The 72,089-nt window shown below is 35.1% G+C and overlaps 1 pseudogene; it reads right to left on the reverse strand.

The window, feature by feature from the left end:
* Positions 1-43,772: 43,772 nt before the first annotated feature.
* On the reverse strand, positions 43,773-43,870 carry LOC119062800 (uncharacterized; annotated as a pseudogene).
* Positions 43,871-72,089: the final 28,219 nt, after the last annotated feature.

Here is a 72,089-nt window from a genome sequence, read left to right on the forward strand (position 1 = left end):
AAAACAAATTATAACACCAATAATTTATAAGATGATTTTTAGGAGGAGCCAGTATTTTTAAGTACAATTATTTCACTTGTGTTTATCGCTCTAACTATTCCATCTTTCACAGAAGAATTAGATAAAGCAATTAATCATACCTGTTTTTTTTTCCCCATTGGGTGATGAAGAAAGAATGAAAGGTATTTTACACTTAACAGGGGAGATAAGCAAGGATGTATTTATAGAGAACTGAAGTTTCCCTTCTTCTAAAGGAGTCTCAAGAGAAACTGATTTTGAGAGATTTAAGATCATGGAAGCAAAAAGCGGGGTTGTCCAACAAGTAGAGCATTTACAGGGCTGAGGAGAAGGGAATATTCAAAATACAATAAAAGATGACTTTTCAAATCAATGGAAAAGATGCTTTTTTTCCAATAAGTAGGAAAACTGAGTACTCATGTGAAATAAAAATAATAATTAGGAAATTTACCTCACATCTTCTGTTCTTTCAGTCCTTATATTTTTATTTTTAAATTACATTTTACTGATTATGCCATTACAGTTGTCCTGATTTCCCTGCCTTTGCTCCCCTCTACCCAGCACACTGCACTCCCTCAGCAGTCCCCACACAGTTCATGCCCATGGATCATGCATATAAATTTTGGGGCTACTCCATTTCCTATACTGTACTTTACACCCCATGGCTGTTCTGTATCTATTTGTACTTCTTAATCCCTCCATCTCTACACCCATTCCCACACACCCCCTCCCATATGGCAACCATCAAAATGCTCTCTGTACCTGTGATTCTGTCTCTGTTCTTGTTTGCTTAATTTGTTTTAGATGCAATTGTTGATAGATATGTCTTTTTGCCATTTTCTTGTTCACAATTTTGATCTTTTTTAAAAAATAAGTGCCTTTAACATTTCACACACTAATGGTTTGGTGATGATGAACTCCTTTAGTTTTTTCTTGTCTGAGAAGTTCTTTATCTGTCCTTCAATTATAACTGTTGACTTTGCTGGGTAGAGCAATCTTGGCTGTAGGTCCCTCTTTTCATTACTTCGATATTTCTTGGCAATCCCTTCTAGCCTGCAAACTTTCTTTTGAGAAGTTGGCTGACATTTTTATGGAAACTCCCCTGTAAGTAGCCAACTGTTTTTCTCTTGATGCTTTTAAGATTCTCCTATTAGCCCTGGTTGGTATGTCTCAGTTGATTGACTGACAGCCTGTGAACCAATGGATTGCAGGCTGTGGGCAAGGTCCCCTTGAGGGATACACAAGAGGCAACCACACACTGATGTTTCTCTCCCTCTCATCTTCCTCCCTTCCATTTTCTAAAAATAAATACACAAAATTTTTTAATTATATTTTTATCTTTAGCCTTTGGCATTTTAATTATAATGTGTCTTGAAGTGGTCCTTTTTGCATCCATCTTGTTTTGGACTCTGTGCTTCCTGGACTCACATCTCTATTTTCTTCTAAATTAGGGAAGATTTCTTTCATTATTGTTTCAAATAGATTTCCAATTTCTTTCTATTTCTCTTCTTCTTATGGCATTCCTATGATGTGAATGTTGGGATGCTTGAAGTTGTCCCAGAGGCTGCTTACACTATCCTCATTTTTTTATTTTTAAAAATTTTTATTCTTATTGGCTGTTTCATTTCTTCCTTATGTTTCAAATCATTGATTTGACTCTTGGTTTCATCCATTCTACTGTTGTTTCCCTGTAAATTGTTCTTTATTTCAATAAGTTTACCCTTCACTTCTGATTGGATCTTTTTGTGCTGCTGAGGTCCTCACTAAGTTCCCTGAGCATGATTATAACCATTGCTTTGAACTCTGCATCTGATAGATTGCTTATCTTTATGCTATTTTCTTTTTCTTGAGATTTAATCTGTTCTTTCATTTGGGTCATATTTCTTTGTCTCTTCATTTTTGTTGCCTCCTTGTGTTTGTTTCCATGTATTAGGTAGAGCTGCTTTGACTCTGTGTCTTGGTGGTATAGCCTAATACAGTTGATTTCCTGAAGGGTCCAGTGGCACAGCCTCCACTATTACCCAAGTTGCATATTCAGGATGTGCCCTTCATGTGGGTTGAGTTCACCCTGTTCTTCCAATTGAGACTTGGTTGCTATTGACAGATCAATGGGAACGATTTACTCAGGCCAGTCAGCAGAAAGGATTGGCTATGACCACTTACCACCATCTTCCACTGTCAGTGGAGGATGAGCTGTGTAGGGGCAAGATGGTGGTGTTTTGACATGGTCTGTAGCTGTCCACTGGTTTTGGTGGCCCTGGGGTTTCCTAGGTGGTACAGGCCAAGGTCATCTCCACCTGTGTTTTGTCCTGGGCCACCCTTCCTGAACTTTAAAGCAATGTGAGTTGGCTGCCACTTGTACTGGGATTGAAGACTCCCAGGCGAAGCCAATAATTAAATCAAGACTGCTGCTAGTGCTAGGCCTGGGGCTCACTGAAGCCAGATGTTGATTGTCTGAGAGGATTTAGGAAGTTGTGCAGTGTGAGTGGAGACTCACCATTCATATGGAAAAGCAGCTTGGGTGGGACCATGAATTGAGTTCTGCGGAGTCTCTGGGAATCTCCAGAGCAGATAAAACAGTGTTAGCCAAGTTGATGGAGTCTCATATATGGCATCAGCTTGTAATCTCTGTGACTTTATGGGGGGGGGGTAAGAAAAGGGACAATGGTCTCTGCTCACCTTCATGCCAGACATTTCAGTTTCTCCCAGTATGCCACTGGTGCCTTTTAAGCTGCCTCTTGGGTATTGGAGCTCAGAAGAAGGGAATCTGAGTACATTAGTCCATATGTTCTCATGTGTTCTTTTATTTAAATGCATTTTATTGATTATACTATTACAATTGTCTCATTTTGTTGTCCCCTTTATTCCTCTCTGCCCAGCCATACCCTTCCACCATCATTCCCCCAACTTAGTTTATGTCCATGGATCATGCATATAAGTTCTTTGGCTTCTACATTTCCCATACTATTCTTAACCTCCCCTTGTCTATTTTTTACCTACTACTTATAACTCTTATTCCTTATACCCTTTCCCCATTCTCTTCCCTTCTCCTCACTGATAACCCTCCATGTGATCTCTATTTCTGTGTATCTGTTTCTGTTCTAGTTGTTTGCTTAGTTTGTTTTTGTTTTAGGTTCAGCCATTGATAGTTGTGAATTTGTTAACATTTTATTGTTCATAGTTTTGATCTTTTTTCATAGATAAGTCCCTTTAACATTTTATATAATAAGGGTCTGGTGATGATGAATTTCTTTAACTTGACTTTATCTGGGAAGCACTTTATCTGCCTTTCCATTCTAAATGATGGCTTGGCTGGATAGAGTAATCTTGAATGTAGATTTTTGCCTTTCATGACTTTGAACATTTTTCAGCCCCTTTTTGCCTGCAAGGTTTCTTTTGAGAAATCATCTGATAGTCTTATGGGAACTCCTTTGTAGGTAACTGTCTCTTTTGCTGTTGCTCCTTGTAAGATTCTCTACTTTTCTTTAATCTTGGTTAATGTAATTATACTGTGCCTTGGTATGTGTTTCCTTGGGTCCAACTTCTTTGTGATTCTCTGAGCTTCCTGGACTTGCATATCTATTTTCTTTGACAGATGGGGGAAGTTCTCCTTCATTATGTTTTCAAACAAATTTTCAGTTTCTTGGTCTTTCTTTTATCTTTCTGGCATCTCTATGATTTGAATGTTGGAATGTTTAAATTTTCCCTAAGCTTCTCCTCATTTTTCTGAATTCTTGTTTCTTTATTCTGTTCTTCTTGAATACTTAATTCTTCCTCCTGCTGCAAGCCATTGATTTGAGTCCCAGTTTTCTTCCCATCATTGTTGGTTCTCTGTACATTTTCCTTTTTTAACTTTTCATAGCCTTCACTTTTTTCTCTATTTTGTGACCATATTCAACCTTTTCTATGAGCATCCTGATTACCAGTGTTTTGAACTCTGCATCTGATATGTTGGCTATGTGTTTACAGCTTAGTTATATATTTTTCTAGAGCTTTGATCTGTTCCTTCATTTGGGCCATATATATATTTTTGTCTTGGTGTACCTGTTACATAGTAAGGAGCAGATCCTTAGGTATTCACCAGGGTGTGGCAACCCACATTGCTGTGTTGTGGGGCTGAATGTGGGGGAAGGATCCAAGAGGGAACAATGCCACTTGTTTGGCTCTCATCTGGCTTACAGTCACTTTCTCTGCTATCCACAAGCAAATTGGGCCCTTCCGGTGCTAATTCCCAGGTGGGTGGATTTGTGTATATTCTAGGACCCTGTGGATCTCTCCAACAAACTTTCCTGTGAAACTGGAAGTTTCTCCTGCCACCTCAACCCCCACAAATTTTTTTCAGTTAGAGGTTTTGAGGCTTTATTTCCCTAAACTATACCTCCCTTTTGGCCAGAAGTCCTATATGTGGGTTCTTTAAGAGGAATTGCTTGGGGATCTAGCAGTTCTTCCACTGAATCAATCCCTGCTGGTTTTTGGAATCAGAGGTTGTCAGCACTTACCTTCTTGACACTGAAATCTTGGGCTGGGGTCCTGGCATGGGGTTGGGACTCCTTGCTCCTGAGATACCCCTTCTGAATTTTTATCTACCCCTCCTACCAGTCTGTGCCCCTCATACCAGTCTGGATTGATGTGGTTTCTTTAATTCCATAGTCGTCAGACTCCCATTCAACTCAATTTCTGATGGCTCTGAGTGATGGCTGTTCTATATTTTAATAGTAATTTTCATGTGGTTATGTGAGGATGCGAGTCATGTCTTCCTATGCTGCCATATTCAAAGTTAGTCATGTCTTCTATTAAGATAAATCTAGATGGATCAATAATTAAAACAACTGGCAAAATAATTGGAATGCGAACCAATAAGGCATGAAAGGTAGATTTGTTTAAAAATTATATGGTGACATTGAATGTCTAAGTACAAAATAAAACACAAAAGATACCAAATAAAGCACTAATAAATTTTAATACATACATGTTTTAAGGTGTTTTGGCAGAACATTTCATAAAGTCACAGACATGTTAATTTAGAATAAACTAATTTGCATCATGGACAGCATAATTTTTATATATAAATTCCTTTGTAAATCAAAAGGAAAAACACAACCAAGAGGAGCTAAACAAAGGGCATTTTACAGTAATATATGAGAGAGGGGCCCCCAAACTGGAATTTATTTATAAAAATTATGTATTTATCCTTACATGTTTAAAATTCAGTTACCTTCAAAGTGCTCTTCATTTGATGCAATACACCTATCAAGACATTTTTCCACTGCTCAAAAGTTTTTTAACTAATCAATATTGATGCCTTTTAGTGGCTTTGCTATTTTTTGTTTCACCTTTCCTACATCCACAAAATGTTTCCCTTTGAGGACTTTTTTCATCCAGAGAAACAAAATAAAAGTTGCTGAGGGCAATATCGGATTAGTAGGCATGGGGTATGAGGTCATGCCATTTTTGGATAAAAACTACTGAATGCTCAGTATGGTGTGGGCAACTGTGTATATAAATCACCCATGATGAAATTGACAAAAGCATTGACAGTCTTCAAAATAATTCACTGAAGCCTAATGCAGCCTCTCACAATGCCAGCTGTTACACTGATACAGTTGAGTTCCTAGAACATTCATCTAGCATGAGAAGCCTACACTACAAAGGACCCACCTTTCAGAAGATAATTCTGTTTTTTTGTCTTCCCTCCATATATATTTGTAAAGATATATATATATATATATATATATTATTCTGAAAAATATATACTGCTTGTGGGAATATACATTTTATAACCCCCATGAAACATAATTTGACAATAGCTATCAAAATGCAATGTACACACTCAGCAATTTTCTGGGTATTTATCCTAAATATTTGTAAAGCATTGTATGCATAAAGACATTCACTACAGCCATTGTGTGTTACAATTAAACTACCTATATCCCTGCCAATATGGGACAAGTTAAGTAATTTATGCTACATTTATACAATAAAATACCTCACAGTTTTAGATTGAATATGGCATCTTTATGTGTACTGTTAAAATAATTTTTTAAAAATTCCAAATCATGTCTCTATTTGTGTTTTAAAGAGTTAATATATATATATATATATATATATATATATATATATATATATATATATATATATATTGTTTAGCTCCTCTTGGTTGTGTTTTTTTCCTTTTGATTTACAAAGGAATTTATATATATAAAAATTATGCTGTCTGTGATGCAAATTAGTTTATTCTAAATTAACATGTCTGGACTTTATGAAATTATTTCACTCATTTTAAACTATATATATATAGTTTAAAATGAGTGAAATAATCTGAATGACACCTGAGAATGGTGAATGCATCCAGGAAAGGTTAGATCAGCTGGGCAGGAAGAAAGGAGACAAATTTTGACAGTATTTCTTTTAGTACTCTAGAAAAATTTTCTAGTGTATATGTAACCCCTTAGTAATAAGTACATAAAAAAGGCCCTGGCCAGTGTGGCTCAGTGGATTGAGTGCCAGCCTGCAATCAAAAGTTTTGCAAGTTTGATTCCTAGCCAGGGAACATGCCTGGGGTATGGGACAGGTCTCCAGTGGGGGGCGCATGAGAGGCAACTACATATTTGTGTTTCTCTCCCTCTCTCTTTCCCTTCCTCTCTCACTAAAAGTAAATAAAATTGTTTTAAAAAATATTTTAAAAAGAACTAGTTATTTAAAAACTAGTAAATAAATACATAAGTAATTAATTAAATGTTAACTACCCAAGTGTTGGGAAACACACACCACCAAAACTGTTTTTCATCACACATATGTGTCAAAGAATAATGCCATAGTGAAAACTATAAAATACTTAGAATCAAATGATAGCAAAAGTAATTCATATAAAATGTGGTCAAATGCAACTTTCATTGTATATAAATAAAAATTATAGTCTTAAGTGTTTTGAAAATATAAGAAATATTGAAAATATTTAAATTGACATTTACTTTGAAGAACAAAAAAGGATTATAGTAAAGTCAAGTAAAATAAAGAAAAAATATGAGCAATATGTGAAATACATGCCATAAAAAGTGAGTGTAAGCAAACTCTCAGAAAACATAAAAAAGGCAGTCTTACTAAAGAAGAGAAAAAAATAGTAAACATAAAAAGAGGGTCTTATCTCCTGAAGGGAAATAATGACTAAAATCCTGTGAAGGACATTTTTATTCTAATACATGTTTGAATCTAAGTTAAATGGACAAGTGACCAGAAAAGTGCAAGTACAACAATAAAGTAATTCTAAACCACATACATGCATACCTTACTAATGTAATACATAGTTGAAGAAAAAAAAACTTCCTTACAAATAATTTAGTCTTTCTCTGAAAATATTGAAATTAAAGTCACAGCTTTTTAGGCACATTCTTTCTAAATTCACAAAACAGCAATCGCAACCTTACGCAAACTCTTCAATGACATTATGCATTTTCTTCTTGAAAAAAAAATGTAATAAAATTCCCTAAATTATTCTGCAATGCTTCCAAAACAAAAAAGTAAAATTTTCAAGTAAAAATATAACTATATTTAATTTAGCACTGTTTTAAAAAATATATCCTAACCAGGTAGTCATATTCTAGAAGTATCAGGTTGTTTCATTCTAGTAAATTAAATAACATAATGTATGCCACTAATAAATAAAAGAAAAAAGTAGTCATCTTAATATATGCAAAATATGTTTTATAAGATTAAAACATTTACAATAAAAAGTTAGCAGAGTGGATTTAAACATGATAGTCATTAACAAATGGCAGTAGCTAATTTTTTTTTTTAGTTGTGAAATTTTGGGCATTCTGTTACATTAGAGGAGTAAGGGGAAGCAAGAATATCTGTTACAATCACTACCATAGCATTATACTAGATACCCAGAAGATATGACTGTCAGTATTAAAAATTTAAGATAATTAGTTAAGTAAAATTGATCAGATTATAAAAATAGAACTATATTTTAAAATATTAGAAACTTTCAACAATAAGTAAGTAAAAATGAAATAAAAGAAAATTTACTCAAAAGAGAAACAGAAACTATAAAATTACCTAGACAATAAATCCATCCAAACGTATAAACTTTTAAAAAATATTTGATCTCTTTTATTTTATTTTTAGAGAGGGGGGAAGAAAAGGAGAAAGAGAGGGAAAGAAACATCAATGTGTGGTTGCCTCTCACATTGCTCCCCACTGGGGACTAAACCCACAACCCAGGCATGTGCCCTGACTGGAAATCAAACAGCGACCCTTTGGTTCACAGCCCACACTCAATCCACTTAGCTACACTAGCCAGGGCCAAATGTACAAACTTTTGTAAAATTTTTCAAAATTTTACTGAAAGACATTAAAAATAAATAAATATAAACATGAATAAACTCTAAAATGTGTGAGGGAGAACCACTTGGAAAAATATGCATAATTTAAAGTATACATATAAAAATGCAAGTTCCCTACAAGAAATAGTGACAAGAAGTTCATCTTGGCAGTTCTGGGGATATGAGTACAACAGCTATGATATAAAAACTTATTATCTGACCTCAAATTGAATGTGCAAAAACAGTAAAACTCTTCACTATTCTTCTACTAAAAGGAAACACTACCGTAGTACAAAGATGGGGGAACCTCCAAATCTTAACCAAGAAAGATTGGAGTGAAGGTAATTGCCACTAGTGTAGCCCCACATGTATACCCCAAAGTAAATGCATCTTGTGCAAGAGCTTCCCCTTCCCAAATGCAGTCCTTCTGCTTCTTGGTACCAGAGCTTCCCATGAACAACAAGGGACACATTATCGATATGAATAAAAATAACTTGTAACTAAAAGCTCTAGCCAAGATGGAGATACAAATAGGTACACTTTGCTTCCTCACACAACCAAAAAAGGTTAACAATAAATTTAAAAACAAAAATCAACCAGATCTGTCACAAAATCGAACTATGTGGAAGTCCAAAAACCAAGGAGTTAAAGTAGAAACATTTATTCAGACTGGTAGGGAGGATGAAGATGAGCAGCCAGGGTGGGGAGCACATGTGGCAAGGAAGCAGCTGCTGTACTGTGTGGTCCTACATTCAAGTGCAAATAAAACAAGGAACTGGAGAGTGAGACAGACCATGCAACCCAGGGTTCCAGTGAGGGAAAAGAAAACCTTAAACCACTGACTATAAAACTTGTGAGGGATATGGCAGTGGGAGAAACTACCAGTCTCACGAGACAGTCCATTGGAGGGGTCCACAGGGTCCTTAAATGTAGACAAGCCAACCTGCCAGGGAATCACAAACAGAAGCACCAGTTTGCTTGTGGATAGTAGAGGAAGTGACTGAAAGTCAGCTGAGAGCTGAGCAAGTGACATTGTTCCCTTTCAGATCCCTCTCTCACATACAGCCCCACAATGAAGAAAGTGGGTGCCCCACAACAGAGAATACCCAAAGCTCTGCACCTTTAATGTAACAGATGTGTCAAGACAAAGAAATCAGGCGCAAGTGAAAGAACAGATCAAAAGTCCAGAAAAAGAAGTAAGTGATGAAGAGATAGCCTGTATCTGATGCAGAGTTTAAAACACTGATAATCAGAATGCTCAGAGAAATGATTAAGGCCACAAAATAAAGGAAGAAATGAAGTCTATACAAAGTGAAATAAATAAAAGTAAACAAGGAACCAACAGTGAAGGGAAGGAAACTGGGACTCAAATCAATGATTTGGAACAAAAGGAAGAAGTAAGCATTCAACTGGAACAGAATGAGTAAACAAGAATTCAAAAGAATGAGGAGAGGCTTAGGAATTTCTAAGACAACTTTAAATGTTCCAACATCCAAATAATTAGGGTGTCAAAAGAAGAGGAAGAGCAGGAATTGAAAACTTATTTGAAAACTTAATAAGAGAAAACTTCCCCAATCTGATGAAGGAAATATACATACAAGTCCAGGAAGCTCACAGAATCCCAAAAAACTTGCACTCAAAGAGGAACACACAAAGACACATCATAATTACGTTAGCCAAGACTTAAGATAAGAAGATAATCTTACAAGTATCAAGACTCTCAGCTGATTTCTCAAAAGAAAACTTGCAGGAAAGAAGGGGCTGGAAAGAAGTATTTCAAGTCATGAACAACAATGACCTACATCCAAGATTACTCTATCCAGCAAAACTATCTTTTAGAATGGAAGGGCAGATAAAGTGCTTCCCAGATAAGATCAAGCTAAAAGAGCTTGGTTCATTTTGCCAAGTCTTTATTATATGAAATGTTGAAGGGACTTATCTGTGAAAAAGAAAATCAAAACTATGAAGAGTGTGAGGTGAATGTGATAACCACAACACTATAGCAGCACAATTTACAATAGCCAAGAGCTGGAAGCAACCTAGGTGCCTGTCAGTAAATGAATGGATCCAAAAATTATGGTACATATACACGATGGAATTCTATGCAGCAGAAAGAAAGAAGGAGCTCCTACCCTTTGCGACAGCTTGAATGGAACTGGAAAGCATTATGCTGAGTGAAATAAGTCAGGCGGTGAAAGAGAACTACCATATGATCTCACCTTTAACAGGAAGCTAAACAACAAAAGAAACAAGCAAGCAAAATAAAAACAAAGACACTGAAATAGAGAACAAGGGGACAGCGACCAGGGGGGAGAGGGTAGGGAATTTCAGGGGGAAAAAAGGAAGGATCTACGGGAACTAGCATAAAGGACACATGGACAACTAAGGGGGGGTGGAAAGGGGAGGGAGGTGGGGGTATGGGGGTGGGCTGAGAGGGGAGTAAAGGACAGAATACTGTAGTTGAAAAATAATTAAATTTTAAAAAATCTATGAAGAGTAAGATGACAACAAACTCACATCAACAACTGAACCTAAAAAAAGCAAACAACTAGAACAGGAACAGAATCACAGAAATAGAGATCACATGGAGGGTTATTAGTGGGAGGAGGGAAGGATGGGGGAAAAGATATACGGAATATGCAACATAAATGGTAGATACAAAATAGACAGGGGAATATTAAAAGGAAGGACCAATGTATGGTTGCCTGCCGGGCGTCCCCTGGGGGGAAGGGCGGCAAACGGGCCCGGGACCACGTCGCTGTCTGGGGGCGCCCGCACAGCCAGCCGGGGGGACAATAGTATGAGAAATGGGGAAGCCAAAGAACTTTTATATAGGACCCATGGACATGAACTAAAGGGTGATGCTGGAAAGAATGTGGGTTCTAGGCAGAGGAAGAGATAAAGGGCAGAAAAAAATGGCACAACTGTATTAGCATAATCAAAAAATATACTTTACTTCCACCAAGATGGAGGCATAGGTGGAGACATCTTGCTTTCTCACACAACCAAGTTTAGAGTCAACTAAATATTAGCAACAGAAAACACAGCCAGAACACAGAAAATTGAACTTTTCAGAAGTCTGATAACAACAAATTCTTCAGCCTGACCAGTAAAAGGGTAAAACCAGCAGCTGGCGGAGCAGGGTTGCACAGGAAAACTAGGTCAGATGGACTCAGGTGCGCAGAACCCAGGCACAAGGTTGTAACGGGTGGACCTAGTGAGCGACCCAGTGAGCTCCCGTGGGAACCAGCGAGGGAGCAGGGCGGAGATTTGACTGTGGTCGCGCATTCCGGCACAGATAGACCAGCCAGGGAGTGGGCAGTTAGACAAGATCCAGCAGGCCCCAGCGGCCAGCAGCACCAGAGGGCACCGCCATTTTCCCGCTCTGACCACGCCCCCACATAAGCTTCACAACCCAGTGACCTGGGAGTCCAAGGCTCCGCTCCTCATACTTAACGGCGCAAACAGACCAAAAATGGCTCAGGAAGATCTCAAAGCCCCAGAGCCTATAAATCTAAGCAATGAAGAAATAGCAAAACTCTCAGACACACAGTTTAAAACACTAGTGATCAGGATGCTCATAGATCTGGTTGATTATAGCCACAAATTAGAGAAACATATGAAGGTGAAACTAATTGAAATGAATGGAATTGCACAGGAAACCAATAACGATGAAAAGGAAACTGGGACTCAAATCAATGGAGTGGACCAGAAGAAAGCAAATAATGGCCAAACAGAAAAGAGTGAAGAAGCAAGAATTCAAAAAAAGTGAGGAGAGTTTTAAGAACCTCCAGGACATCTGTACACACTCCAACATCCGAATTATTGGGGTGCCAGAAGGGGGAAAGGCACAGCCACCAGTGGAAAACTTATTTGAACAAATAATAAAGGAGAATTTCCCCAATCTGGCAAAGGAAACAGACTTCCAGGAAATCCAGGAAGCTCAAAGAGTCCCAAAGAAGTTGGATCCAAGAAGGAACACACCAAGGCACATCATAATTACATTAGCCAAGATTAAAATGAAGGAGAGAATCCTAGAAGCAGCAAGAGATAAGGGGACAGTCACCTACAAAGGAGTTCCCATCAGACTATCAGCTGATTTCTCAAAAGACACCTTACAGGCAAGAAGGGGCTGGAAAGAGGTATTCCAAGTCATGAAATTCAAAGACCTACAACCAAGATTTCTCTATCCAGCAAAACTTTCATTTAGAATGGAAGGACAGATAAAGTGCTTTTCAGACAAGATCAAATTCAAGGAGTTCATCATCACCAAGCCCTTATTATATGAAATGTTAAAGCGACTTATCTAAGAAAAAGAAGTTAAAAAAATATGAACAGTGAAAGGACAGCAAACTCACAGTTTTTAACAATCACACTTAAAACAAAAGCAAACTAAAAGGACAACTAGATCAGGAGTGGAAACATAGAAAGGAAGATCTCAAGGAGGGTTAGCAACAGGGGAGTGGGAGGAGGAGAAGGGGGGAGAAGGTACAGAAAATAAGTAGCATAGATGGTAGATAGAAAATAGATGGTGGGGGGCAAGAATAGTATGGGAAATATAGAATCTAAAGAACTTGAGACACATGGTCACAAACAAAAGGGGGAGTAATGGTGGGGACGGCGGGGTAGGGTGGAGGGGAATGAAGGGGGGAATAGAACAACTATAATGGCATAATCAATAAAAAAATAAAATTAAATTAAAAAATACTTTAAAAAGTTACTTGTAAGTATCATTGTATAGAAAAATTAAAATATAGGAAAAACTCAGTGTAAAAGTTCTTATATACCCTGATGGTGAAAAATGTATAATGCATACAACCACCTACTGGTGAGAGCCTGGGAAATCTAATGACAGCTTTCATTGCCCTTGTCACTTCAAATTGTTTTGAAGGTAGCTTGGTCTATAAATAGCTGATGCAGTACAATAAATAACTTATCCAAATTCTGCCTTTCAAATGTATTTTATTTATTTTATTTTAAATATAAAATTGACAGATTTAAATCTATAACATGTGCTCAATAGCTAATTAATATATTGGGCCATCAAATTAAAGAGTCCATTTTTGGGATTACTTTTATTTATTTTTTTTAAAAATTTTTAAGTTATTTATTTTAGAGAGAGAGGTAACAAGGGAGAGAGAAAAAGAAAAAGTGAGTGAATGAGAGAGAGAGAGAGAGAGAGAGATCTACTTGTTCCATACATTCATGCATTCATTGGTTGATTATTTGTATGTGCCCTGACCAGGAATTGAATTTGCAACCTTGGCATATTGGCACAATACTCCAACCAAGTGAGCCACCTGGCCAGAGCAAGAGTTTTTTTTTTTTTTAATACATTATTACAATAAAAAAAAATGTCTCAAAGCCTTTACTTGTTGATCTTTCAAGACACTAGTCTTTGTTTACTAAATAGAAAGACAACTAACTTGATCATCCATAATCAATAACAGACAATCCCAGTCACCATTGCTCATATCATTGCTATTTTTCAAACATATACAACAGTAGACTCTATTTTCATTCCAGAATTATCCCAGTGTCTTAGTTTTGTGGACTTAATATTTATTTATTTATTTTAAAATTTCATTTATTTATATTTAAAGAGAGGGAAAAGGAGGGAGAAAGAGAGGGAGAGAAACATCAATTGAGGCACATTGAGGCAACATCAATGTGTAGTTGCCTCTCACAGGCACTTACTGGGGACACTTACTGGCCCACAACCTAGGCATGCTCCCTGGCTGGGAATTGAACTGGTGATCCTCTGGTTAACAAGGTGGCATTCAATCTGAGCCACACCAGCCAGTACATATTTTTGTGGACTTAATATTTAAAAAGCACAATCCTTTAAAAAACTGTATCTAAATAAATAGAACATATATCAAGTAAGAGTTGTGTTTTGTTTTGTTTTCTTTTGGTATCAATAGACTACCCATCAGAGATTTAACCAGGTACGTTTCTAACATAACTGTTCCATAATATCCTGACCAGGTGGTTTCCAAAGTCTGCCATTTACTCATGCAATATTTTATTTAATTTACATCTGTCCTAGCATAAATTAAATCAGTCCTATGAATTTAAATATATAAGAGTTCTCTTTTCTCTTCACAAGGGTTTTCTTGTATTTTTCTTTATAACCAGTTGAAAGGTTAACAACTCCATATTCATTAAAATTTCTCTTCTCCCTTTGGTCTTTTCCACTAGTTCTGGTTATTTGTGTTGACAGCTTGGATGGTGAGGTTTATTTTACATAATACTCCAACACTAATATTTTCTCCAGGTGGATTCTTCTCCATTTATTCATTCTCTGGCTGCATTTGAATTTTGTGTTTTGCCATTCTGCCTTACAAAGATAATAGACTAGAAGAATTCAGGCATATTAGGTAATGGAACAGAGCCAGTTAATCTTGAATTAAAAAAAAATACTATCCCAGGAGACTTCCGGCCAAGATGGAGGCATAAGTAGATACACTGAGCCTCATTGCACAACCAAAAGAAGGACAACAAATTTAAAAACAAAAAGCAACAAGAACTTCCAGAAAATTGAACTCCATGGAAGTCTAACAACCAAAGAGGTTTCTTCTTTAAAGAAACATTCATCCAGACTGGTAGGAGGGGCAGAGTTGGTCAACTGGGCTGAAAGAATGCACACAGCAAGGCAGTGGCTGGTGAAACTGGTGGTCGAACATTTGTGTGCAGATAAACTGGGAGAAACAACTGGGGAGTGAGATAGACTATGCAAGCCAGGGTTCTAGCACCAGGACATGAAGCCCCAAAACCCCTAACTGAAAAAAATCTGTGGGGGTTGACTCAGTGAGAGAAACTCCCAGACTCACAGGAGAGTTCATTGGAGAGACCCACAGGGTCCTAGAATGTGCACAAACCCACTCACCTGGGAATCAGCATCGGAAGGGCCCAATTTATTGGTGGGCTGTGAAGGAAGTGACTGAATGATGGCTGAGAGCCCAGTAAGTGGCACTGTTCCTGCTCAGATCCCTCCCCCACAGACAGCACCGGAATGTAGCAATATGGATTGTCCCACCCTGGCAAATACCTAAGGCTCCACTCCTCTTACTACATAACAGGTGCAACAAGACAAAAAAAATTGGCCCAAATGAAAGAACATATCGAAGCTCCAGAAAAAAATACAACTAAATGATGAAGAGCTAACAAACCTATCAGATGCAGAGTTCAAACCACTGGTCATCAGGATGCTCACAGAAATGGTTGAATATGGTAAAAAATAGAGGGAACAGTGAAATAAAGAAAAATGTGCAGGAAACCAACAGTGAAGAGAAGGAAACTGGGATTAAAATCAACGGTTTGGACCAGAAGGAAGAAATATGCATTCAAGCAGAACAGAATGAAGAAGCAAGAATTAAAACAACAACAACAAAAAAAACAAGCAAAGAGAGGCTTAGAAACTTGCAGGACAACTTTAAACATTCCAATATCCCAATCATGGGGATGCCAGAAGGAGAAAAGAAAGAACAAGAAATTGAAAATTTATTTGAAAACACAAGGATAACTTCCCTAATTTCGGAAAGGAAATAGACTTCCAGGAAGTCCAGGAAGCTCAGAAAGTCCCAAAGAAGTTGGATCCAAGGAGGAACATACCAAAGCACATCATAATTATATTAAGCAAGATTAAAATGAAAGAGAGAATCTTGAAAGCAGCAAGGGGAAAGGAGACAGTTATGTACAAAAAAGTTCCAATAAGACTATCAGCTGATTTCTCAGGAGAAACCTTACCAGCAAGAATGGGCTGAAAAGCAGTATTAGAAGTCGTGAAAGGCAAGGATCTACATCCAAGATTACTCTATCCAGAAAAGCTTTCATTTAGAATGGAAGGGCAGATAAAGTGCTTCCCAGATAAAGTCAAGTTAAAGGAATTCATCATCACCAAACCCTTATTATATGAAATGTTAAATGGACTTATCTAAGAAAAAAAGATAAAAACTATGAAAAGTAAAATAATAATGAATTCACAACTATCAACAACTGAACCTAAAATAAAAACAAAAACAAACTAAGCAAACAACTAGAACAGGAACAGAATCACAGAATTGGAGGTCACATGGAGGGTTATCAATAGGGAAGGGGAAGTGAGGACAGGGGGAAAAAGGTACAGGGAATAAGTAGGAATAAATGGTAGGTAGAAAATAGACAGGGGCAGTTAGGAATATTATAGGAAATGTAGAAGTCAAGGAACTTATATGATTGACCCATGGATATGAACTAAGGCAAGGAATGCAGGTGTGGGGAGAGTTCAGGGTAGAGGGGAATAAGAGGGGAAATAGGACAGCAGTAATAGCAAAATCAATAAAATATATTCTTTAAAATACTATCCTATACAACATGGTGTCGGACTGATTTTTTTATTCTTTCATGTTTATCTCATAAGAAATAGGTAAGCACACTTAACTGATCATAGCATACAAATGTTCATTGAAATCCTGTACCCTGAGTGATAAGTACCATAACTCAATCAATACTTTTGGAATATGTGGCAATAAAGTCCATTTTATCCCCTTCCTTGTGATTTTTTTGCACTCTGCTAGACACACAATCTCTTCCCTGACATCTGCTCTTTTCTGTTGACAGGGAGAATAGTGATCATTCAGGTGTGTATCTGATTAAGGTGGTATGACACTTAACACTGAATGTTGATGCTATCAGCATTTTGTCTTCCTTCAAAACCTTCACATTTAAATACAAGTATTTAGAAAATAGACTCCAAGTTTTAAGAAAGAAATATTGGTGACAATATTGACTTGGATATTTTGAGTATATGAGCTATTTCCCATGTGAAATAATACTGATTTTCTTAATGTCTTGATTTGATTGCTATGTACTTCAACTGGTCTGCCCCATCATAGAGCATCATCCAGTGAGAGATCTCCAGCATGAAACTTTGCAAACTACTTTTGACATCTTCAATCAGTCACAGTACCTTCTCCATACACTGCACAAATCTCTCTCTCATTTTTTTTTTGCATTTCAGTTGCATTTTTACCTTTCTTGAAATAATAAAGTATAATATGCTGAAAATGTCTGTTTTCCTATCTTCAATATTAAGTGACTATACAAAAGTTCACCAATTTTGATTTTTTTCAATGCATGCAGATATGACAGCTGCCACAATACAATCTAGAAAATTGTTTTGAATGAAGTTAAAGACAACCGAGGCTTACTAGAGCCAGTCTATGAGAAAAGAATGAACTTTTGACAAACCCAGTATATTACTCTTATGTAGTGATGATGAAAAGAGTAGGTGGTTAAGCTCCTATGGCCTTTTATTAATGGCAAGTTGTTATCTCCAGAAGTTATTACATATCATCCTGGGTACTATGTGAAGAACTGACTGTGAGGTAATAAAGTAGAAGCAAGGAGTTTAAGTCATATGTTATGAAGACACCTAGATGAAAATCTGTTGTTGGATGGTGATGATTTGGATTAAGGTCTTAGCAATAAGAAATGACAAGAGGTGGGTGGGTCCCTACCACATTGTAGAGATAATATTGGCAGTATTTGCAAATCATTGAGATGATAGCTTAAAAAAGGGGACACATGAAGAATGTGTCCTGGATTCTGGCTTAAACACCTCAGTAGCTGGTAATATCATTTGCTGAAATGCAAAAGGCTGAGGAAGAAGAACTCTTTGTGAACTTGGGAAGCAATAAATTACTTCACTTTGAGCAAGTTAAGTCAAAAGTGTTAATGTGGCATCCATGTGAATAGGCAGTTGGACATATATAGCTCAGTGTATATAGACAAAGGATGGAGCTATAATATTAGGAATCAGCATAAAAGAGTCTGGACCTGAGGTCACTGATTAGGGCTATGCTTCCAACAGGAAGTGTGTGGACAAATAAAATGTAACATAATGACTCTTTTTCTCTAAGTCAGTCCTTGTTTTCCTTGAGAAATCTGGAGTGCTAAAAGAATAAAAGCTCACTTCTATGTTCTCACATATCAACTTTGAGCAATTTGAGTGCATATACACTCAAATTGCTCAAGCATATACACTCAAATTGCTCAAATACATATATACATACTCAAATTTGAGTATGTGTATATATATACATATATATATATATATTCACTTGACTTGTATTGAGACATATATATAGTCTCAACACAAGTCAAGTGAATGAATGGAATTTCAAGAATTTATTCTATATCTGTGGCCTTATATGTATTAACACTGAAATAATGTCAGCACTTCAAAAAATTACTTTTTCTAGCAACATCTTGTTATAATTTTAGAGAATACTAAGAACACTTAATACCATTGCATCACCCTTATATCTGCACAATGTGGAAACAACCAAAATATCAATTAAAATGACAAACAGGAGTTTATAATCTAAGTTCCAATTATACCACAACAAACCTCTGCTACAAAACATGTGTGCCAAAATCAAATATACATTGAAGTCTAGACTTGAATTTTCATGAACAGCTGTGAAGGATTATTGTTTTATAGGGGGGAAGGAGATATCAAGTAGAGTAAAACTAAAAGATTTCCAGATTTCAGAATTTTAGGGCAGTATTTCATCTGTGCCAATGAGTTTCTCATTGCCAACCTGCAAAGTTAAAACCAGTTACTTAAGATGTTGCAAGATTAAACTAAAAATGTAATGGTTAGAAAGTGAATTCCAGAGCAAGGATGCTTTGGCAAATAATTGAAGTATATGCTTAGAGAGATTATCTAATTTCTCTCTTTTTCAAATTGCTCAACTTTGAAAAAATTATAATATTGCCTAACTCATCTCTCTATGTAGAAGTTGTACATGGAAATGTGGCTGCTCAAAACCTACCCATGAATGTTGGTTAAAAGAGATCATAATTGACTCCATCATACAACCCTAACCATGCATTTCATTGAATTGATGGAATTAGTGAGACACTAGCAACTCGAACTACCAGGACAGAGTTTCTGAAAATATTACAGTGTCAATTTAAGCTAATGACATAACCTGGAGCAGAGAGATGACATATGTTATTGTCAGTGGCACACTGTACCCATTTGGGTGAAAATTCTCAGTTAAAAGGCTGTGAGCTTCTTGGGTGTATTGGCTCTTAGAAATAAAAGGTAGAGTTGCTGTTGGGAAGCAGGAGGGCATTTTTGGGGGAATGAAAGCTGGAGCTATATTCAATTTAAAAAAAGTTCTATGAGCCCCAAAGTACCATGTACTTCACACTAAACTCTCCCTACCTTACCCCAACACCTATTCTGGTCCTGAGCATTAGAGTGAGTGCTCATGTCAAATGCAAAGACACACAGTTATGATCAGACCAAGGTGCTAAGGAAATGGATCTGTGCTGGGGGACAGAGAAAGCAGTGGCCTCTTATTGATGTCAGTGTTGTTGTTCTTTTCTTGTGAGAAGTGTCCCTATTTCTTTTTGTTTCTTTCTGTGTAGCTTATGTGGAAAGATTGGCTTTGTTCAGTCTGCCATTTGAGAGAACCCTTGTGTTATGAAAAAAAATCCTAGGTTAGTCTGCATAAGATAATTCTGCTTTGCACAAATGGAAATTCTCCTACACTTTGATGAGGTTGCCCTTGAATTCATAGGGCTCTCTCTCTCTTCCTCCCCCCTTTTCTCTCCCTTTTTTCATAAAATGTAATTGCTAGAAGTAGGATGTAATACTAACAGAAACAAATGGTCAAGTTAGGGCCAAATGAAGACCTTGTTACCTATACTTCTTTCAGCCCCATGTGCTAAGGTCACAGTTTGGATAAACATCCTACAGTGTTTAAAGAGAGTGTGTATTTAATTGGAAGCATTCCTTTTGCATAACTCCCTTTGAACCTATGGCAGCTTTAACACCTGAAAAACAACACATGATACCAAGACTCTACCTTTCCACTAATAAGATGGAAATATCAATGATGACTATTAAACTCCTTATGTGTAGAGAGAGCTGAGTGGCCAATGGCATTGTATAAGAAGTGTTGATCTTATGATGTGCATCTGTGCAGAAAATTTGGTCTGTATTAAACACAGGGAGGTTTACTCAGAAAGTTAGGAACTCAGTATGAGAATAGGAATAGTCTAAGACACAGCCACATTCTGGTAACCATTTAGAGGTTAATTTTAAAAGTCTTAGAAGCTTCTGGAAAAAAAAAACAGTAGGGAATTAATTTTATGTCCTTTGGAAATAATCGACTTTTAGGAGGCCAGATTCTAACTGTTAAACTGCATGATTGGAACTCTCTTTCTATTGGAGACATTAGCTGTTGGACCCTGGTGGCAGCAAGGGAGCAAAGTCAAATTCAGTTCAGTAGCATTATGGAAGAAGAATCAAAGCCAAAGGCTACCGTGTTAGTTGAGTAGAAAAACAAAATCTGCAACGTTTAATTAAAATAATAAAATTCGTTATTCATCTCAAGATATACGGCAATACCTAAATGGTGTTATGGGATGGCTATAGGAACTTCATTGCAGACCCTTCAGAATCAACAAGCACCCAGTGAGGGTCCTTCTCACTTACTCATTATCACAGGAGGGAAGCCAACTCAGGGTGGACCACTGAGGATACTGGAAGGGGGCAAGAGGATCTGTTGGGTTAAAGATAAAATCAAAGAAGAAAATTAAGAATGGCTTCAGACTAACAACACTGTGATTAAAAACAGAGTCATTGACTTTCTCAGTGGCTTTAATCACTTAGGAAAATATGGCCCACACAAGTAGGCACAAAATGAGCAGTTGTTTATCTGCAGGTTGGAAATGAAAGGTTAAGCAGGTAAGTTCCATGCATAAAAACAATATATTTGATATTTTATTAAATTATTGTGCAAATATCATCATTGGACTATTTTTATTCAATTGAAATAATTTGAAATAATGAGTAGAAGAAATTTAATATTATATACTTAATATAAATGAATATTTAGAGCACAATTATTAACATTTATATTTTATGTGCAATTAGAAGTTGTAGAATGATTCTTTGACTCTGTGGTTTTGAGTTTGAGAACAAAGGGCACATGATTATAATAACTCAAAACCTCAGGGTAGAGGGGAGGTGAATAGAAATTGTCAGTTGACTGAGGAGAAATGGGAGCTATAAAACAAAGTGAAGTTGGCAGAAGGTCCCACAGTCAATTTCCAGGTGTGCCTTAGTATGGGTTTGAACTGGATCCAGTTGCTTAAAGTTTTTAAGATTATATTTTTTTCTCCCTTTAAGTGAGGATAATTATAACTATTTCTATTTCATAAAGTCGTTTTGAAGAGTACTTGAGATAATGTGTACAAAATGCTCAGCACAGAAGCTAGCATATAAAATAAGTGCTTCTTAAATATCAGCTGCTGTGGCAAAGGCTATCAGTTGCCCATTCATTATATATACTCTTTTTTTGTACTAATAGAATCATAGTATCTTGAGGAGTTTATTATGCCCACTAAAAAGTGTGTTTTTTAATATATTATTCAAACAAACTTTACCATGTAAAACAGATACAACCAAGGAGATGTCATGAAATTTGTGAGTATGGCATCAAGAAAATCATTTCACTTTTATCCTTTCTTCCTGCCTGGAATCATAGCTATGTTGTCTGATCATTACCAGCTATTTTGTGACCATGGGGCAACCTAGAAGATAAAAGTTATGTGCTAAATATGGTAAAACAGAAATATTGAGAGATTTTAAGTCCCTAGTGATAACATACAGCTGCCCAAAGATTACTTGATTGCCCACCTATGATAGTTAATTTTATGTGTTGACTTGTTTAGTCAATAGTACCTAGATATTTGGTCATATATTACTTTAGATATTTGTGTGAAAATATTTTATTAGATTAACATGTAAGTCTGTAGACTTTGAGTAAAGCAGATTGTCCTCCTAATGTGGGTGGGCTTCATCCAATTAATACATCCTTAAGAGAAAAAGACTGAGTTTCACAAGAAGAAAAAGGAATTCTTCCAGCAGACAGTTTTCAGACTCATATATGAACTCTCTTCTTCTCTGGCCCTTAGCCTACCAGCCTGCACAAACTCGTAAGTCAATTCTTTCAAATAAATTATTAATCCTCTCTCTGTCTCTCTCTTTCTCTTTCTCTCTCTGTCTCTCCACATACACACACCCACACACACACACAATTGGTTCTCTGTTTCTCTGGGAAACTTTGACTAATACACTCATTAAATAAAATTAGAATCTAATTTATTTAAATACCATATTTTTCCCAGATTTCTGTAACTCACTATTGAGCACATTTCTTTTTTGCTCTACATAGAGCATTTTTATTAATTGTTATAGTGCAGTCATGATAAAATCATTATGTGTCAAAGGCACCGTTTGTTTCCATGTTTAAATTATACTTGGCATGAATTTGTCTTCAAACTTCAAGCTGGACACAGAAGAAGGATGTAGAAACAATAAAACATAACAAAAATAATTGAATCCCATATTCAATTTCCAAAAAGCAACTATTAACAATGGATTTTTTACTTGAGTCCACTGTTATCCTGAAATCATGGTCTTCAGACATCAGGATAACATTTGTGTGGATAAGGGTAATAGGCACTGAGGAGGAGACATATATTGGTATTCTCACTGTGAGCAGCTGGACACTTTCATCCCAAAGTCTAGGTAAGTAATGGTGAAGTGTTGGGAACCACCCTGCCTGGTTTCAGGAGCTATAACCCCCCACGGCTAAGGCTGAGTGAGCGACCTTCAAACCATAAGCCACTAAGGAGACAAAACTTATATCCCTGGCAGGAGCACCATTTCTGCTCCTTTTTTCATAACTGGCCCCCAATGGTTGATCAGTTAGCCAATGACAGGTAAGATTTCCCAAGGGAGGGAATGACCTAAGACAGGCATGATCACCTGGAGGCCCCAGGAAAAGACTTGGGGGGCTATGGAGAAAGGGGATGATGGACCCTGGCACCTCGGCTTTGACAAAACCTGAGTCCTCAGTCTGTATGGAAGAAGTCTCCAAAAATTCCTTGGCTATGTGCTTCCTCTGCCTGACTTAAGCCTGAAATAATGACAGAGGGCATTGTAGCCTTGTGTTGGAAAGGGCGGGCTTCCCGCGTGATCAGGCCTGAGAAAGGATATATAAAACCCTTTGAAGCCAACCTTGCTAAGAATGCTCTGAGTTAAATGATAAAGGCTGGAACAGGGAATGAGTTTGTTTCCCAAAGTTTTGTAGCCTTTTACCTGATAGACCCTGACTCAGAAGAAGCCCTAATAGTTCTTTGTATGCTGTCTATTGTCTGGTCCTTACTGCCTGACAATGATCAATGAACTTTACCTGTATTCCTGTGCAAATTGAAACCCAATAAAACCCTGTCAAGACAAGTGTCAGCGCACTCTCCCCTTGAGAGAGTGGCCAGGCCACTCTGAGGCACTCCCCTTTTGAGGGAGTAGCCGTGTGGTCCCTTTTCCTCCACAGGGCTCGGTAGCCCATGTGAATTTGTCTCACATCTCATCCAGGATACTGCAGGCACTGCAGGATGGTACACACATCAGTGAAGCAAAACTAAGATGGTCATGGAGTTTTTCACCTTAAGTTTACCCAATTCTGCTTTAGTACAATGCTGTTGAACACAGTTCACATTCTGATAATTTAATACAATCAAAGACTGCTATCTAAACATTTGTACACTTCAAATTCCTTGAGTTTCATTTTGCAGACCAGCACAGTATAGATTCTATTTTTAAAGTGGCTTTGTTTTGGTGGCATCGCTGATGAAAAGGTCTGCCCACCTGACCTCTCTGTCTTCTTAAAAATCCCTGAGAAATCTCTATGAGACCCCCTGGAGTTCTGCATAATCAAGATTATTTTTTTTAAATATGTGATCTGTGAATTTCATTGAAGATCTATGCCCTTATTCATTCCCTGAGCATTGCAAAGATTAAGCTCCTACTTTTCTTTCTTGTCTCAATTCAATGTCATGTCTGCCATTAGCCTCATTCTATTTATTGTTGTCTCTATATTGTATGCACAGTTGTCCTGTAGCTTCAAAAGCTTTTTTCTTTTTGCCACTTTTATATAATAAGTTATTTTTTATTTTTAATAATAGAGTGGAGAAGTAAGGTTTGCTACCCCAAAATATGCCATTTTGGGGATATGGATTATTTTAAGCTGGTTATTTTTAAGAAACAAAAGACTCAGGGAGCACTTTTGATCTTCCCTCTAATTGCCTAAAAGAATACAAACATAGGAACTTCTCCATAGGAAGGAAGCTATCATCATAGATAACTATAATTTAATATGAACTCATGTGATAGACAGGGAGGAACCTAGCAAGGCCCGTTTGATTGAAATCCTCATTGTGTAGGATGTTCCAGAAAACGTCTGTGTGCCAAACATTTGCTTTTCCTTCTCCATTTCAATTGCTTTCTTGCTCTTTGAGGCCTCAAACCATTACCCCCACCATCTTTCTCTTTAGCTCAAGATAGTACATAAGCCTCACCTTACTGACCCATTTCTCCTTAGCCCATATTTTTATGAAGCCCCCATATGTACACACATAATTATATATGGTTCCTTTTTTCTATTAATCTATCTCATGTTCATTTAATTAAAAGAATAGTAAGAAGAACTAACAGAAAAAGAGGGGTAAATTTCCCCTCCCCAACAATGGCAAAAATGTTTACCACATGAAATGATTCACATCATAAAAATATTTGTTGAAAATGTATACTAATTGTTATATGGAAAAAATAAGCATATCAAAGATCTAGACATGCATTCTAAGCTATATCTGTGAAAGACAAGTTGACCAGAAATATGACAATGATGGATACTAGTTACTTCTTTTGGCTTTTTCAAATAATTGCATCTTTTTGCTTTTAAAGATGGTGTGAAAGGTGGCTGGCTCAATTGCAACCTTGTGCTTTTTTGGGAGGAGAGGCATTATCATATATTGAAAAATACCTTGAAGAGTAAACTTCATGCCTGAATATTTTAATGATCATATCAAAGTACCTGGCCCATTATCATATATTATTACAAATATGTCATTTTTGAAGGTGACAGGAGCATTCATATCACCATGTTACTTTGTGATAACATAGGGAATAAACATAAGAAGGTATTAAAATGATACTGACACAGATTCATCTATTTAGACAGACTTCTAACAAAAGTACTCCATTCAATTAATTTTAAGGTTCAGTGCTAAATTTGATTCTTAGAATCTTCTAAAACAGAGGAATAAAATAAATTACTTGATAAATATAATTAAGAGACACAGGAGTTGTTTTTAGCTTGAACATGAAGGTAAAACTTAGTTGAGATGAGATGTTATCTCATCTTGGAGGTCATTGAAAGAATTGCAAATAAAGTAAAGAAAAATCAATTTTCTGTGAAATGAGACAGCTGTAAAACCAGACACCAAAGCAGATGGAGTGGATAGCAGAAAGGATATAGATGAAGCCAGCACAGAAGAAAAAGTGGAGCTAATACACTGGTTGAAGAGATTCAGTTCTGATGGATCCCAAGCACAGAAAGAGGAAGCACAACACTCAGAAGCTGAGGCACACACTCATTTGCAAAAACACTAGGTTATCATTGACATGGTTTGTTCTAAGAAATAAAGGCATGAATAAAGGAGAATTTTGAGGAGTGGTGTCATTTTTAAAGAATGTATACTGTCTCAGTGACAGTAGGCAAGAAGGGTTTTTGCATTAGGTTTTTCACAGTGAGCATATATTCATTTTCTTCAAGCAGGATGAAGAGAAGCATTATAAAAGTCAGAAAAAAAGTGAGTTTAAGAAAATAAACAAACAATAACACTCAAAATTCCAACTACAGAAAATGCCCACATAACTCCCAAAACAAACCACTTGCAAGTAGCTGCTAGGAGTCAAGGGGGTGGTAAAATTACCTCTTTTCAGTGATATAAAATGACAAAAGAAATTGACACAGACTCTATGCAAAAATACTACATAAAAAAGAACAAAAATGGCATTAAGTGTTTGCAACAGAAAACATAAGAATAACCAAAAATATTTTCAGGAGTATTTTTTAATTGGAGAAAAAGCAAAAAAACAAAAACAAAAAAAACCCCAGAAATGCAACAATTCTCTGAAGAGTTGGCAAGACAATCAGAGAAATGTAAGTTAAGCTAGCAGAATTGAAAGAAAAAAAGTGGGCAGATAAGGAACTGTTGGTGTAGAATCATGTTTCCTCATTGATTCCTCATTCCTCATGATTCATATTTATTATATGAATAAAATATTTGGAAAAATAACACAAGGAACTGTTAATGATAATTATTCACTGTAGGTAGATACAGTGGCTATACTGAATTTAGAGGGATACCTATCATAGCACAGTATATAAAATACTTATACTTTTTAAAATGTGAGCTATATGACTGCAATGTATAATCAAGTCCCAGATATTTATATATTTAAATCTTATAAGCAGTTAGTAGGTAGCTAGTCTAAAAGAAATTCCTGGATCCCATAACATTGAAAATGTCTTTAACCTTGCTTACAACTTTTAACAGCTCTTTCTGTGGGATGTGTGGGCTTCAGTGTCCAACCTCAAAGAAATTATCTGAAAGTCAAGGCACTGGATGAACAATGTTAATTACCCTACTTTTTGCATCTTCCCTTAGCCCATACTGATAGTTTCACTCTGAGTTCCTAGACTTCCAATTCTGTATCTCTCAATTCCAAGTAGTGTCATGCCAAAAAAAATTCTCCTTTGACTAATTTTAATTATTTTTTCTATCTCTTATATCTCCATCTTTGCCAGAGTCACTTCAAAAAGATCGTGTTATAACAGCAATCACCTGTATTTTCTCAGATGATAAAACTGAGCGCAGTAATATGATATATATTGTCCCATCATCAAAAAATGGGTAAAAAAATATATGAACACTAGATGTCTTGAATCTCACTCTCAATGTCCTATATATCACCTCTTGTGTTCTTTTGTTTTAAGAGCTAGTTTTCACATGGGAAGAGATGTTATAAAGATAAAAATTTAATTCTATTAACACAGAGACCACTAAAATCAACTCCAATAACATGATACAAATATGTTTCTGCTTTTATTACTTAAGAAATATATTTTCTACTATGTATTATGATTATTTTTAAGTTTCAAACATTATCTTATTTTTCCTTTTGGGGAATCCAGAAAACACATCTGTACTCAAATTTCACTAAGATCTTTTTCCACTTCAGCAAAAAGTTTGAGAAAAACCACATGCCTGTTTGCTAACTTTGTATCCTGAAACTTTGATGAGTTCATTTAATAGTTTTAACACTTTTGGTGGAGACTTTAGGGTTTTGTCTGTATAAGATCATGTCATCTGCAAACAGAAGCAATGTTAGTTTTTCCTTTCCAATGTGCATGTCTTTATTTCTTTTTCTTATCTAATTACTCTGGCTAGGACTTTCTGTACTATTTTGGATAGAAATGATGAGAATGTATACCCTTGTTTTATTTCTAACATAAAAAAACTTTTTTTTACTTTTTACCATTAAATATAATGTTAACTGTGATATTGAAAAGATGTTGAAATAATTTGAAGTACATTCCTTCTGTATTTGTTATTGATCATTTTCTATCATGAGAGTTTGGAGTTTTGCCGAATATTCTTTTTTTTTAATTTTGCAATTGAAGAGACTACATGACTTTTTCTTTCATTCTGTAATGTCGTATGTCATATTTATTAATTTTCACATGTTGAATCATCTTTACATCCCAACGATAAACCCTACTAGTTCACTGTGTTTAATTCTTCTAATGTACCATTGAATTCAATTTGCTAGAATTTTGTTAAGGTTATTTTCATTAGAGATATTGGCTTGTAGTTTTCTTGTCTTGTAGTGTCTTTGTCTGGCTTAGGTATCAGGGTAATTATGGCTTTACAAAATTTACAGGTGTTGGGGACCATTCTGCCTGGTTTCAGGAATTATAACTACCCCCCATGGCTAAGGATGAGTGAGTGACCTCCAGAATGCAAGCCACAGGAGACAAAAAGCTTGTCTCTGGTAGTAAATGCTGCCTCAGTTTCCTTTCCCTGCCCCCAAAGCATGGTCAGAAGTCAATGATGGGTAAGACTCCTCACAGCAGGGGGCAACCTAAGCCAGACTCGATCACTTGGGAGGCCATCATGGAAGGACTGGGGGGCTGCAACAAAGAGCGAGCAATAGACCCTTGCCCCCCGGCTATGTGACATAGCTGGAGTCCCCATATCCTCTGGGAGAAGGGCTTCCTGGCTCTAATCCACTTAAGCCTGAAAACCTGATGCGTAGGGGTGCAGCTCCTTGTCTTGCTAGAGTAGATATGGGGAAATCTGGCATAAGAAAGAATTCCTAAAAATCCTGTGAAACCTGCCTTGCTAAGAGTGCTTTCATTCATCGATTAAGGGGCCAAGCAGGAAACCCTAAAGTTTCTGCAAACCCCCTTCCTGACAGACTCTGACTCAGAGTAAGCCCTCAGATTTCTTTCAAATGTTATCTACTCTTTGATCCTTGCTGCCCTAAATTTCTGTGTATTACAACCCAATAAAAGCCACTGGAGGAAGGGGCTCAAGGCCTTTTTCCTCTGAGAAAACTGGCCACCTCTCCTCCCCAAGCAGATCATGTCTTGGTAGTGTTTACTTTCATCTGTGGCAGATGGGGGGACTTGAGAGCAAAGTCGCCCCCACATACAAGTATACCATTTTTTTCATTTTTGGGGAAGAATTTGAGAAGGATTGTCCTTAATTATTTTTTAAATGTTTGGTCAAAGTAACCAATGAAATCATGTACTCCTGGTTTTTCCTGGTTTGGGGAGTTTTGACTATTGATTCAATTTTCTTACTAATTAAAGACCCATTCAAATATTCTATTTCTTCATGATTCAGTCTTGGTAGATTGTATATTTTTACAAATTTATCCATTTCATCTAGGTTATCCATTTTATTGGTGTATAAATGTTCATAGTGTTTCCATACTTTTTTACATTTTTTGTGAAACAAGTTATAAAGTCTCCTCTTTCATTTGTAATGTTATCCCTATATTTATCTATCTCTTTTTTCTTAATCTACATAAAGACTTGTAAGTTTTGTTGATCTTTCCTCAAAACCAACTCTTTCTCTGATCTTTTCTGTTGCTTTTCTAGTCTCTAATTAGATTTATTTCTGCTCTAATAATTATTATTTTCTTCCTTTGCTATGGGCTTAGTTTCATCTTCATTTTCTGGCTTGTTAAGGTGTAAAAAATAGATTGACTATTTGAATTTTTTCTTTTTTTTAATTTAGGTGTTTATTGTCTTCAATTTTTTTTTTTAGTACTGCTTTACTGAATCACATAAGTTTTGGTATGATGTATTTTTACTTTAATTTCTTTCAATATATATTTGTTTTCCTTTTTGCAGCAATAGGTGATTCAACAGTGTTTTCTTTATGTCTACCTTTTTGTGAATTTTCCAATTTTTCTTCTATTTTACATTTCAAGTTTATATCATTGTAATTGAAAAAGATACTTGATATTTTTTCAATCTTACTGAAATTTTTATGATTTGTTTTGTGGCCTAACGTGTGATATGTCCTGGAAATGTTCTGTGTGCTCTTGAGAAGAATGTAATTTTTTTGCTGCTATTGATGAAATGTTCTGTATATGTTTGTTTACTCCTTTTGGTTTAAAGGCAGAATTTTTAATAACCAGATATGAATTAAATTCTTGCAAGTCACATAATTTGGCTTTGCTTAAACACATGCATACATATAATTATTCATTCCATAATTCACTTTCTGTTAAGTAAATTTTTGAGAAAAAAGTGTTGTTCACAATAAAAAATTTTTATTAAACATGAGGAAAATTTAAGCTAAATTAATTGATTTCATAATAGATTATATAGTTCACTACACAAATAATGATTGTATACTGGAGAATGAGTATGAATACATTTAATTAGTAAATGCTAGGGGAATATATACCAAAACTTATATAATTAATTTTATAGACCATATATTTTATTGTTGTAGCAATTTTTTGGTTTATTCATAGAATTCAGTCACCATTTATATTGCACAGTTCTGCACACACACAAAAAAATGAAGGTAGATACTTACAAGATACTGATATCTCTTTTTAGCTTAAAACACCACAGATCAAGTCAGGCCCTAGTTAGTCTTTATTTTTGACATGCAGAAAATGTGTTTCTGAATTCTCTTTCAAGTTTTACATCATGACCTATTACTAGAGTGGCCTCCATCCTTCATTCATGGAAATGGCTGTAGATACATGGGTTATGTTTCTCTCCACAGGTGACTGCAAAACTTGGAAAGGTGAAACTCTTTTAGATTTTTCAAGGCCAACATAATTCTCAAATTTTTCTATTGCAAGCCTCTTCTTAATTAACCCTTCAAAGAAATACCAATATTTCCATCTTTAGTGTCTGTTCATTAAGCTTCCTCTTGCTACCAAAAAATAGCACAGAAACTATTACTTATCTAAGCCTTGTTATCTATACATAATTACACCTGGGTTTTCCCTGAGACTTCTGATGTGAGCATTGGTGAGGGGAGGGTGATCCCCTTTTCCGTTCCTGGTAGCAACACAGATCACTTTTTAAAGTTGAATTCACTTAATAATGTATCATTCTAAAATGATTTGTCCTACGTTAAAAATAAAAAGCTTTGCCATTTCTGCTTTGTTTATTACAATTAGGAGAAATACAATGAAGATATCAGAAAAAAACTGGAATTGTCTATTACTTTTATTGATCTTAATGCAATAATTATAATAAGATATTTTTCTGCTTCAGAGCAGGTAACTGAATTTGCCTTTAAAAAACATGGAATTAAAAAATCATATTGTAAATTACTTAATTCAATGTTTTTGCACTCCTTTTAGGAACCTTATGTCTAACTCATTCTGTAAGTTAGACCATGAAAAAGGAATTATATATAAACAGCAAAGAACAAAAAGGGGGGACTGGGAGAAGAGTATAAGGCACTGGAGCAGGATGTCAAACATGAGTTTCACTGGGGGCCACATCAGTTTCACGGTCACTTTCAAAGGGCTGAATGTAATTTTAGGGCTATATAAATGTAAGTACTCTTTAACAGTTAATCAAGGGTTTGGCAGCACTGCCACCAGGTAGAAACAAGGGGCCAGACCAGATAAAACAAGGTGAATGGCCTGATTTGACCCAAAGACCTTGTGTTTGCCACCTGTGCACTAGAGATTGAGTCTGTAACATCTGAGACTATACTAGATATAAACAGGGGTCCTGAGAGTGGGGCTTCATATCAAAAGTCAATATGAGGTAAGAACACTGAGGAAGCTTAATGCAACAGAAAGAGCTTTTAGTTTGCTATGTCAAATATTTGGTTCAAAGGTATATTCTATTACTTAGTGTCATGAGTTTGGGTACTTTATTTTTCTGTAAGATAGAATTAACACTGATTCTATTATCGGCAGATTGTGAACATATAATGAGATTTTTAAAGCAGTTTTATTGAAGTAAAATACTAAGATAAAATACACCAATTTTAAGTGTATATATAGTTGGTGATTATTAAATATATTGCAGCATATAATTACCATTGCTATAACAATACAGAACTTTCCAAAATTTCCCTCTTGCCCTGGCAGGTGGTCAATTCTTCCCAACCCCAGCCGAGGCAACTACTGATCTGCTTTCCAACAATCTTGTTGTATCTGTTCTACATTTTATGTGAATGGAGTCATATATAATTTAAGGTATCTGTTTTTGTCATTTTGTTTTTGATATTGTTATTGTATATATCCTGTTTGGTTTTTTTGTTTGTTAGTTAGTTTTGCTTGTGAATTGCTGTGCATTCTATTGTATGAATGTACCACAATTTGTTTATGTATTAATTCTTGATAGCTGAAGGCTGTTTCCCATTTGAAATATGAAGAAATTGCTGTTGACATTCATATATGTCTTCCTATGGGAATGTTTTAATTTGTCTTGATTAAATAACAATAAGTTGGAATGCTGGGTTTCATGATATGTGTGTTGATCTTTATAAGTACTGAGCTGTTTTCCAAAGTAGATCCATAGTTTTGAATTTATTCTAGAAATGTAAGAGCTTTTCAGTTGCTCAATTCTCAACAACATGTGGTAAAAAAAGATACTTTTGGGGTGTCAGAATATTCAATTGTGGTCATAATTTACATGTCATTAGAGATGTTGAAAATGTTATGTACTTGTTTGTCATTTATGGAGTTTGGCAAATTGTTTAAATCATTTGAATATTTACTTATCAGATAGTTTCCTAATTGCTGAAAGGCATCATTCCTCATACATTTGGGATGTAAGTATTTTATGGAATGTGAACTTTTGCAAATATTTTATTTAAGAACCTAGAATACATAAATATTTCTTAAAAAATCAGGAGGACCTGATTTTGAAGGGCTCTAAGTCTGAAATAACATCTCGCTGCAAAGGAATCTCAAAACACTTGACAAAAATATTTATAAAGACATGGTTGCAATTATTTTTAATGTTGTTTAATGAACCTACTTGCAATGCTTATAGTACTAGTCACTACTATGGAAGGAACAGCAGTGTCACACCAAACATTTGCAAAATTTGCTTCATATCCTTTTTTTAAATATTGGAACATTAGACTAAAAAAAGAAGCAAGTACCACACCATTTAACAGCCCAGACCCTGGAGGCAGAAACACTTTTGATTACTCCTGACACCACCATTAGTAGCTTTGTGACAATTTAATTTACTGCTCAAAGTTTCAGTTTCTTCATTTTCAAAATGAAGAAATAATACTTCATACTTCATAGAGTCATTGTGAAAATAGGAGAGACAACAAATGTAAAGCACTCAAAATAATAGCTGGCACACACCAAGTGCAAAAAACAGTTTAGCTCATTGTTTAGATAATTATTATCAGGTTCCATGAAAATGTGAAGCTTAAATGTCAGCATAAATTAATTGTAAACCTGAGCAGGCAAACAATGAGATAAAAAAGAAAATGAATTCATTTATATGTTTAATTTTACAAATATGTCTAAGATTTTATTTTTCATGACATTTAAATTATTTCAAACCTCTTATCTGTCATATCTCAAGTGACTGAGATGCTACATATTAGGGTATGAAGTCTATGGCCCTAATAACTCATCTAAACTCATCTTTCTTCTTTTTTATATAGTGTACATTCACACTTTTATTTTGTACTCCAAAAATAAAGAAAAAAGACCAAAGCTAATGTCATTTTAAAATATTTCTTATGGTTTTATTTAGATTTTATTTAATCAAAATGTACAGGGAATCATTCCTTAGGGGTTATTATTGGCACATACACAGAGCTCAGAGCAAAGGAGTTGAGCGGGTTCTGAATGTCATGCACAAACACAAAGAGCAGTGCTGCCAGCAGCTGGAAAACCAGACTGACGTCAAGGGCAGTCATGTGGGCAACTTCTAAGGAGCTAAGGTTATACACTTTTGGCCTGTGGACTGTGATTACAGATAAGATTAATAGACATTTTATTAAAAAATATCTGGTCAAGTTATTAAGTCTCGATTTTAAGGTAATAAAATAATTTGTGGAAAATATTAAAACCTTTAACTAAACATAAATTTATACATGCATATGTAGGAAAATTGTGTAAAAGTGCTGTAAGTATTTAAATGTTCCACATCCAATTGTGTATATATACACATAAGTACATACTGATGTAGATTGCATGTATGTTGTTACTTTATGTGCCTGGTATTAGAATATTGATAATATTCTAGAATATGTGCCGCACACTAGAATATTGGTAACATCTCTAGCCAAGTGTGATGAGGAATTTGGGCCCAGGTCAGTCCTCTCCTATTTTTATCTTCTAGTTTCTGGTCACTCTGATCTGCCTCTATATCCCTCATTGATTTAATCTCATCCCTTAATGCTCAGACTTTTCCTCAATTTAGAGTTAATGCATTATTACCAGATTTCTTCAGCCCAATAGCTAAAGTAAAGCCCAAGTCAAATTGTGAGTGCACATAGACTATTAGCAGTGTTTACAGTGTGCAGGGACATTTACTTCTCTTTTCTTTTGCTTGAGTGTTTTTAAATGTGACCGCTGCTGGAATGTTTTGTAAATGCCCTCCAGAAAAATGTCTGCCTGAAAATTTTCATGAATTCCTGTCTGTTGCTGAAATGGCAGAACTTTTAGAGTTCTGTGGCTTTAGTCAAGCAAAGAAAAACTAACTTCCAAAATAGTTTTCTCTTTGAAAGCGCTGCCTGACTAAGCCTCAGCACCTTTTTCATGACTGTGCCCTTGTTTATCTTTTTTCATCTACCCACCCTAAGTACTGCAGCTGTTTAAGGGCTTCATGTCCAATTGCTCATGTCTCATTCAAACAGTGGTGCTGTTTCTTTCATTCAAAATTGTCAGGGAGAACTTGATTCTATTTTTCCACATTTTAAAATTTTCATTAGAATATTTAACATGAGATCCACCTTCATAACAAAATTTTAAATGAACAATAATGTACTGTTCACTACAGCCACATGTTGTACCACAATCTCTAAAATTTATTCATCTTTCATAATTAAAATTCTATACCCATTGAACAACACCCCCACTGCATCCTTCCCCTGACCCCCCACAAAAATTATTTTATTCTCTATTTCTATGAGGTTGACCATTTTAGAAACCTCATGTAAGTGAGATTATGCAGTATTTATTCTTCTGTGACTGCCTTATTTAACTTAGCATAATGTCTTCCAGGTTCACAGTGTTTTTTTAATGTGTTTTGTTTTCCATCCTATAGAAGAAAAGGAAAGATCTGTAACTATCTGTCTTAGTGGTCTGCCAACAAATGATTTTGCTAAACATTTTTATCTGCCCATACTTTATGCAGGTCTCCTACTGGGCACCTGCTTGGGTTTAATGCTCATCTAATTTCCCTAAATTATTTTCAAAGACTCAGTTAATACTTGGGGCAAAGTACTAAAATGGCAAAGGTTAAAACCAACAAAACAAACCTGGATTTAGCCTAATATAAAGGATAACCTGAAAGAAATCACCAACCAAGGATAATTAGAATTTATTTTCTTCTCTCTAGCATTTTAATTTTATTCAACATACAAGACAATAAGCAATCAAATAAATGGCATTCAGTTAAAATGCCATTGAAATTTTTACTAGTGAAACAAGAGTATTTTACCCTTACATTTTAATCTATAGTAAATTTTGAAAATAAGTAGTTGAAAAGCCTGATCGAGCAAAACCTCAACCAAGACAACTTCTCACGCATGATTGGTGTTTACCCTGTTGGTTGAGCCCCACTGTGAAGTCTACCAAGAATAACAGGGCCATTGATTGAATCCCTTTCTGGCAGGCCTTTCGCTGAAATTTAATTATGTTGCTTTTTGTCTGCAACCTTTCCCCAAGGTTTCTGTGATATTAGAATACCTCCTTTTAAGTGTTATGAAAAGTGCATTAAAGGTTTTTTCCTCTGATTATTTCATAACATAACATAGCAGTTCTTTCTGCCAGAAAGCCCACACAACTGTTTCCAATAAATGAAAGTTTTCTTTTTTACATTTTATAAAGTGTGGATTAAACATTAATTAGTCATAGCCGAGTTTCAACATTTTCAACTTCTTACAGCTAGTTCCCAAACAACACAAATAAGGTCCTATAATGTGCGAACAATTGCATAGCTTTAGGCTTCAGAAAGGGCAAGGATGCTTGGTTAAGTCAATCTTAAACTATTTTGCAATGATTTCATGCTGAGCAATTATTTATATATTCATTAAATGATGGGGGTTTCAAAGGCATGGAGGGAGTGTGTATTTTTACAGCTAGAAAATTTTTATTAAATGAGTATGGCTTTCTGGATTTCTTCCCTCGCTCTTCTCAAAACTCATAAAACTGAAAAAGGCCAACTAAAATGCACACTAATCACAGTAGCTTCCACATTTCATGTTCACCAGTGTCAATTCTTGTCATTTTTGTTTACTATTATGGGCTTGTCACAGGCTCAGTATCTCCAAAAATAAATGAAAATGAAAACAAACTTTTGTATGTGTCCTTTTTCTCCCCAGTAATGTGTCAGCCTTTGAAAATGCTCTTTTTGAAAAGAAAACAGAGCTGACATATAATTGTTGCCTTTACCCCAGCTGTTACTGACATTACATGCTGAACCTTCCTTGGAGACAGAAAACCAATTTTGATGTGACACTATAAAAAGTCACCACTGGTACTTTACAAATAGTTCAAGGTCACAGAGATTTTGCTGGAGACACCCTCAGGTAAACCTCTGGAGGGCTTTATTTTTTGCTCTTGGGGAAAGCTATGTCTGTATTGATTTTGCAAATTATAGACTTAAAGTCTAACAAAGGAGAAGCTATCAGGAGAAAAAACAGCTTACTACAAAATCAATGCTTTTGCACTGAAGTTTTAAAAAAACAATCCCATACAAATATTATCACTAAAAAAGGAGTTTAAATTTTGAAATGTGTATCTGGGAATAGACAAACCTAATATGGTATGTTATTAAGAGAACATTTGATAAGGGGTTTAACTTTTAATAATTAAACTAACTCAATTTTTATATTTAAAAAAGCCTTTCATTTATAGCATTCTATCCATCACACAAGATATATGCATTTGAGTGTTACTGTAACATCCATAATATAATCAGCATTATATTACCTAACAATATCTTAACCAAACCTAAATTTTTATTATCATCAGCTCCATAACTAGTATTGTGTAAGTTTCATTTCGGATTAGTGATTTCTGGGATAAAATGCTTACTTATATATTTTTTTACTTTTTTAATAAATTTTATTTAGTTATTTTTCAAGTACAGTTTTTTTGTCTATTTCTCCCATCCGAGCCCCCTCCTTCCCATTTCCACCGCCCCCTAGTTTTCGTCCCTGAGTCCTTCCTATTTGATCCTCCAAATCCCTCCCCTTTTTCCCCCTTAAATTCCCTTCCCTCTCCCCTCTGGCCACTGTCCCCTTGTTCTCTATTTCAGTGTCTTTGGTTTTTATTCTGCTTGCTTGTTTGTTTTGTTGATTAGCTTGCTATTAAAGGTGAGATCATATGGTATTTGTTTTCAACCCCTGGCCTATTTCACTCATGCTTTCCAGTTCCAACCATGTTGTTGCAAAGGGTAGTAGCTCCTTCTTTCTCTCTGCTGCATAGAATTCCATTGTGTATATGCACTCAATTTTTTGATCCATTCATTCACTGACGGGCACCTAGGTTGCTTCCAACTCTTGGCTGTTGTAAATTGTGCTGCTATGAACATTGTGGTGCATAGGTTCTTTGAAATTGATGTTTTAGGATTCTCAGGATATAATCCCAGCAGTGAAATTGCTGGGTCAAAAGGCAGGTCAATTTTTAGTTTTCTAGAAAATTCCATACTGTTTTTCATAATGGTTGTAACAGTCTACAATCCCACCAACAGTGAACTAGGGTCCCCTTTTCTCCACACCCTCTCCAATATTTGTTGTTTGTTGCTTTTTTTTATGATAGCCATCCTGACTGGTGTAAAGTGGTATCTCATTGTGGTTTTAATTTGCATCTCTCTGATAGCTAATGATATTGAACATCTCTTCATGTGTCTCTGGATATTCTGTATGTCCTCCTTGGAGAAGTGTCTGTTCAAGTCCTTTTCCCATTTTTTAATTGGGTTATTTGTCTTCTTAGAGTGGAGTCGTGTAAGTTCTTTGTATATTTTGGAGATTAAACCTTTGTCTGAGGTATCATTGGCAAATATGTTTTCCCATACAGTTGGTTGTCTTGCTAATTTAATACTGTTTTCATTAGCCACGCAGAAGCTTTTTATTTTGATGAGATCCCATTTGTTTATTCTTTCCTTTATATTCCTTGCTCTAGGGGACATATCAGTAAAGAAGTTGCTGCGTGAAATATCTGAGATTTTCTTGCCAATGTTCTCCTCTAGGACTTTAATGGTTTCAAGGCTTATATTTAAGTCTTTTATCCACCTTGAATTTATTTTGGTGTATGGTGCAAGTTGGTGCTCAAGTTTCATTTTTTTGCACATAGTTGTCCAGTTCTCCCAACACCATTTGTTGAAGAGGCTATCTTTACTACATTTTATGCTACTGTCCCCTTTGTCGAATATTAATTGACTGTAGAGAGTTGGGTTGATTTCTGGGCTCTCTGTTCTGTTCCATTGATCTATGTGCCTGTTTTTATGACAGTACCAGGCTGTTTTGATTACAGTGGCCTTGTAACACAGTTTGTCATCAGGTATTGTGATCCCTCCTACTTTGTTCTTCTTTCTCAAAACAGCAGCTGCTATTCAGGGTTGTTTATGGTTCCATACAAATTTTTGAAGTGTTTGTTCTATGCCTGTGAAATATGCCATTGGTATGTTAATAGGTATTGCATTGAATCTTTATAATGCTTTGGGTAGTATGGACAGTTTGATGATGTTAATTCTCCCAATCCATGAACAAGGTATGTGTTTCCATTTGTTTGTGTCTTCGTTGATTTCTTTCTTCAGGGCTGTGTAGTTTTCTGCATAGGGGTCTTTCACCTCCTTAGTTAGGTTTATTCCCAGATATTTTATTTTTCTTTTTGCTATATCAAATTGGATTTTTTCCTTGATTTCTGCTTCTCCTAATTCATTGTTGGTATACAAAAATGCCTTTGATTTCTGGATATTGACTTTGTAACCAGCTGTTTTGCCAAATTCATTAATTAGTTTGAGCAGTTTTAGGGTAGAGTATATAGGATTTTCCATGTACACTATCATGTCATCTGCAATCAGTGACAGTTTTGCTTCCTCCTTTCCTATTTGGATGCCTTTTATTTCCTTTTCTTGTCTGATCTCTGTGGCTAAAACTTCCAATGCTACATTAAATAGAAGTGGTAAAATTGGACAACCTTGTCTTGTTCCTGATCTTAGTGGAAAAGCTTTTAGTTTTTGCCCATTGAGTATGATGTTGGCTGTAGGTCTCTCATATATGGCCTTTATTATATTGAGGAATGCTCCCTCTATTCCCACTTTGTTGAGTGTTTTTATCATAAATGGGTGTTGTACCTTATCAAAAGCTTTTTCCGAATTTATTGATATGATCATGTGATTTTTGCCTTTGCTTTTGTTTATGTAATGTATTACATTACTGATTTGCAAATAATGAACCATCCCTGGGATGAATCCCACATGGTCATGGTGTATGATCTTTTTGATATATTGTTGGATGCAATTGGCCAATATTTTGTTGAGGATATTACCATCTATGTTCATCAGCAATACTGGCCTGAAGTTTTCTTTCTTTGTTGTGTCTCTGTCTGGTTTTGGAATTAAGATGATGCTGGCTTCATAAAAAGAATTTGGGAGTTTTCCATCCTTCTGGATTTTTAGGAATAGTCTGTGGAGAATAGGGGTTATCTCTTCCTTACATGCTTTGTAGAATTTTCCTGTGAAAGCATCTGGTCCAGGGCTTTTTTGTGAGGGGAGTTTTTTGATTACTGCTTCAATTTCTTTTGCTGTTATTGGTGTGTTTTCATTTTCTGCTTCTTTTTCACTGAGTTTTAGAAGATTGTATTTTTCTAGAAATGTGTCCATTTCCCCTAGGTTTTCAATTTTTTTGGCATACATTTCTTCATATCAATTTCTTACAATCCCTTTTATTTCTGTGGTATCAGTTGTAATCTCTCCTCTTTCATTTCTGATTGTGTTTATTTGTGTCCTCTCTCTTCTTTTCTTGATGAGCCTACTTGAAGGCTTGTCTATTTCGTTTATCTTCTCAAAGAACCAATTCCTGGTGCTTCTAGTTTCTATCTCATTTAGTTCTGCTCTGATCTTGGTTATTTCCTTCCTTCTACTTGCTCTGGGCTGTCTTTGTTGTTGTTCTTTGAGTTCTTGCAGGCATAGATAGGGTTAGGTTGTTTGTTTGAAATGTTTCTATATTCTTTAGATAGGCCTGCATTGCTATAAATTTCCCTCTCAGGACTGCCTTTGCTGTGTCCCATAAGTTTTGGGTTCTTGTGAGATCATTTTCATTTGTTTCCAGAAACGTTTTGATTTCTTCCCTAATTTCATTCTTGACCTATTCATTGTTTAATAGTATACCATTCAGTCTCCATGATTTGGGGTCCTTTGGGTTTTTTCCTTTGGGGTTGGTTTCCAATTTCAGTCCCTTGTGGTCAGAGAAGATGCTTGGTATGATTTCAATTTTCTTGAATTTTTATAGGCTCGTTTTGTGACCTATCATGTGGTCTATCTTTGAAAATGTTCCATGTGCATTTGAAAAGAATGTGTATTTAGCTTCTTTGGGATGAAGGACTCTATATATATCAGTTAAGTCCATTTCATCTAGGGTGTTGTTTAATGCCACAATATCTTTTTTGATAATTTGTTTGGAAGATCTGTCCATTTTTGATAGTGGGGTGTTAAAACCCCCTACTATAATTGTGTTGCTGTCAATATCTCTCTTGAAATCCTCTAAGATTTTCTTTATATATTTGGGTGCCCCTATGTTTGGTGCATGTATATTTACGATGTTATTGTTTTCCTGGTGGATTCTTCTCTTGAGTATAATGAAGTGACCTTCTGGGTCTCTCTTTATGGTCCTTTATTTGAAGTCTATTTTTTCCGATATGAGAATTCCTACCCCAGCTCATTTTTCTTTTCCATTTGCTTGGAAAATATGTTTCTAGCCTTTCACTTTTAATGGTCTTTTGTCCTGAGATGGGTCTCTTATAGGCAGCATATGTGTGGGTTATGCTTTCTTATCCATTCAGCTATACTGTGTCTTTTGACTGGAGCATTTAGTCCATTTACGTTTAGGGTTATTGCTGATAGGTACTTATTCATTGCCATTTTGGTAACTGTGTTCCTCTCTGTCTCTCTCTTTTCCTTCCTTTCCTTAAAGCAGTCCCTTTAGTATTTCTTGTAGAGATGGTTTGATGGAGGCATATTCTTTTAGATTTGTTTCGTCTTGGAAGCTCTTTATTTGGCCTTCTATCTTGATTGAGAGCCTTGCTGGGTAAAGTGGCCTTGGTCGTAGGCCTCTGGTTCTCATTACTTGGAATATTTCTTGCCATTCTCTTCTCGCTTGGAGTGTTTCCATTGAGAAGTCAGTAGCTAACCTTATTGGGGCTCTCTTATATGTTACTTCTTTTTTCTCCCTTGTTGCCTTTAAGATTCTCTCTTTGTCTTGGAATTTTGCCATTTTGGTGATGATGTGTCTTGAAGTGGGCCTCCTTGAGTTCCTCTTGTGGGACTCTGTGTGATTCCTGGATTTATGTGACTTTTTCTCTCATCAAATTAGGGAAATTTTCTCTCATTACTCTTTCATATACATTTTCTATCCCTTGTTCTTCTTCTTCTCCTTCTGGTATCCCTATTATTTGGATATTATTACGTTTCATATTGTCTTGCATTTCTCTTAATCCCTCTTCATTCTTTCTGAGCCTCTTTTCATTTTCTTGCTCTTTCTGTGAGATGCTTTCTACTTTGTCCTCCAACTCGCTAATCTGATCCCCTGCATCATCTATTCTACTTTTGAAACTTTCTACTGTGTTCTTCAATTCGGAAATTGTATTCTTCATTTCCTCTTGTCCCTTGCTGATATTTCCTATTTCCTTTTTCATGTTGATGTAGTTTGCAGAGAGATCATTGTAGTTCCCCTGTAGTTTCTGGTAGTTCATTGTGAGCTCTTTGAACTTCGTAATAACCAGTGCTTTGAATTCAATATCTGATAGTTGATTAGCCTCTATTTCATGTAACATTCTTTCTGAAGTTTCTGCTTTTTTTTTCATTTGAGGATTGTTTCTTTGTCTTCCCATTGTTTGTAGGACTCTTCTTGTTAGTCTCAGCTTCTAAAATTGATCTGTTCTGACACCCTGGTTTTATGGTGTGAATTTTTGTGGTATGATACCTGTGAATTTCAGGGGTGCAGACTCCTTCAGGTATCTTGATGTTCTCCCTCTCCACCTACTCTCACACTGGTCCTCGCACTGGTCCCCGTGCTGCTCTCCTACCACTGTTGAGTCTCCCAGCTCCCTTGGCTGACTCCCTGGCTCCCATACCTGACTCCCCGGTGTCCAGTCCCATCGCTATGGCAGCGGCACAAGGTCCAAGAATGTCCCAGCTCCCGTAACTGACTCCTCTGGCACCCAGGTCCGTCACAGGGGATTGGAGTGTCCCTGCTTAGTTATATTTTTAAGTTACTAAAAGTTTAAGTCAGCCAATCCTCTAAGGAATCTCAATTTATTAACATAACAAAGGATCAAAACCTCAGTGGCCCCATTTCTTTTCTAAGCTTGCTGACCGTCTAAGGTATACTCGCATATACCAAAATGGTTAATGTGAGCTCAAATATTGAACTGAATGAGCCTCATGATCATGCTTTATCTTTGTTAATTCTGTCTCTTTATTCTCACATTTCAATACACCAGGAAATTTATACTTACCTATATGGGTTGAGTTTATAAAGATCAATTTTTTTAACAAAATTCCACTAGGACAAAAAACAGCCATATGGAAAATAATGCACTCTTATCTATGTCCTCTTTTATAGTCATCTTTTAATAATATTCTCATTGTTTGAGCATTTAGGGCACAAAGCAAAATATTTAATTTTCAGAGTTTGTGATTCACATTTATATTATTTCTATTTCAGAGAGAGAGCCATATTTTATATGTCAACTCATTTTGCTCTGTTCTAAATTGAAATAGGTAGATAGATAGATAAGTAGTTGGTAGATAGAAATATAAACACTCCCCACCTAATCCAAGAAACAAGGTTTATAACAAGTATCTATTATGACTAAATCATAGAAATAATCCAAACCGCCCGAGAACCACACCCTCTCCCTCTCTCCTTCCCTCCTTCCCCTCTAAAGATAAATAAATAAAATCTTTAAAAAATAAATAAATAAAAATAAAGAAATAATGGCAAATACCATTCAATTTAGTAAATCCTTAATACTTAATACAACAAAATATTATATTTGCATTTCAATAATGAATAATTACATGTTTCATAACTTACAAACATTTAATGTGTTTATAATTATAATCATTTATCATTTTGTATCTGTAATCTTAAAAATCTGTATAACTACAATTGATACAAATGAAGAAACTAACCACAATAAAAATAAGATTATTTGCCCAAGGTTTTATGGGAATGGACACTAAGTGAAAAGTTCAGAATTTGAATCATAAGTCTATTGGATCTATAAATATATATTTGGTACATTAAACCAAGTTAATGCATAAAATAACTTGGCAGTTTCACAAATCACTTTATTAATGAGCAAGATGTGATCATTTTCATTTGAGATACAAACAGTTCTATGGAAATTGAAAACTGTACCATTTTCATCACAGAAACATAGGAGAAAATAGTAGCTTTATTACAAACTTTAAGGTCAAGATAAGGAATATGAGACATGGGAACACTGATGCAAAACAAAATCCAGGTAAGTAGAAAAATGGAAGAAAGGTGATTCTGCAGACCATTTATTTATTTGTTTACTTATTATTTATTATGAAATACTTCATCAGTTTGTATGTCACTCTTGTGCAGGGATCATGCTAATCTTCTTTGTGCCATTTCAGTTGGAGTATATGTGCAAGCACTATTTATTATTTTTGACAAATAAATTACCATCTCATTCCTTTACAGTACAATACACAATGTCATGTTAAGTTTTTATATATATATATAATATTATATACATCATATATAATATATATGCATGTATGTGTGTGTAAATGAGTTGGGTTGGCATTATTATAATGCATTTTTCATTGTTATTTTTCTTTGAATCAGGGGGTCCCTAATATTATTATTGAAGATAGAAAAAGAGTGAATCATACAGTTAATCCTACAATTTGAGAGTAAAGACTCTTGAAAGAAAATTAAGAAGGTGATTGTAATAGCTCAGGCAATATATATAATGGACCTGAACCAAAAATGTTTTATTGTGGGAAGTAAAAGAAATGGATAGGTTTAGGTTCAAGGCAGTTAATAGGTATGATGTTCAACATTAGGAAGACTGAAGGTGATAATAATGAAATTGGGAATTCAAATGTGGGGATGATTTTTAAATTAGGGAATTAAGTTATTCTTCCACATCTCTCATGATATTCAGAATATTACTTGTCCTTCAAATTAATTTCAAAATATCACTGATTCAATTACATAATCAGGATAAATAGAGTCTTTCATGTAAAATTGCGAGAAATGAAGTAATAAAGTAGAAAAAGAAGAAGTATCATCAGTTAAAAACTTTAATCTCAAATCTGCATAAATGATTTGGAGAAATTTATCCTAATAAAGACATAATTACTTTATGTAGAAAAGAGGATGTGGTAACAATACATGGTCTGTCCAGAAAAAGTCCAACCATTATTAATATAATGAGAACTGTTTGTGTGATATTGATATAACCTGGCAGCCAAGGAGAGTGGACTGAAATGTATATGTGTGAACAATGATGACTTCACTGTGCTAGTCAGTGGGGGTGATAGATGTGGTGAGTGAGAATGTGTACTGTGTGGTCATTGCGTTCAAAATGAGCAAGTAGAGCAACACATAGGCATCAAATTTTGTGTTAAGCTTGATCATTCCTCCATGCAAACTATTTGGATGACTCAGAAGGCCACAGCTATGAGCAACTAGTGATTGGCAGCTTCATCATGACAATGTGCCCACTTGTGAATCTTGTCTCATGTAAAGATTTTTGGCAAAATATCAAATCACCCAGATAACTCAGCCCCTCTACAGACCAGGTTTGGCACCCTATGACTTCTGGCTCTTACCAAAACTAAAATCACCTTTGAAAAAGAAGAAATTTCAGACCATTGATGAGATTCGGCAAAATACAATGGGGCAGCTAATGGCAATTGGAAGACCTATGTGAGGTCCCAAGGTGCCCACTTTGAAGTGGACTGAGGCATCATTGTCCTATGTACAATGTTTCTTGTATCTTGTATCTTCTTCAATAAATGTCTATTTTTCATATTACTTGGCTGTATACCTTCTGGATAGGCCTTAATTATGTCTATTTTGATAGTTAAAGGAGAGAACAAAGATAAAGAACATAACATGATGCCTGAGAGAAAAATTTATTTAACAAATATCGAATTTATTTCTTCCTGTTATGTACTGTAAAGATTATATTTTTATTTAGATTAGGGGTTCCACAAATTTCTTATAAAAGCTCAGTGTCCCTGAGGGTTAGCTTAAGTTGTTATGATAAGTACCATAGGACAGGGGTTTATAATCAACAGAAATGTATTTCTTACTGTTCTGAAGGCTAAGAGTTCGAGATCAGGTTAGCAGCATGATTTGGTTCCCATGAGAAACCTCTTCTGGGTTTCATATTGCTATTTTCTCACTTTATCCTGTGGCGGAAAGAGGGAAGAGCAGCTCTCTGGGGTGCTTATTATAAGGGCACTAATCCTACTCACAAGGGTTCTATCTCCAGGACATAATCAATTCCTAAAGATCCCACCTCCTAACACCATCAGGTTGGATATTAAATTTTCAATATATGAATTTTGAGGGACACAAACACTCAATCCCTTGCAGTCAAATAGTAAATATTTAAGCTAGCTGGCAGATACAATATCCATTGCAACTACTCAACTCTTCTGTTGTAGCACAAAAACATCCATAATAACACATAAACAAATATGTCTATATTCCAATAAACTTGTATCTTAAACAGGAAGCATGCTGACTTGGCCTATGGATAGAATTTTGTCAACTCCTAATCTATATTTAAACTTCATGAACAAGTGAAGCTATGCATAATTATTCATAGGTAATGGAAAGATGATATATGTGTCTAGTAGTGGCTTCTTACAGTTTAAGAAAACTACTTTATCATGAAGTTTTTGCTCTATACTAAACACTAATAAATTGATGTCATAAACTTAAACTCTGGATGAAAAGACTCAAAATAATCAAATATTTTTACATGTAATGTGACTCCTCAAAATAAATCAATTTACTTGACCTGGGAGAGTTGAGAGGATTTTTCAAAAAGTTAAAACCTGACTTACCTTTTAAAGAAGGAGAAAGAAGAGGGAAAAAATGTTGGACATTAAATACAGTATGTGAAAAATCAGGAAGACACAATGCTGCAGTATGTTAAGAGGACAATGGGAATTTTAACATAGATGCACAAAGGGTGTGTAGGTTTGATGGTGATAAGGCTGGAAATATATGTTGAAGATAGATTATAAGTAAGTTTTTAGACTTTAGGGTTTTTTATTTATTCCTGAGATTCAACTGGGAGGAGGCAGAAATTGCACTGGTCATCTGCTTGCTCACCAAATATTTCAAATTTCTCCCCCTGGTAGAGGTTGATATTGCAGGTCTCCAACACCTTAAACTTAGATTTGTCCACATGACTTTCTTTGACCAAAGAATAAAAGCAGAAATGGCATGTGCCACTTCCAGGTGGGACCTTTAAGAACCAGGGTGTAAACAGTGGTCTCTTTTTACTGCCAGGCGAATCATGAAATCATAGAAGGGAGTGGGGATGAGGTAAGGCAGGATACCTCACCTAACCTGTTACAGTTGTCTATTGGGAGAGAGAAATGAACCTTTATTTTTTAGGCCACTGGGATATTTTAAGCCTGAGTTGTTCTGTTTTCCTCTCATAGCCTCCCTTCTTCTGACCAACATAAATGTCTTTAAACAATGAAGTAAAATAACTGTCCAAGCAGTCATTTAAGGCTCCTATAACTTGTGATTTAGAATATATGCATTAAATTTTGTATAATATAGTTCATTAACATTTTACAATTATTTTTAAATTTAAAAATAAAAAGAAATGAAAATGCCGTACTATTGGCAATCTTAAGCTCTTAATCAGAGTTAGATAATCAAGTATACTGAATTTAGCCTAAGTGTGTTAACGAACCATGGTATTTCATGTGACTACAAACTTAAATAAACAAAGAATGTATTAGGAAGTTATTTAATTTACACTGAACCAAAGTTGAAAAATATAATGTATCTATATTTTTCTTTCTTTGTTCACTTTAGAAAAATCCTTATATTTCAGAGTGATATAACAAAATTAAAACTATTTTGCCAGTACATATAATTTTTTGCCAGTACATATAATTTTATAATAAAAGAAATGTATTTTTGTTGTGATCAACATGTTTGCTACAAATAACATAGTCAATCTCTCCTTCACTGTGCCAGGGAAATCTTCAAGGGAGGGCAGTGCTCAGCTATGGTGTATAATAGCTTAAAGAGAGATGCTAAGCAATAGTGGACATATAAATGTGGCTGTTTTAATTTATTTTCTCATATTATAAAAATTAATAGTGCACTAGATTTATACACTGTAAATATAACTCCTAGTGTTTATGTTTTTAAAGTTTCAGTACTGAGGAGAAAATTTCCAGATCAACCAATTAAGTTATATTTATACTCATTGACATGGGGAGATGCAATTCCATTCTTTTTTATTACCAATGTTAGTAAGAGGGCACATCTCAGAGGAAAATAGAAATCTCTGTGCTTCAAACTGACACATTCCATTTAGTTCCCTAAAATGATTTACCTGAGTAGTTATGAGTATGACACAGTTAATTTAGCAAATACAATGGTTTATTCAACAACAGTAGCTTTTTATGAAAATATCTCCACCTGTTTTCTAAAGTAAATATTGTAATATGTAGGAATAGTTAAAAATTTAGATAGTGTTTGACTCTATAAAATGGCAAGAAGTCAATAAAATAAATATATATATATACATAAAATACATATATTAAAGATAAAATTAGTAAAGAATAAGAAAAAGGTATCTGTATTTTTCAGAATATATTTGTTTTATATTATGCAGAAACAGACCTTGATAGTCAAGGGCCAGTTGGACATTATTCTTAGCTCAAGAAAGACAATGTCTTTATAAAATATGAGAACAAAACTGAAACACATTAACATGGCCAACTCGACTCTACATAAACTCATCACTTTCTGATTTAATTTCATGTTATTCTCTGTTCATTTATTTTTACTAAACTGCATTAGCTTTCTTTCTGTGTCTTTTAGAAAGTAACTTTCAATCCCACCCATGAGTATTTTCACTTGCTGTTGTCTAGAATATCCTCATAATTGACACTTCCTTGGCATTTTATTCTCAGCTCCAACATGATATTCGAGGGATTGCCTTTGATCATTCAGAAGTAAATTTTCCTTGGCCCTTTCACTTTTATATTAGGCTACTATATTTTCCTCATATGAATTATCACTATATAATATTACATTCATTACCTTTTATCTTCAAACCATCCCTAACAAATTTATATCACTTTTTAAATGAAAGTGTGTATGCATTTTCAGAGAGCCTTATGACACATAGTATAGGCAGATATGTAACCAGTGTGTGGTGATTCAAAGGTTTGCCCCTGCCTTAGTAGTGACTTGAACTGTAAATTAAAATAAGATAATTATCTTTTTCTCAGTAAAATAACAAAATAATTACTGATGTACTTGTCCTTATACTATTTAGAGCATCAAGATAATCAGCTATATAGATCTTACACTTTTTTGTAATTCCCACATTTACATGTGTTTATTGTCTTTATGCCTAATATTTTAATTTTAGCACATTGGAAGAGAAAGTAACAGAAGGGTGGGCATACCATATTTAAATGTATGTAATGAGTCATAAAAAATTCTTAATATTTAACCAACATCAATATGGTATTTTTTGCCATAATAAAAACAGCCTCTTTTGAGGAATGCTAAGTAGGCACAATTGAAGGCAAAAGCTGACATATACTCAGAATTAATGTAGTAATATTTTTGATAATTTGCCACTTTTGAAGCATAACAAGTAGCAACTTCATATTAATTCTACTGTTTTCTGAGATATTAAGACTGTGACAAGACACTGTACAACTACAATAAGACTTTAAGCTGGAGAATGGGGATAAATAAGAATTAGATTGGGGGTATCTCCTGTAGGGTTATGCTGCTCATGGATGGCAATTTGGGGAGATAGTAAAGAGATATTAGCTAAATTTGAAATCAAATCCAGAAGATCAAGCCAGGTCCAAGAGACAAAGAGTGTGCTGAATTTTGGAGCCTTCTGGGCTCTAGAGATGTGGCTGCTTGTTACAAAAAAAGAAAATATGTTAGTGCAAAAAAGAGCTCAGAAATATAGGCTGGCTTCCAACTCCAGTATCTTTCATAAATCATGGACTTTGTGACTTATATTCAACCCCTGTCAGACTGTGAGGTTGAAGTTTTTGAAATATATTTTAAATTAGTCTAGATTGCTTTAAGAACTAGGATTGGGTGAGGAATATGTGTGAAACAATAAAGTAAAAAATGTGGAAACTAAGAACAGAGATACTGTGAATATTAATCAGAGGATAAATGCACAACTAACTTTGAGAACATGTACTTGGAACTAATGTGAATGTGTGAATGCAATGAAAAGATGAGATTAGCTCCCTGAGATCTTAAGCTTAGTGATGGAAAGCATAACAAGAGATAAGCACCAGGAGAAAATGATTTGGCAGTGAGAAGTTATAGTTAAGTAACAGATAAGATGAATTAAAGCATGGTTTTGGTTTCAAATGCAGCAATGTAACTATAAAGGCATGAGTAAAGATACAGCTTTATTAAATGTAAGAAATCACAAAGAAAGAGAACATAAATATTGAAAAAGATGTTTCAAAAAGAAACTTTTAGAGTAACATCACTTAGGAATTCTAAAGAGTAAGAAGGGCAAACAATGGTAGCAAAAGCCATAATAAAAAGGCACAAGAACGAATTGGTGACAAAGTATAAAAAAGAGAATTTCACTCATGGTTAGTGATCAAAACTGATGATTTGATGGAGTAAATGCAGATAAAAACTGAGAAAAATTATTTCCTTGTGATATTTGTAGGGCTATTATTAACATAAAAGTACAGTTTCTTTAGATCAATAGAGCTCAGAGTTTAAAAGATTATCAAATAATTCCAAGAAGAATTACACACATATAAGTAATATATATAATATATATCATATACATAATTACAAACACACATCTCAAGAATTACATATATGTGTCATATATAATACATGTAATAATACATTGATGGTCATGTTAATATATTATTACATATATTATAGTCATATATTATATGTAATCGCATTACATATATTACTGGTCATATTAATAGTCATATATAATATATGTAACAACGTGTGTAATATATAATTATATATGTAATTACTATTGTATATATTAATAGTCATATGTAATATATGTAATAATATATGTAATATAATCACATGTATATAATTACAAATACACATATATCTCAAGAATTACACATATGTCATATATATAATATATATCATATATAATTACAAACACACACACATATATCTCAACTGTATGTTGTCCTTATTACAAGATTGGGTATGACAGGGAAAAAGCTAGAAACACAGGCCATCTAGAAAATGTGAATCTGATACACAATATTGGAATATGTTTGAGGGCTGGAAGGGAGACAACACAGGCAGAGACTGAGGAACGAATAGAGGGGGTTGTGTTTAAGAGGAGGTTGGATGGCTGAGATTGAACTAAGAAGGATACTTATATGAGAACTAGTCTTAGAGAGGAACAGATGCATACCTGTCGGAGAAGAAGAAAAAGCAAAGCTAACCAGACAGGCATCCATAGGTGAAAAATAAGATTTATAAGTAGTTTTTTCCAGATAACATCTACCTTATTATTTTAAGTAGGGAACAAGGAAAATTTTCTCTTAGGAGTTCAGAACCAAAATTTATGAAATTAAGGTTAAATAATTTTCTTTGAAGAAGACACTTTGAGGAATCCGACAGTGACATAATACATGATAAAATAATTGCATATGGTATTTGCCTTTCAACACCTGGCTTATTTCACTCAGCATAATGCTTTCCAGTTCCATTCACGCTGGTGCAAAGGGTAGTAGCCCTTTCCTTCTCTCTGCTGCATAGACAAATACCATATGATCTCACCTTTAACAGGAAGCTGAACAACAAAACAAACAAACAAGCAAAATAAAAACAAATACACTGAAATAGAGAACAGGGGGGCAGCAACCAGAGGGGAGAGGGGAGGGAATTTAAGGGGGAAAAGGGGAGGGATTTAGAGGAAAAAGTATAAAGGACACAGGGACAATAACTAAGGGGGGTGGAGGTGGGAGGGAGGTGGGGAGCATAGAGTGGGGTGGGCTGGGATGGGAGAAATAGACAGAAAACTGTACTTGAAAAATAACTAAATAAAAATAAAATGGAAAAAAAGAATTGCAGAGTAGCACTGGTAAATTTATTATACTCGCCACTAGATTATTTTAAAATAATCTGATAACACATAAATTTAATAAAATCATGAGTCCCAATTACCCTTCTCAACTCCCATTTCCTATTTTCAAAAGCAAATATTTTAACTAATATTGAGAAGGTCAACCAACTTTTTCTTGATAACTTTTGTTAATATATATGAATTTATAACACTATACTTCTCTTTCCTCTCCTCTTTCAAACTTAGTCATATCAAAATTCTTGGTTCAACTGTTACTTAGCTATGGATATTTAAAAATCATACTTAATCTTCTAGTCCTTGTTTCTGTAAGATTCAAAACATTCCAATGTCCACTTAAAAAATGAGGACTCTGATTATCCTCTATACTTCTCTTCTTCTCCTTCTTTCCTTCAATCTCTGTAAAAGATACATCTATTTTTATGTTGGCAAGACTTATAACATTTACCAATCTTAATTAAGTAGTATATGATGTGTCTGTTGTTGATTACAAAAGAAAAGAGTAAACATTTTATCAAGAAATTAAACTATATGAATATTGGTCACTGTAAATCCAAGTGTCATTCTTGAATTTATGATACTTGGATCTATACCTGGGATATTATTATTACAATTGATTACAATTCTTTTAATGTCACTTATTCTATGCCACTCACAAGATAAAGTTATATGGGCAAGATATGAATCTCATAATGACATTAAATGAGTTGCTCAAAATGAAACTATATTTTAATTTGCTTTAAACTTCTACCCTGACATTTTTAGAGCTGTTTGTTTGTATTTTTTTTCCTGGAGTTTATAGTTGCTGATTCATTTATTCAATTTTACTTATGTTTAATTAAATAACTTACTATTTACTCTTCAAGAATATCTCATGCAATTTTTAGATTTATACTATGAAATTTTCCTTTTATTATTACCTTGTCCTGGAGATTGCAGTTCTTCTGCCCTAAATTGGACTGTGAGATTTTGTTGCAGAACCTACTTTCAATAATCCCCTGAGTCATCTGACTTTCACTTGCTCGTTTTATCCCTTCATTTTGCTAGAGTATTACTTTAGGTGATTTTCTAAGAAAGGGTTAATAAGAGACAAATTTTATATATCTTTGAATGTCTGGAAAACCTGTATTCTATCACTCTTGATCAATAATTTGAATAACAGACATTTTGACAGAAACGTTTTCTTCATTACTTGGACAGCATTATCATTGCATACATTTCTTTTTGTCATATCTAATGAAATTCTACTTAAATTGGAGAAAATGGAGATTATGAAAAAATATGTAATGAGATAGCCTTATGTAACTCAAATGAAGACCCTGACTTATTTATATTTTTATTTGAAATAGTCCAGTGATGCTTCTTTTTGCTCTTTCCTCAATGCATTTAACTTCATCTTAATAAGTGGGTAATTGCATGTTTTTTGTTTGGTTGGTTGGTTAGTTATATCATTATGTGTCAGTAAGTGATACAGTCTTAACAGTCTGGTGTTATTAGTTTTATATATATTAATCACAAGACACTCCCTTGCATAATGTGAATTTTGGTTAAAATAGAATGTGCATGCAAAATATTCTATATGAATTTAAATTCTATTTTGTGACAATCTAATATGTTTTGTATTTCTATCTTATTTTGTTCAACCTGGGGCAGATGGAAACTCTAGAGGAAAACTTTATATTAGACATCAGACTTAAATTAATGAGTTTTGAAAGAACTTATCCAAATATACTCTGGAATAACTAGTATGTATAGGAATTTGATTTAATATATGTTCTATATTATACACTACATATATTTGCTCCATATTTTAGAAAGTAAGAAGAGAGAAATAATAGCTATATTTTTGTATAAATTTATTCAGTCCCTTTTTTACTTTGCTCTATGATACAATTTTATGCAGGAGTAAATATGCACACTAACTAGTTTCTGACCCAGATATTGATAATTGTATGGTTGATATAACTTAAATTTCTGAATGGGGTGTAAAAAAAGAATTTTCTCTGCCACACTCAAGATAAATTACAGATGCACCAATTTCAATATGAAGCGGACTATCAGACTGGAGATATTTGACAAGACACCAAAGGGAAGCCACAAAGAGCAAAGATGCAGGGATTTGTTAAAAAAGTAATTTATTTTTGGCATCATGCCATCTTTGAAAATCTTTACCCAGGCAATAAACATTTGAAATTTTATTATCATTTCCCCAGTCTTCAGCTTCTTTGGGAATCAGATAGTTTGCCTCATCGAACCCTAGGGCAGCCTTTGTATCTTCCTCCAGGAAAAGTCACCCTGGTTTCCAATAAAAGTCATGAGGTTAATCTGGTACTAAGCATTCTTTTCCCTAGAGATCATGATTCTTACATTAAATTAGATATTTTTTCATTATAAATATTCCTCATTAAAATTCTTTTCATTAAAGCCTTTAATATTATAGCACGTTGTGTCCTATGTTTTCTGAGTGACATTTTGGGCATTTATGTTGTGGCACCTTCTGCCAGAGATCCTTTGGTAGTTTAATCAGAATAAGCTCCATTTCCATTTCACTAAAATCCCTTAGCGGTGAGGTCTGCTGCAGGTTATTCAGATACCCAGAGTTGTCATGTGCATACTTTACAGTGTTTTATGAATGAGGAAGTTCCATTGTTTAATTAATAATTTCTTAACAAATATTATTATTGCCATAGCATCTCTACTTCAAAAACACTCTTTTCAAGAAAGCACTACAAAAATGTTTTGCTTGCTTTTTTCTTTTGTTGATTTTGATCCAGTTAAAGATGAGATCATATACTATTTGTCCCTCACCACCTGGCTTACTTCACTTAGCATAATGCTCTCCAGTTCCATAACAAATCTACAATTTATTTTACTAAAAAAATAATCTTATATTCAAGTTTGTAATCATAAAATGCTAGTATAACTACACAATATAAATTATACAACCTTATAGTCAAAATTTATTTTTGTGTATTTTCCATGTCTCATTATGTTTTAAAAAGGTAATACAAAGGAAAAATATACAGTTTCAAAAGAAATGAGATTTATCCCCCAGAAGAAAAGAGAATAGAAAAAGTGTCTAACAGTTTTATAATGTTTTCTCTTGTCTGATAGAACATTTTACACATATTATGCCTTTTGATCACTTATCAGTCAGAATAATGTTGGCAAATCCAAAGTTACTCTAGTTGTTTTTTTTTTTATTGGACACAGATTTAATATAAGTGACCAAAGACTTACAGTTGGAAGAGCTGAGAGAAGAAATACCAGCTTCTGCTTTTAAGCCACCAAGAATCCAGGATGCTGCATCTGATGATCCAAAGCATCTGCAGCACCAAAGGAAAAATAATGAAGTCTCAAGAAGTGGTCACTGATGACCTAGGCTACTTGACTAGAGCCAGTTTCGGTGCCTCTCACTGTTGGTATTTAAGAACCTAGAAATTTTAGGTTAATGTGATGTCATGTCTCAACCTGCTATGTAAAGCTAAAACCTAAGGGGCATGGCAGTGATGTGGAGTTGACAGGATGTGATCAGTCAGTGACAAAGGCTCAGCAATATTAATCAATCTTATTTTAAATATGTAGTAACACAGTACATAAATATTTAATGAATTTGAGTGGTAAAATATAGTATATGTAAATAAATATGTATATGTAGAGAGATTAATTGTAAGAAATTTTGTACAATATAGTAAATATATTTTATCTCATTTAATCATTACCACAATTCTTATTTTACAGATGAAGTAATAAATTCAGAGTAGGCAATTTTTCCTTGGTTCCATAGCTAATAAATGCTATGCTTGGAATTTACCTGATTTCTTTTTTTATTTTAAAATGTGTATTTTTAACCAGTGATATCTACAGATGCATGTATTTCAAGGGATATGCAAGATGACCCACTGGGTTGAAGAAAACAAATATTTTGTTATTACCATTTATTTGTTACCCTTAAATATTAAAAATACTTTATTTATATGAAACCTACATATAGAAAGATTTCTAAGAAATCTACATATAGATTTCATATCTACATGTAAAATCTACAAATCTACACTTGTGCCTTCATGTTATGCAAGATAGCCAAGGGAACAGAAGTTCTAAAACTATGAGTTGACAGTAATGCCCACTCTTTTCTACTATTTTTATGGCTGTATCTGCTGTGAGTTATAGTAAAGACTGTTTTTATAAAAATAAGAGGTTTAAATAGTAGAATGTTTATAATACTTTGGAATCAAATGTGCTACTTTACAAATATTTTGCACAGTTTTGAAGTCCACTGGGTAACTCATGGTAAAATAATTTAGTCTTTGAATTTAAGAATAAATTTCATAAATTTCCAGAGTTGGCTAAGGTAGAGTAAGCCTAGAACACTTTAAATGCTGGGTTAGTAGGAAAAGCAACTGGCAAAATCAAGGTGATTGGGGAGTAAAGTCAAAAGTAGAAGCAACCTCTATGTTTGTTTGTTTGTGCTTTCTCTCTTGACCTTGACCTGAAGATGAGACCCCAGCGGGGTTGCATAAGCAGCAAAACTTGGAAAAAACTTGTACTTCTGGTTATTGAAGAAAAAATAAGGGCTGCCATAACCAAAAGAGTATGAAGGATTCTCCCCTCAACAGACAATTTTACTATCCTAGTGGGCTCAAGTGTAGTTGTGGTCACTGTGCTGCAGCAGCCAGAGCAAACGAAAGAATTTAGCTTCTATTGTATCATGATGTTTAAGCTCAGGCCTGTTGGCAGGAAAAGGGGAGGAAAGTTGGCTAATGAAAGCAATTAAATAAGAAATTATATTAATGAACAAAAGGCAACATGGCTGAACCTCAGTGACCAAGAGAATGGTGTACAGTGGAATGAAAGAGAAAAGCAGTGGCTGAATTAGGCCAGGTGAAAGGCCAAGTCAAGGACAATAGCTAGGTATCTTGCTTGACCAGTTAGTTGGATATATGTGGCTTTTACTGAAGATGGGAAACACTAAACTAGACACAAGCTATTCTACAACACGTTACATGAGAGATAACTGACATTTCATGTAATGTTCCAACAAGTCATTATATAACCATGCAGCACAGAAGACACAACTGAGTTAGGAATATAAATTTAGGTGCAGAAATAGTGATGGCATTTAAAGCAACAAGAATAAATTTGATGAATTTGAGGGAAGAGGTGGGATGAGAATTTTTAAAAAGCCAAAAGCAATCTCTTACTAACACCAGCATTTAAAACATGACGGGGGAAGCATTTCTGGCTACAGAATGTTCATGTTTTTCCTCTCTCTCTCAACAGTTTTCCCACTCATTACCTAATATTTAATCTAGTAATTTGGTACTCTTACACAATTTCTGTGCTTATAAATCAGTCTCAAAGAATAATGGGCATGACCTGGCTGGTGTAGTTAAGTGGATTGAGTGCAGGCATGTGAAGCAAAGGATCGAGGTTCGATTCCCAGTCGGGGCACATGCCTAGGTTGCAGGCCAGTTCCCACTGGGGGACACGTGAGAGGCAACCACACATTAATGTTTCTCTCCCTCACTCCTTCTCTTCCCCTCTCTCTGAAAATAAATAAATAAAATATTTTAAAAAAGAATAATGGCCATGGTTGATCAATATTTCTTAAAAGATAAATGAAACATTTAAGCAACCAGTAAAAAATACCTTCCTAGAATACTTCTAGAGTCCATTCTTCCATGACATTGGTTTTCTACAAGCCTATTCCTCTAAAGAAGAATCACCACCCAAATATTTTTTAAATTAAGGTCTGGCAGTTGTATTGCACGTACTTTGTTGTGGAAATGCTGAGTTCTTTTAGTCTTTAGTCTTGGTATGCCAACCTGACAGTTTGAAAATTATGTAGAAAAGTTTACTAAAGGAGATCAATCAGTATATCATCTGTATAAAAAAGACAGTGCATCATCATGGTAAACAAGGTAACTAAAAAAGCTTAAATACTGAGAAAAAGCTCTCATGGGTAGACTCAATAAGACTAGAGAGTATAGGAAAGCTAAAAACAAAACAAAAGCCATATGACTGGAAAGTAATAGAAAATCTCATCGTGAAAGTCACAGACACAAATCATGTGCTTCAAACATTCCTTGAAAATGGCAAAACACTTTGAGTTTGAAATTACAGTTAAGGAATAAACAAATATAAAAATTATAGTCATGGAGTGAAAAGGTCAACATAATAAACATAATAACCTTCTCTTTCAGATAATAAATTCTTAGGACCAAATTAAATTTGGCATTTAAATCATAATTTAATACATCAGATCCCAAAGTCCTAATGAAGTTAATTTAAGAAATACCAAATTACACATAAATTGGAACTATCATAACATAATATGTAGCAATGTCTTTGTTTAAAAGCAACCCTAAATGGTGTAGCTTAATGAGTTGATCATCCTCCTGTGAACCAAGAGGTCACTGGTTCCATTCCAGGAGAGGACACATGCCTGTGTTGCAGGCCACATCCCTGTGGGGACATGCAAAAAGCAATCTACTAATGTTTCTTGCATACATCAATGTTTCTCTCCAATTCTCCCCTCCTTCCCTTTCTCTAAAAATAAATAAAACCTTTAAATAAACAGGGTGGGTTTGAAAAAGAGCAGAAATTTTATTAATTTTTGAAGACAAGTGGATCTTACATTACTGAAAGCATAACTAACCACTACAGTATCTACCAACTGATAAAGTGGTAGTGTGAATACTCTTAAAAACTGCACGATTTCTTTCTTAAGTATATTTTATCAGTTATACTATTACAGTTTTCTCAATTACCCCCTTTATTACCTCTTCACCCTGTACCCCCAACCTTTCAGCATTCCCCCCTTAGTTGATGTCCATGGGTAGTACATATAAGTTATTTGAATTCTCTGTTTCCTATACTATTCTTAACCTCTCTCTGTCTATTTCCTTCCAAAGTCCTAGTTTCCTTCCTTTCACTGTTGGTTCCCAGTACATTTTCCTTTATTTCACTTTTTATAGACTTTACTTTTTCCTCTATTTCACAACCATACTCAGCCATTTCTGTGAACATCCTGATTACCTTTGTCTTTTAAAAATATTTTATTTATTTTTAGAGTGGAAGGAAGGGAGGGAGAAAGAGAGGGAAAGAAACATCAACGTGTGGTTGACTCTTATGCACCCCCTACTGGGGACCTGGCCCACAACCAAGGCAGGTACCCTGACTGGGAATCAAAACGGCAACCTGGTTCTCAGGCTGGTCCTCAATCAACTGAGCCACACCGAGCAGGGCTGATCACCATTGTTTTGAACTCTGAGTCTGATAGGTTAGCTATCTCTCCATCACCTACTTGTATTTTTTCTGGAGCTTTGATCTGTCCTTTCATTTGGGCCATTTTTTTTTGTCTGGGCAGCCTGTTACATAGTAAGGGGCAGAACCTTAGATATCAGCCAGGACAGGGCAACCCTACTGGCTGTCTTGTGGCACTGTAAGTGGGGAAGGGGTCTGAGTGGGAACAATACCACTTGCTCAGCTCTCCACTGGTGTACAGTCACTTCCTCTGTTATCCACAAGCAAATTGGGCCCTTCTAGTGCTGATTCCCAGGAGGGTGGGTTTGTGTACATTCTAGGACCCTGTGGGTCTCTCCAACTGCCACCTTGCCTTGAGTCATCTCCACCCTGGCTGCCTATGTCCACCCTTCCTACTGGTTTGGATGAATGTTTCTTCTTTAACTCCTTGGCTGTCAGACTTCCATAAGTACACACATGATTTTTTTTGTGTGTGTATTTAAATCATTCTCTGGTGTTCTTTTTTCAGCCCAGAAACATTTCATGTAATATTTCTTATGTTTCTCAGTTGTATTTGGGAATCTCATTATTTATTTCTCATTTTGAAAGTTAGTTTTGCTGTATACCAAATTTTTTGACAATATATTTTTTTCATAAAGTTGAATATATAAACCCACTACCTACTGGCCTTTATTGCTTGGGTACGATGTGTCTGGCTGTGCGCCTCTTTGACTTTATCCTACTTCCAGTTTGTGGAGTTTTGGGATGTGTAAATTACTATTTTTTTTCAAATTTGGGAAGTTTTCGACCATTATTTTTGCAAATGTTCTTTCTCCTGCTTTCTGTCCTTTATTTAGACTTGCATTATAAGATCAAAGCAGCAGACAAATTTTATTTTATAGAGTCCTTTTTGGTGTCCACTGATCTCTGAAGGCCTGCTCACTTATTTCATTCTTTAAGCTTTCTGTTCTCAGACCAAATAACCTAAATTGATCTATCCTGAAGTTTGTGGATTAATTTTTACTGGATCAAATCTGCTGTTTTTCTTCTACTATATATATATTTTTAATCTTTGTATCATTTCAATTCTAAAATTTCTATCTTATTATTTTTAATGATTCCTATCTTAGTATATATATTCTCTATTTGGTAAGAAATCTTTTTCACTGTGTTCTTTATTTCTTTCGAGATGTTTTCTTTTCATTACTTGGACATATTTTTAAAAGTTGAGTTACAGTCTTTGTCTGGTACCTTTGAAGTTTGGGCCTCCACGGAAGGAGTTCCTATAGTTTGCTTTTATTTCTATGTATGAGCATATTTTCTTATTTATTTGCATCCCCATAAGTTTTTGTTTAAAATTGAACATATTAAATAATGTAATATTTTTTCTTTCTTTTTTTTAAGATTTTACTTATTTATCTTTAGAGGAGAAGGGAAGGAGAGAGGGAGAAATATCAATGCATGGTTGCCTCTCATGCATCCTCCACCGGGAACTGACCCACAACCCTGGCATGTGCCCCTACTAGGAATCGAACCACGATCCTCTGGTTCACAGGCCTGTGCCCACTGAGCTACACCAGCCAGGGCCTAAATAATATAACATTGTAACTCTGGAAATCAGATTCTTCTCATTCCAAGGTTTTGTTGTTTGTAGTAATGGTGTTTGTTTGTTTAGTGACTTTTCTGAAATAACCTTAAAATTTGCATATTTGTCATGTATGGCCACTGAAGCCATACATGACAACATGACATAACCAATACATACTTATTGGTTAACATAGTGGTCAATTGATTATTGGTCACATGCTTCTTTTACATTCTGAGAGTCATTAGTCTCACAATTTTGCCAAAATGTTCTTTGTGAATCATAAGTGTGGCTCTAACACTGAATCAGGCAGTTGATACCACTTCTCCAGGTTTTGATTCCATTGAGCTTCAAGATCTGTCACAGGTGAGAGAATAGCACCTTCTCGGGTCTTTCTGACAGTTGTGTAACCCTGTCCATGTCTGGGGGCTTCTTGATTCTCTCTAACAAGTTGCAGTTTCTTAAAGCTCTTATGTGCCTATTATTACCCAGTTTCCTGTTCAGCATTTCATATTATCCTATTGTTTTTCTTACCTCTTATCTACTATAATACTTTGAGCAGCCAAAAATAAACATTTGCCTCTAATTGTTTTAGATGAATGTCCCTAGAAAAAAAAGCTTTTCACTGGATGAGCCTGAGTCAGGTCAAATAAAACATTCTTGCAAATTGAGTCTTTAGGGAATCCCCCCCAGACAGGTCAAACAATAACACCTTCCTTGGAATAAGGTTTTAAAGGAACTCCAACATTGTTCTGCCTATCCAGTGGCTGAAAGGTGACTTGCTTTCACCATAAATGCTGCTGTTGGTTTTCAAGGCTACTGCAGAGCTGGAGAGAAGAGGGTGAAAATAGCATAAGTAAAAATGCCCCAAGGGCAGAGAGAAAGAAGGAGCTACTACCTTTTGCAACAACATGGATGGAACTGGAAAGCATTATGCTGAGTGAAATAGGCCAGGCATTGAAGGACAAATACCATATGATCTCACCTTTGACAGGAAGCTAAAGAATAAAACAAACAAGCAAACAGAATAAAAACAAAGACGCTGAAATAGAGAACAAGTGGGCAGCGACCAGAGGGGAGAGGGAAGGGAACTTAAGGGGAAAAAGGGGGAGGGATTTTGAGGAACAAGTATGAAAGACACAGAGATGAGGACTGGGGGGGGTGGAATGGGAGGGAGGGGGGAGACCGGGCGGGGGGGTGGGGGGGATGGGAGAAATAGATTAAAAAAAAATGTACTTGAAAAGTAACTAAATAAAATTTAATATTTAAAAAAAATGCCCCAAGGCTCACTATTCTCACTGACATTTATACACATTACTTGAATAAACACTTTCTAGATTGCTAGAAGCATTTCATTGCTATCCAGAATTATAAAATGTCAAGTCTGACCCTTCTTTTCAGGTTGATTTTGCTGTTATATTGGAGAGAACATCTGAAGGCCCTTACTCCGCCATTTTCACTGACATTGCCTGTCTCCTTAAATTTAAACTATATTTAGTTTAGCCAGCTCATGATAGATTTTTCATAAAAGGTTATTTTTCAAAAAAAGTTCATTATCATTCCAATATAAAGATATATCAAATATTCTTTTTGTTCATTAGTGAGGTAATAAATAAGTTGGTAAATCTGGTTCAAAGACACCTTAGAGGACTGGGTATCTATATGCAAACAGTTAAAGGAATACAGAAAAGAGTTTACTAGAATGGAAACTGATTAATGCCCTGGTTATTCTCCCTAGAGGACCAAAATAATTTGCATCCTTGCTAAAAATATATATAAACAAAAACTAGAATGTGATTGTATAAAACCTTTGTCTAATCAAGTGTACATAATAAGCCAAAGATTCAACAGCTAGAGAATTAACCTGTTACACAATGATCCACTATAGCAGTTTAGGATCTACCCTTCTGATTCTGCCTTATTTATTGAGTTTGGATCATTTAAATATTTTAACACTTGAAATTTTAGCTGTTTATTGTTTCAAAATAAGCCATACAAAACAATAAGCCACTCAAAACTTAGGGTTTTAAAAAACTACCAGTTACTTTACTTATGAATTTATAACTTAGGTGGTACTTGGTGGTGCTTCATGGAGCATCAGCTGGGGCAACTCAATGAGAGCTGGAGAATCCACATCCAAGATGGTCCATTTCTCACATGACTGGGGACATTTGGCTGGCTGATAAAACAAGAAAAATCCACTAAAGATGGGTTTCTCCATGTGTCTTCAAATCCTATCCCATTAAATGGTCTAATTTTAGTCACATAGCATCACTGCTTTCTTATTTGATTAGTTATAACAAGCAGGAAGACCATCTAGATTCAAGGAGAGAAGACAGAGATTCTACCATTTGATGGAGCAGTGACAATGTTCTGGAAGTAAATGTTTGATGACAAATAATGTTTAAGACAGTTTGAAAAATATTCACTTTCACAACCCAAATGGGTTTCTCAGGGAATTTTTGTTTTACTTAGTGTTTTACATATGTGTCACTAGGTGGTGACCATTTGATTTCTGAATACATGACACAGACCAAGTAAGCCTTTTAAAATAAAACAGGTGGCAAAATAAGTTGAAACCAACTGTGTCAAGAATGCCAGAATTATAAATAACCTAAATAATTGATGATTTTCAAATTGGTAGCTTTAAAAGGTAAAATAGTAAATAGGTATGAAAGAATAGATGCATTTTAAGTTATTAATACAGTATTAGAACCATCTCTTTATAATTACATAAAAAGGAAAAATTCAGTAATATGGGCATTAAAATGCATGGTAAGATTATTCTACTTGCCATATTTTATTTTGAAATTATGACTGTGTCTCTAAAAAGTCAAACTTTTGAAAAGTAAAAATTGCTGTGAATCACCTGATTTTTGTTATCAATTCATCATTAATTTATTGAAACATTCCTTGTCGTTCTTTATTAACTCATGGCTGTGGTAATGTAGTTTGGTATCACTGTGACCAAAGCCAAGGTCTTGGGAACATGTCTGTTTCTTTAAAGCCCTACCACCAATATGTGGGGGAACAGCACTTAGATAATCATTGATGTCAGAGAGGGAAAAATGTGGCTCACTCTCTCAGCTCTAGCCCCACTTTTCAAGAACTCTCCTGTGATACTGGGAGTTTCCCCTGCCATGGCAACCTGCACCACAGTTTACAGATAGCTGGGAGTCTTAGTTTCCACTTCAGCCAGCCCTGCCTTGCTCTCACAGTCTGCCACCTTGCCCTGGTCCTCTCAGTAAACCCTGCTCACGTGGTCTGCCACCTTGCCAGGGTCTTTTCTGCCTGCCCAGCTACCCATCTCCCTCATACCAGTCTGGCTGAATGTTTCTTTAATTCCCTGGTTGTCAGAGTTCCATGTAGTTTGATTTTATGGCATTTCTGGTTGTTTATTGTTTTTAGATTGGTTGTTATCCTCCTTTTGGTTGTGTGAGGAAGTAAAGGTTTCTACTACACCTTCATCTTTGCCAGAACTCCTTCAGGATTTCCTATGAGTTATCATAAGATAAGTAATTTTGTGCTGCTGATCTTGTACTCCTTTGGTAATGAAAGGCATTATAGAAATTTCAATATGTACCGTAGAACCTGAAATAAGCAGATCAGAATCAATGTCAAGAGAAAAGATGTTGGTAGTCAAAGATGGCCAATTGCTAATATTGTCTTTTTTTTTACCCAAAAATTCATTAAAATGGTCAAACTGCTCTGTGTACTCTGAGAAGTGATTTAACACTGCAGCAGCTCTTTTTTATCATCTTTTATGTCAATTTTCAAGAAGTATAAGTTTTATAAAAAGCAAATAGTTGTTCAAGGAATGTCACAACACCATAAGAGTTGGTGAACAGAGCTATAAAACAAGAAGAAAATCAAAATTGCTTCTGGGCAAAAGGTGTCAACACAATGTAAAATAAGTTTAAAACAATGTTTTTAACTGTGTAATGAGCACAAATAAATCTTAAAACTACCCACAAATGCTTCTATTAGACAATGCTAATATTTAGACATCTCATTAACATTGGGGGAAATAAGCTGAATTTGAAAGAAAAAAAACGCAGCCAGCATGTCTTTTAGGAAGCCAATTGAATGTAATATTTTGTGATGTCAAATTTTGGAAAAATATAAAATTCTAAAAGACAGTAGTTAGAAGGCTTCGGCTAACTATGAAGTACACAATGTTAATATATTTGGTATTCCCACATATATTTTATTCCTTCTGTGGACTTATACTATGACACAGGTAATTTGGGCTTCTCAATATTCTATCATGACAGAGTACCCATACATCATATTCTTCTATCTCATTTTAACCCTCCCTCTCACCCACCAATATATATATATTAAAGCTTTGCTCCCCTCAATCTCATTCCCTCTAGACCACAGGTGGCAAACACAAGGTTCAAGGGCCAAATCTGACCCTCCACCTCATTTTATCTGGCCTGGCACCTTGTTTCTACCTGGTGGCAGTGCCAAGTTCCTTGCCCCTAGTTAAGGAGTAGTTACTTTTATACAGTCCTAAAATTACATTTGGCCCTTTGAAGGCAACCGCAAGGCTGATGAGGCCCCTGTTAAAAATAATTTTGACACCCCTGCTCTAGATTATTCTTTTTCTAGTGTCAATTCACAATTCCAATTCACTCTTTTTTTACACAAATGTTAGAACCTAAAGTTTAGATTTGATTGTCACCTTTGCTTGTAGTAGAAATAAACTCTAAGCCAAGTCATAAAGCCTTTCTACATTTGTTTCCTGTTCATTTAAGTGAAATTAATAACACTAACAGCAAAAAGAATTATAGTAAAGATGAAATGAGAAAGTGGATATAAAAAATTTTCTGTATGTGAAGTCATTATTAGTAACATACTGCCATACTCAGCTATCAATACTGATTAGGAATGATTCTAATTTAAAATTTTCAGGCATACTATTTAGTTAAAAAATGAAATTGTCATGAAATTTCAGGACCCACATGCAAGATTTTGGAAAATTTCTCAGTTTTAAGAGAGATTCGCTAAAATTCCAATGTGATGGCTGAAAACAAGATGAGATCATGCATGTCATTTATTTTTCCTACCCAGTACTTTTTGAACATCTTCATTATGTTTGATTAATTTCCAGATTTATGAGCTTCCTCCTCAAGGTAGAATCCAGAAACTTCTCAAGAACTTTAATTTGAAAATGAACAACTTCAGGAAGTAAACACATCTAAATTTCATTTTATTCCTGAAGGAAGTAATGCCTGAGTCATAAAATTATGAGGGCATAGTGTTCAAAAGTTCCTGTCAGAAACCAACCTTTAATCAGGCAGTGGTAGTCATGGTGCCTTCCAACATTGTTCCAAGGGATAGTTGCCTCATTGTGTGGACTTTGAAGGACAGAATTTGGTGTTATTCATGGAAACTTAGCATGATACTTGTCTCATGCCAAAAATTTGTGAGCTACTCATTGTTCTTTCAGTAGATATTATTATTGTTGTTAAATCAGCTAGATTCAGCTTTTATTCCTGGCAAGAAAGAACTATGGCTAATGCATCCTTGCATGTCAGTTTGCAGTCACTGAAATAATATTCAGAGTTGGTGCATAAGCTTCAAAGAATAAATGAGCATGCAATAAAAGTACAACTAAGAGAGAAACATCCAGTAACTCATTGCAGTTGAATGAAATGTGCCAGAGAAAAGAGACAAAGTGTATGCTCTCTCTCCACAAAGCCTGACAGACTCCACTACCTACAGTTAAGAGACAGTGAGAGTGAGATAGAGAAAATAAAGGCAAATATACAGATATAGCAAATGTAGAAATTATACCTAGAAGAAACAGTGGTGTGTTTATTGTTATTTGGAGCTGACCTGGAAAGTAATCATGAATGCTGACTTAGGTCTGAGAGTGTTTTATTGTCCAAACCACAACTTCTGGGGCTAAAACACATGGTGACCATAAATGAATCTTGGCTCCCCAACTAGAGTATAAGCAGGAAGAAGACTGAGAAAGTTGTTCTTCCCCAAGGAAGGGATATTTTCCATCTTTGAAAGTAGCCCAGCAAAACAATGGAAAAAGGAAGAGCCATAAGAAACAATGATTGACAGACATCCTTAAAGAACAACTAAAACTTAAAGAATGTTCCCTGTCCTCAGGGTACAGGAACTAAACAGTGCTGGTTTAGGGAGTTTTCAGGTTGCTACAGGCTAGTAACTGTTGTTCCTTGCCCACTGCTCCCCATTCTGGATGAGAGTATTTATTTGTGGATAAAATGCCTATCCCAGCACTATATTGGGAGGATGGAATGAAGAAGAGGGGAAGGTTTTGCGTTTCCTTAGTGCATGAGTCTCAAGTCCCACATAACATTCCTGTGAACTGGGAATGATTTAAAGTTTCTGGGATTTGAGTTGGACCCAGTGATTGGCTTAGACTTTTTTGTGATCTCACTTGAAAGAGAGGCTAGTGCATTCTGCATATGGAAATAAGAATGAACTTATTTCATAACCTAAAGAATAGACAGCGATACTTAAATATTGTGTTGGTGTTGCCCACAAATTTCCAGGGCAATGAAATAATAATCTTGCTCTCTGTATCCTAGAAGTAAGGAGTGGTCAGTTAACTTCTTTAGCCACTGAAATATGGGTGAAAATATAAGAATCACTCTTGGTAGAATAAAGAGCCAGTATGCAATTGGGACAATATTCCAAGTAGGGCTGTCCCATTATCACAAAACCCAAAGTGCCAGTGATACAGCACAGAATCCACCATGACCCTTGCTGCACACAGTGAGAACAAGAATTTTTTTTTTTACTTCAAGCCACTGAGATTGGGAGGTTTTTGTTTTTACCCTAGTATAACTGTACATCATCCTGATTGATAGAGGTACCATTACAGGTATCATTACACTCACTTTCTAATCATGTTCTAGCAGACCAAGGATATGCTACAAAGCAGGGATAAGAAGAAGGAAAAGAGACCGATATGAGAAAAAGAAATGAAAAATATGCCTTCTTAGAACTAATATTTTGGATCAAATATAAGAGCCATAGCTACGTAACAACAGGACCTAACCTTGCAAATACAATGGGAAATCTATACCTCTGTTTGGAAGTGAAATAATGACTTTGGTTACAATGTCCGTGTTAATTCTAATTGGCATGAATGCTCAAATCATAAAAGAGTAACAACCAGAGCACATGGTTCACTCTTCAACTCTCTGAATATATGTGTATAAAATCAACATTCACATGCATAAAAGCAACACATACAAGTTGAGATAAGATCCTTCTAAATTGGAAACACATTGATAGTATTAAAACTTTTTATTATAATTTGATTTATTAATTTAATAAACTCTATTCTTATAGACAAGTTCAAAGCTCTGTAAAACAACTTGAAACCAAGGTACACCAAGTACCTTTGAAGACTAAACCAAGATGGTATAGACTTTAAAGTCTTCTACTTAATCACTCAACTAAATAAACCAAGTCTTCTGCTATCACTATTACCATACTCTATATTTACTTTCACTTAACAGAGTAAATATTTCCAACTTTCCTCATTTAAATGATCATTTCCTTAGAAATTCTCAATGATAATACAAAGGTAAATTTATATCCATCTTTTCAGAATTTCAAGTTGTTATTTCTTCAAGCAGGTGAAAAAGGGGAAGAACCTTTCATTTTTCGAACAGATAAGTTTCTTAACTAAGATACAAAGTAAGTAAATAAGTATACCAAAGAAGGAAAGTCAAAGGAAATGTACCTCAATTTAAAAAAAAAAAGACAAAAAGGATCTTAGGAAGTAGGAAGTGAAGCAACTACATTGTTTTGATTGAGGAAATATCCTAGATAAAGTAAACAAAGAACTAAATGCTCATAACTCTAAATTTAAAAAAAAAAACTGAAGCAAAATCTGATTTGTCATTGTGAGATATATTTTGAAAAGGAGCCACTGAGAAATTCCTAAACTTGTGAATTGCACTGCTGTCTATTGAAACATTTTCTTGTCTCTTTAACTTTCTCAGTTTAAATTTTGAATGGTGGGGGAGGGAGTGTGCAGGGTGGAGGGAAATGAAGGGGGGAAATAGAACAACTGTAATGGCATAATCAATAAAGTATATTTAAAAAAATTTTAAAAACAATAAAATGAAAAAAATTTTTAACTGAATTTTAAATACTTAAATTGGATAGAGATATTTACCCACAATTATGGGATTTATTTTCTAGGTTAAATGGAGTACAAAATTATTAAGGTCCAAGCTAATGATGAAGGTGCCTATTTATGTGCTTAATCTTGGAAAACAACTCTCTCACTTTGGATGTTTTCAATTTCCTTTATTAGCCATACAGTATACTCATCAAGACAAATATAAGTGTCAACAGAAAAAGAAGATATTATTAAGCAAAATAATTAGGTTAGGAATAAAGTTCTCTGAAGAGCAAGCACCCTACTCAGTTGGTAAAACAAAAATGGTTTTTGAGACAAGGTTTACAAGAAATTTGAATAGCAAGAATCGTTATATGCAAAATGGTAAGTATTAGAAATTCATTTGGGGGGAATATCTGGTATGTTTTTTTTACCATATTTATAATTGTTTTTTTTAATTTTTTCTCAAATAACTTTTTTAATTTAATTATTGTTCAAGTACAGTTTTCTGTCTTTTACTCCCATCCCAGCCCACCCCCCAGTGCTCCCCACCTCCCTCCCATTCCCACCCCCCTTAGTTGTTGTCCATGTGTCCTTTATACTAGTAAAGGGAAAGATTTATAGGAACTGGTATGATTTTTAAAAGATTTTATTTATTTATCTTTAGAGGGGAAGAGAGGGAGAGAAATATAAATGTATGGTTGCCTCTCATGCATCCCCTGCTGGGAACTGGCCTGCAACCCAGGCATGTGCCCTGACTGGGAATTGAGCTGTGATCCTTTGGTTCAAAGGCCCATGCTCAATCCACTGAGCTACACCAGGCAGGGCTGGTATGATTTTTATAATGCCAATCTGTCCAATAAAGTCCTTTTTTGAAGGCTCAAGACTTTGCTCTCACATGTAGGCCTTTTAGGTACTAAAGTCATTCAATGTTCAAACCACTGTGTTAATATCTGACAAATAAAATATGCAGTATGTTAAAAAAAGTTAGCACAGGTAATATAGAAAAGTAGAGGTTTTGAAAAGGTGTAAATTGAAAGAAAATGGCAACTATAATGTCACATTTAGAAAAATATAAGTTTAAAATTATTTCTAGGGAGAAGGTTTCAGAGCTGAAGTCAGGAGCTGTAAAGTAAGTACTTTAGAATACCAGTTCTCAACCAAGGTCAGTTTTAACACCTCCCAGCTCTCAATCCTCAGCATTTTGTCCAATTTCTGAAAGCATATTTGATTGGCCCAACTAAATATAGTCCAAGGAGGCTATTAAACATCTTACCATGCTAAGAACAGATCCTGAAAACAAACATTTCCAACACAAAATGTCACTGCAAGATTGAACAACTCTGTTGTAAATAGTTTCAGAATTCCAGAATTATGCCATTATGATTACAAATCTAAAAAGAAAAAATAGTAGACTCGGGATATGTTCAGAAAAAAACATTTTTTTAAAAAATACAAAAGAAAGATCATTCTGTTCTTACTAACACTCATATAAGTATTTTCTCACACCAAAACACCTGTAATGAGTATGAGTGCTTCCATTTCAGACAGACCTCATTTAAATATTTTATTTTTTTCATCATGTGCTTTTTACTTTGGCATATGTACAAAACTCTTGGATCATAGCTTTTTATTTCTGAAAATTGACATTGTTATACTCAATAATGTCTATTTCCCATCCCAGCCTCCCCCACCGCTCCCCCCTCCCCCCATTCCACCCCCATCCCCTATCAAATCCCTCCCCCATTTTCCCATTCCCTTCCTTCTCCCCTCTGGTCACTATCCCCTTGTTCTCTATTTCAGTGTCTTTGTTTGTTATACTTCTATTTTAACTTCTAATAAATAATTAGAAGCAACACATGGATAGTCCTATCTTATAATCTTACTGTGTAATGTAGCATACCTGTTTAAAAACACATACAGACACCTACATACACATAGACATATTGGTTATAGGAGAGCAAAACTAATCAGAGCCATGAAAATATTTTATAATTATTTTACTAAAAATTTGCAATTGTATCCACAAGATTATGTTTCCATGCAAGAATTCTTTATCCTATAGAGATTAATGACAGACAATTATGCCAATTTATTATATTGGAACTTTTTAAATTAGTAATACTCCTGCAACATATTATTATGTAATCAATCTGGAATAATACATGAATATTTCAAAGATATTAATGTTATAATAAATATTATAACCACATGAACATCAACATGAAAAATTAGGATGGATTTATTCATTGACAAAACAATATTGAACTAAATGGGCTTAAGAATAACCTTGCAGGGACTTCTGCCAAGATGGAGAGGTGGCCGTACCTTCACACAACGGAACAAAAAAACAAAAAACCCAACCAAGTTTGAAAACACCGAAAACGACCGCAACAAAACTCTCAGCCCGACCGGACGTGGGGTGAGAGGGCGCGCCCGGGCAGGCGCGGGTCGTGGACCTGGGAGTGACCCACAGGGCGCCACTTCTCTCATTTAAAGGGCCAGAACAGACCAAAAATGTCGCAGGAAGACCTCAAAGCCCCAGAGATAAATCTAAACGACGAAGAAATAGCAAAACTCTCAGACGCACAGTTTAAAACACTGGTCATCAGCTTCCTCACAGATCTGGTTGATTATAGCCACAAATTAGAGAAACATATGAAGGCTAAATTAAGGGAAATGAATGGAATTCCACAGGAAACCCATAGAGATGAAAAGGAAACTGGGACTCAAATCAATGGTGTGGACCAGAAGGAAGCAAATAATGGCCAAACAGAAAAGAGTCAAAGAGCAAGAATTCAAAGAAATGAGGAGAGTCTTAGGAACCTCCAGGACATCTTTAAATGCTCCAATATCCGAATTATAGGGGTACCAGAAGGGGGAAAGACACAACCACCAGTGGAAAAATTATTTGAACAAATAATAAAAGAAAATTTCCCCAATCTGGCAAAGGAAATAGACTTCCAAGAAATCCAAGAAGCCCAGAGAGTACCAAAAAAGTTGGACTCAAGAAGAAACACACCAAGGCATATCATAATTACATTAGCCAAAATTAAAATGAAGGAGAGAATCCTAGAAGCAGCAAGAGCTAAGGGGACAATCACCTACAAAGGAGTCCCCATCAGACTGTCAGCAGATTTCTCAAAAGAGACCTTACAGGCAAGAAGGGGCTGGAAAGAAATATTCCAAGTCATGAAATCTAAAGACCTACAACCAAGATTGTTCTATCCAGCAAAACTTTCATTTAGAATGGAAGGACAGATAAGGTGCTTCTCAGATAAGACCAAATTCAAGGAGTTCATCATCACCAAGCCCTTATTATATGAAATGTTAAAGGGACTTATCTAAGGAAAAGAAGTTAAAGAAACATGAACAGTGAAAGAACAACAAGCTCACAGTTATTAACAACCACACCTAAAACGAAAGCAAACTAAATGAACAGCTAGATCAGGAGTGGAAACAGAAAATAAAATCTTGTATCAACTCAGGGTCAACTTTTAAAGAAGAGCTTGCCACGTTATACCCTACATTTTCCCCAGTAGAATGGAATGGATATTTTAATTA

Source organism: Artibeus jamaicensis, unplaced genomic scaffold (assembly GCF_021234435.1).
Source record: "Artibeus jamaicensis isolate MK-2021 breed Jamaican fruit bat unplaced genomic scaffold, CSHL_Jam_final contig_559, whole genome shotgun sequence".
Classification (NCBI taxonomy): domain Eukaryota; kingdom Metazoa; phylum Chordata; class Mammalia; order Chiroptera; family Phyllostomidae; genus Artibeus; species Artibeus jamaicensis.